The sequence below is a fragment of the Triticum aestivum genome, chromosome 7B (assembly GCF_018294505.1).
Source record: "Triticum aestivum cultivar Chinese Spring chromosome 7B, IWGSC CS RefSeq v2.1, whole genome shotgun sequence".
Classification (NCBI taxonomy): Eukaryota; Viridiplantae; Streptophyta; class Magnoliopsida; order Poales; family Poaceae; genus Triticum; species Triticum aestivum.
Window position 1 is genome coordinate 110,735,033 of NC_057813.1, and position 72,089 is coordinate 110,807,121.

Consider the following 72,089-nt stretch of genomic DNA (forward strand, 5'->3'; position numbering starts at 1 on the left):
TATTTGAAGTTCTAAGCCGTGTAGCAAAGAGTTATATGTTCTGTCTTATGTGTAATAGACTGGAAAGATTTGAATAATATTGTAATAGACTATGTACAGATTGTAGTTGACTTATTTATCCTTCTTTGACGAACTACATTTGTTATGTTCTGTTTGAAATATTCATTATGTGGTTTCAAAGCGTGTGAAATGGAACCTGACTCATGGAGCCCACTTATGAAATCACTTTTGAATTTTCTGACACGTGGGTCTAATGTGTGAGATTATGACAATTGGTATCCATCTGATTGGTGGGACCAGCAACACAACATAATGGCCTAGGCCCAAAAAATGGTTAAAAGGCCACGACCAAGAAATAAATAAAAGACTGAATTGTTGGGCTTGGCCCATGAAGTCTGACAAAAAATTGACAGGAAATATATATATATATATATAAAGGCTGAATTAATGGGCTCGGCCCATGTAAAACACCCAATTGGACCGGGCTAAATCTTGTGCCACATCAGCTTGCCATGCTGGATGCCTACGTGGCCTGGGGAGGTTGCTAGTGACCAAAACGCCACAGTGGACATATTTTGGTCATAAACGTCTTCGACCATTCCAGAAGAAAAGTCGCTATAGTCAGTTTACGACCGCCAGCTTTTGACCATCTCTTTTTGGTCACAAAAAGGTCGCAAATAATAAACCATGACCTTTCAGTGACCAATAGTCAAGGTCACAAGTTGACATATTTCTTGTAGTGGAGGTGTGACTAAACGATGGTGCTGTTTCGCGCGGGCGAGGGGAGTGGGCTGTGGGCCGACGGAATGGAGCGAGTGTGTGGGGGGGTGCCTTTATTGGGCCGTACTGGGCTGGCTGATGCATGCGGTGCAGTTCTCGCGTTTGCGTGCATGGCGCATGCACGTACGTTCGACACCCTGTGTTTTACCTGTTTTTTTTCATATTGGTTGTGGCAAATTTTTGTATTTGTTGAACGTTTTGTTTCCATTGCTGAATTTTTTATATGTGCAGATAGATTTGTTCCCACTGTTGATGTTGACGAGGCTACCATTGCGTCGGGTGCTTCATATTTTTTTGATTGGTTGCGTCGTACATCGATGGTTACTCATCCACGTGTTGTTCTGCTTCTATGTGCGGGTCCTTCTTTTCGATCTGTCCCTTAGGTTGGTTGTTATGTACGTGTTATTATGTTACAATATGAAATATTTGCTGACTTGCATACTCTTTTCTTTTTCATTTTTTTAAGTTCTGCCTACGCCCATCATCCATGCTGCCGATAGTGATCGTGCTCGACGCAAGAGGAAATTGATTCGGTCATACCGATCTGGGAGGAGTAAAGGTTTGTGCTTCTTATTTTTTATTCTACTTATTTTTAATGTTGTTGATACTGTTTTCATTGGGGATTGTGTTTTTATATAGTTCGCGTGTTGGGGCTTCCTATCCCGAAGGATCTGGTTCATCTCCTCAAGAGTATGGCGATGTGTAATTATTTTTGTATTTTAGTTGTGCGTATTGTGAAACTATTGGTTTAGTAAATCTATTGTTATTGATGCAGCTGTCCAGAGGGGTCGTTCGTATTATGGTAGTCCGGATCTCACATGTCAGTGGTGTGGGGCTTTTTATTGGTTTCGTGAGGGTTCAACTTATCACCGGGAGTCTACTATCCGAAGACCTGTTTATACGGGTTGTTGCCGTAGTGGCAAGGTTTCTTTGCCGAAATTCCATTCTTGGCCTTCCCCATTGGATAGATTGATGCGGTTTGATGGAGACGTGATTTTTAATAGGTTTATGCGGTTGATTAGGCAGTATAATTCAATGTTCTGCTTTACATCCTTGGGTGCTCATATTGATAATAGTATCAATGTTGATGGTGCTTGAAAGTGCTAGTTATCGACTAGAGGGGGGGTGAATAGGCGATTTTTATGAACGTCTTCAAAACATGGTAGTTTCGAAGACAAACAATAGAAATGACCTAATTGATATGCAGCGGAAGATAAACTACAACAAGCAAGCCATAGTCAAGTATGCAATAGCGTTAACGTACGAAGACTAATAGCAGCTAGGTAGTAGGATCAGGATGGAAGATAGTACGAAGCCAATCAACAATAGTAGTCAAGCAATGAAGTCAATCAGATAGACAGATAAGTAATGACTTCACGAAGACAAACTCAATGTAAAGGTGGGAAGAGATAGAACCAGTCACTTGTTGAAGACACAGGATTTGTTGGACCAGTTCCAGTTGCTGTGACAACTGTACGTCTGGTTAGGGAGGCTGAGATTCAACTCAGAAGACCGTGTCTTCACCTTATTCCCCTTGAGCTAAGGACACTTAGTCCTCGCCCAATCACTCTGGTAAGTCTTCAAGGTAGACTTCCAAACCTTCACAGACTTTGTTCACCCGGCAATCCACAATTACTCTTGGATGCTCAGAACGCGACGCCTAACCTGCTGGAGGATACACAGTCCTCAAGTGTAATAAGTCTTCAGGTCACACAGACATAAAGACTTCAGTGATGCCTAACACTCTTTGGCTTTGGGTGTTTGGGCTTTGTCCTCGCAAGGATTTCTCTCTCTCAAATGCTTCGAGGTGGGTTGCTCTCAAACGACAAAAGCCGTATACTAACTCTGAGCAGCCACCAATTTATGGTGTAGGGGGTGGGCTATTTATAGCCACTAGGCAACCCGACCTGATTTGTCCAGAACGACCCTGGGTCACTAAGGAACTGACACGTGTTCCAACGGTCAGATTTCAAACACACGCGGCAACTTTACTTGGGCTACAAGCAAAGCTGACTCATCCAGCTCTGGATAAGGTTTGCTCTCATTGTCTTCGCTCGAAGACATAGGATTTGAGTTGAGCATCACTTCAGTCACTCTGACTTAGTTCACTTGGACCCCACTTAATAGTATGGTGGTTCCTATGACTCAACAAAGAAGAAAAGGAAGCAACGAATCCACACAGTCTTCGCGCTCCATAGTCTTCACTCAATGCCTTCTCATGTCATAGTCTTCAATATGAATATCTTCTCATAACACCATTGTCTTCAATGTCTTCATCCATTTTTAGGGGTCATCTCCGGTAGGTAAACCGAATCAATGAGGGACACTACCTGCGTTATCCTGCAATTCTCACAAACGCATTAGTCCCTCAACCAACTTTGTCGTCAATACTCCAAAACCAACTAGGGGTGGAACTAGATGCACTTACAATCTCCCCCTTTTTGGTGATTGATGACAAACTGGTTGAAGTTTTCAACGGGGATAAATATGTGAAATTGTAAGGATAGGAAATAGTCTTCATAAGTTGTAAGGGCTCCCCCTGAAGATGTGCATATAAGTAATTTTGCTTTTAGAATGCAAATGCACATGGCAGGTTGTACTTGTGGAGATCCACTTCAACTTATGAAGATAATTCATCATGCATGAAATGATATAGCTTATAGGATGACATGCATAATGAAAAATGGACGTCTGCAGGATGATCTAAGTGCGGAAGTTATCATCGCACATGCGGAATTTATCATCACATCACAGTAAAGCAAACAAGTAGCAGACGACCATCAAGTTTAGGTGTTACAACTCAAAGAACCAAATGTTATCAAAAAGCAAGAGTTGTAAGCACGAGGCAAAAATATAATGCAACCGCCCATATGAACCCGCTTGAAGACTATCAAACTCATACGCTTCTCCCCCTTTTGTCAGTAATGACCAAAAAGGTTTGAAGACATAGAGCATCTACTCGTCCTCATGAGGAGTAGTTGAAGCAGCAGGGTTGTCGTTGTCGTTTGGCGGTGCAGATGAACTTGGTGTAGTGTCGATGCATGCAGAAGTAGGAGGTGGTGAAGTAGCATCATCTTCATCATCGATCACTTTGGCATTTACTGTTGCCGCGGAGGAAGAATATTCATAATCTTTAAGAGATGGAGTACGACGTAGGACAGCAGTCCGTGGAGGAGTGGAGTCAAACTGGATCGTTCATTGAAGCCATCGTCTTGAAGATCTGCTTCAGCACTAAGCAGGGTCAAGCTCTTCCATGATCGCCGGCAAGTTTCATGAGCAACAAATGCATTCTTGGTGGAAAGGTTGCGAATGCGATTGACATCCACCAAGATGCTTTGCATCTGTCTCTTGAGCCAGAAATGATGCTTATCCTGTTTCTGATGAAGGGCCACAAGAAGTTCTCGGTCATTGAGAACCCGAGAATGCTTTCGAGGCCTTTGGGCAATGGTGCTTTCAGTGGCTTCAGTAGGTGCTCGATGAGGCAGACGAGTATTTCCAGCCAATGGATAGATTCGAGTTGCTACTTGAACACCTTCAATGGGTTGAGTGAAGCTTTGGTGCTCGGCATTCTGAAGACAAAGAGGCTTCTTGGCAGGTTCAGGGTATATAGCTTCAACTGACATATCAACCTCTGGTAGAAAAATCACATGATTGCGAGCAGATGGTTGATAGTTGACAGATGAGTGTCGCTTGATGAGGCGCATGACCCATGGAGCATAAAACTTCAGACCAAATAGGCCAGAGCCAGAAGCAGCAAGTTGCCTGATGAAGAAGTCTTGCGCATTGAAGCTGATGCCATTGAGAATGTAGAAGACCAAAGTCTTCATAGCTCCTTCAAGCTTTGCCGCTGATGAATGTCCTTTGATAGGCCATAGAGTTCGCCTGATGATGTGATATATGGTGCGTGGCAGATACTCAAGGTCTTCAACAAAGAACTCTGTTGGATATTCAGCATCACGTGGCAAAGGCTTCATCATGCTCAGCATCTGACTCATATTGGGTTCAGGCTTATGAAAGATGCTTTCCAAAGCATTGCGGTGATTTTGACAACCAGGTTCATAGAGTTCTCCTGGAGTGGATAGGCCTGTAAGCTCGATGATATCCATAGCTTTGGCTTCATGATGAACATTTCCGGTCATCCACTCAAGAACCCATGTCTTCGTATCTCTGTTGTAGCCGCGAATGTGCAGAGTAGCATAGAATTGAAGCAATAGCTCTTCATTCCAGTGTTCTTTATCTGTGACAAAACTGAGCAGCCCAGCATAATGAAAGCAGTCAAGTGCTTCTTCTAAGCAGGGCAGTCCAGTAATGGCTTCAGTGTCGAGGCGCATATGAGGGAAAATGCGCCCTTGATCATACAGAACACAGGAGTAATAGCTTCACTGCTGATGACTCCAGAACCGATCTGATGATATTCTTGGCTTCATGTAGGGGTTCTTCGAGCTGTCAAAGAATGTGTTGTGGCTCTTGAAGCCATTTGCATTGAAAGACCCGACAGCGGTGGCAGTACCAGGAAACCTTGGCAGTCTTGGCTTGGGCTTCTGGACCTGAGGCCTATGCTCAATGTGATAGTCAAATTGAGGAACAGAGACATTAGGCGGAGGGACCAGAACGGACCATCTTACTGTGATGAGCTCGCCATGGTTGTATGCTTGCTCAATTGTATAGGGCCTTGGGGGCGGAACAGGAGCAGTGGCAGCAGCTGAGGCTTCAGGCTGCACAACAGGTGCTTCAGGAGCAGTAGCCTCATTAGCTTCAGGTGCAGTGGACTCATTAGCTTCAGGCACACTGGTTGGTTCAAGCTCCACATTAGCATCAGCCATGACAACGTCATTGGCTTCACTTGCGTTGGTTGTGGCAGCTTCAGGATTTTCATCCTCCACTTGAGGAGCTGGAGGGTCAGGCACAGACACGTTCACTTCATGAACTGTTTCTTCAGGCATGGGGGGAGTAGAGACACGCTCTTCTTGATGTTCTTCATCGGCTGATGCAGCCGGATTGTCTTCAGCAACTTGTGCTTCAGACACAGAGACATTCACAGTTGGAGTGGCTTCAGAGAACACTTGACGTGCAACAGGTTGACGGTGCACTTCTCCTTCTGGAACGCTCGGAAGAGGGACTTGAGGCCTTGGTCCTTTGCGAAGCCTTTGAAGTACAGGCGACGATTTTGGAGATGGAGTGGGAAGGTCCTCATCCTCTTCAACTTGGATGGATGGTGTGGTTTGTTGTTGTTGTTGGGGAGTACTTGGGGATTCTTGTTGCTGTGGGTGATCAGCCCATGAAGCATCCTGAGCAATTGGCGTCAGAGGACGACCAATGCTGATGATTTCGTTGTTCGTACGAACAGGCGATGATACCACATTGTATTCGATCTGAGGAAGAACTTCATCATCTTCAACATTGTCATGATGACCAATGTTTTCAGCAGCGGTGGGTTCAGCTGCTGGTATAGCTTCAGCTTCAGGAGCCTCTATGGAAGCAGGCTCATGAACAGTCATGCGAAGTTCTTGGGATGCAGATGCAGGACGAATCACTGAGATTAGTTCAATAACAAGGGGCTCTGTGGGAGCAGCCCGACTCTTCTTGGTCTTGCGCTTCTTCTTGGAGGGAGCGGCATCAGAGGCTTCAGTATTCTTCCTCTTTCTGGCTTCAGCCTCGGCAGCCCTCGTCTTCTTCTGTTCTGAAGCGGTTGTGGTGACCTTTGGCTTCGAGCCAATCATGCTACTTGGGAAGATAATGCGAGGAGCTTCTTTGCTTAAAGGTGCAGGCTGGTCAGCAGAAAGCTTCTTCTTTTTCTTTGCAGCCATCCTAGGGTCAATGCCAGGACGGCCAAGTGACTTGCGCTTCTCAGCCTCATTGTAGGCAAGCACACACTTATCCGCCAAACGCTTCATGCGCTCACGAGAGCCTTGAGCTTCTTGGCGCTTCTTCAGAAAAGCTTCTTTAAGCTCATGCAGCATGACTTTGAAGTTTCGGACGTCTTGAACACTTAGCTTGGCCACATGCTTCTTGAATTGAGCCTTCTCATAATCAATCTTGTTCTTGAGCTCAACGATTCGCTGAGCGAGAGCCAGCTCAGAAGCAATGGCGCCATTGAAGGCGACACTGAGGCCAATGGGAAGCTGTAAATCTTCAAAGCTGACATTGGGGGTGTCGAACCACTCATCAATGAAATTGTGGATGATGGCCACATCAAAGAGAGGCAAGTTGTTGAATATTTCTGCTTCTTCCTTTCTCTTTATCAGTTGCTCAAGGGCATCATCAGCAAGATCTTCATCACTTGATAGATCAATGGGTTCTTCACGCAGAATGGCGGCAGGAGTCAAGGCTTGATCAGTATGCCTGACAAGTTGCTTTTTCTTCTCCGTCTTCTTGGAGATGCGGGATTGATCTTCAGACTGCACACTGGCTTCAGGAGGTGCAGTGGCCAGTGGCTTCGCACGAGAAGCTTTTGGAGGTGCAGCTGATGATGAAGCCTTAAGTTTCTTTGGCTTCTGCGGCCTAGGAGGAGCAGGGGCTTCATCAAAATCAGCCTTATTGTCAGAATGATCCACTTTGGCACCTTGTACCAAGATGTAGGAGATGAGGCCATCAAGGTTTGCAAAGGGGCCAATTCTGTTTTCTTCAGCTTCACGTGTGCCATCATCACGGGGAGCAGAGGGACCAGGATTGAAGTCTAATCCCCGTGATTTCTTGTTTTCCTTTGCTGAGGCCTTAGCAAACTGGAAGTTGCGCTTGAAGAGATTGTCGTCACGACACCAGAGCAATGATGATGGGTCGGCTTCTTCAGGCTGTGGCCCACGGACCATGCAAGGATAGAATTCTTGCGCAATGGCTTCAGCTTTGTTCTTGGGGGGAAGGCCTCGATAGAGAATATCACCCCAAGGGCTCTTGATAGCATTTTTCTCTGCGTACTCCTGGGTGACGAACTTGTACTTGTACCACTGTTCGGCCCAATAGCGTCGAATCCATTGGATTCGAGTCTTGCGCTGATTGTAATCTTCTTCAGGATTTGTTTTATACATTTCTGCCAGATCTTCAGGCAGATCCTTTGAAGTTCCCCCACGACGCTGTCTGCCACCCTTCCTTGCTAATTTTTCCGCAGCCATGAACTTCAAGCTGAATGGCTTCAATACGTTCAGATGCTTCAGAGATTTACGCTTGCTGGTCAAGCAGGAACTGGCTTCAGGAGAATTGATATGATGCTGTAAGTATTCTGCAAACGAATGCAGACTATGAGAACCAAGGGATTCTCCCACGGACATGTACCTGTGACAGCATTAGAGATGCGAGGGAAGGGGAAGAGGTCATATGCATTCTCAGAAGATTTTGAAGATAAATCAGTTTGAAGATATTGACCTCATGATGCGAAGACATTCACTTATATAGGTGAGTTGGTTCCAGATTTGTACCAATCCGTGAATGAGTACAAGTGAGGAATCAAACTAGACAGGAAATCTAAGTGAATTGACTCGGCAGTATGAGATGCAGACAGAATAGATCTAACATTGAATAGGCAGAAACTACTTTTGGTAAACAGGATGAATCTTGAAGATCAAAAAGGTGGTAAAAATAGAGTTATAATTACCGCACGAAGAACTGCTAGATGGGAAGAATAGGAGACCGAGCAGTTCAGCCCACCGTGCCCTAACTTGGCGACGAAGGACACCTACGGCGACGGCGGAGAGGACGATGTCCGCGGCCGGCGTGAGGACGGCGTCGGAGAAGTCGCGGCAGCTAAGCGCTTCGTCGCCGGCATCGTCGTGAGCTAGCAGTGGCGCTAGGGTTTTGACGGAGGTGGAGAGGTGGAAGAAGGATTTCTATACCGCAGGGGACAAATATTTATAAGTGGGTGAGAGACACAGCACAATTACGCTGGTGCCCCTGGCGGTTCACATCTGAGGGGTACGTGGCAAGCATGCAACATACTTAGAATTGTCCCACGTTCCCACGCCCGCCAGGCATGTCGGAGAGTTGTTCCGGCTTCTCCGGATTTCAACAATAAACATAAGTCATTTAAAATAGATTTAATGTTTGTCTCTTTGCCTTCTGCTGACTAGGACGCAGAGAAGACATTCGACAGTTTCAATAGAATGCATATGATTTGGACAGATAGAGTTTGAGATAGGAAGCATAGAGAGGTTAGGGTCCGATCACATTCACTTAGTTCAAAAGACTCAACTTGAAGACATAGCTATAAGTGAATGCTGTAGAGGACAGAGCGCTAGTATGTATACATATATGCAATCAAATCATCATAGCGCAGCAAATCATGAAGATAAATTGAAACTGAAGACAAACCAAATGCGAAGTCTTTGCAAAAGTAACGCCATGAGTGAAACACTTCAGACAGAGAAATTTGGTGGTGGCGTTACCCACCGTATAGGAAGTATTAGACCCAGACACGGCGCACAATTATCGTGGCGCTCCGAAGTCAAATTCCATGTTAATGTATTCACACTCAGAGTGTAAATCTTCATTGATTGAAGATCTACATTACTTTGTGTGTTGCACATCTAAGTCATCAACATGCATAAGTGTTAGGATGTGTGCCTGATCATAGGACATTCGAGGATTCCAAGATATTTAGCTCACACCGTAACTTGCAAAACCTTTTCTCATCCAAGGGCTTTGTGAAGATATCTGCCAGCTGCTCTTCAGTGTTGACGTGCATGATATCTATATCTTTCTTCATGACATGATCTCTGAGAAAATGATGATGAATTTCAATGTGCTTTGTCTTCGAGTGCTAGACTGGATTGTTGGCTATCTTGATGGCACTTTCATTGTCGCAGAAGAGAGGTACTTGTTTCAGGTTGATGCCATAATCCTTGAGAGTTTGCTTCATCCATAGAAGCTAAGCACAACAGGATCCAGCAGCAATGTATTCAGATTCAGCAGTTGAGAGTGATACATAGTTCTGCTTCTTTGAAGACCAACAGACAAGTGATCGTCCCAGGAAGTGACATGTTCCTGATGTTGACTTGCGATCCACCTTGTAACCAGCATAATCAGCATCCGAGAATCCAACTAGGTCAAACCTTGAGCCCTTTGGATACCATAATCCGAGTGTTGGGGTGTAAGCCAAATATCGAAGAATTCGCTTCACAGCTAAGTGATGCGATTCCTTTGGTGCCGCTTGGAATCGAGCACACATGCAAACACTAAGCATAATATCTGGCCTAGATGCACATAAATAAAGCAAAGAACCAATCATGGAGCGGTATACCTTTTGATCGAACTCTTTACCATTGTCGTCGGGGCCAAGGTGGTGTTTGGCTGGCATTGGCGTCGTGTAGCCTTTGCAATCTTCCATTCCAAACTTCTTCAGACAATCTTTGAGGTACTTTTCTTGAGATATGAAGATGTCATTTCGTTGCTGACGAATTTGAAGACCGAGGAAGAACTTCAGCTCACCCATCATGGACATTTGATATTGCTCTTGCATCATGTACCCAAACTCATGACTGTACTTCTGGTTGGTGCAGCCGAAGATTATGTCATCCACATATATTTGGCACACAAACAGTTCACCATCATATGTCTTCGTGAAGAGTGTGGGATCGAGGGATCCAGGTTTGAAGCCTTTGCTCTTCAGGAAGTCTTTGATTGTATCATACCAGGCACGAGGAGCTTGTTTGAGGCCATACAGTGCTTTGTTTAGCTTGTACACCATATCAGGATGTTTTGGATCTTCAAAGCCAGGTGGTTGTGCGACATACACTTCTTCTTCAATCTTGCCATTGAGAAATGCACTCTTTACATCCATTTGATATAGCAAGATGTTGTGATGATTAGCATAGGCTAGCAGTATGCGAATAGCTTCAATCCTAGCAACAGGAGCAAATGTTTCATTGAAGTCAATTCCTTGAACTTGAGTATATCCTTGAGCCACAAGACGTGCTTTGTTTCTGACGACTTGACCATGCTCATCTTGCTTGTTTTTATATATCCATTTTGTTCCAATAATGTTATGCTTGCAAGGGTCAGGGCGCTTGACCAGTTCCCAAACATTATTCAGCTTGAACTATTGAAGTTCTTCCTGCATGGCTTGAATCCATTCATGTTCCATAAAAGCTTCAGCAACTTTCTTGGGTTCTGATATTGACACAAATGAAAAGTGCCCACAGAAGTTTGCTAACTGTGTTGCTCTTGAGCGAGTAAGCGGACCAGGCGCATTGATGCTGTCAATTATCTTCTCAATTTGTACTTCATTTGCAACACGAGGATGAACTGGACGAAGACCTTGCTCATGCTAATCATTGTCATCATTGGAAGTATTGTCTTCGGTCTGAGCATTGTCTTCAGGTTGGTTTGGTGCAGAAATGATAAGTTCCTCTTCAGGCTGTTCTCCAGAGGGCATGATCTCACCAGTTCCCATCAACTTGATAGATTCACAGGAAGGAACTTCATCAAGTGTACTTGGCAGAATTTCTCTTTGTGAACCATTGGTTTCATCAAATCGCACATCCACTGTTTCAACGATTTTGTAGTGGAAGAGGTTGAAGATTCTGTAAGAGTGAGAATCCTTTCCATAGCCAAGCATGAAGCCTTCGTGAGCTTTGGGTTCAAATTTTGACTTGTGATGGGGATCCTTGATCCAGCACCTAGCACCAAAGACTCTGAAGTAACTGACATTTGGCTTCTTGCCAGTAAGGGGCTCATAGGACGTTTTTGCCCAGAAGCTTATGGATGTAGACATGGTTGATGATATGACAAGCTGTATCAATGGCTTCAGGCCAGAACTTTCTTGGTGTCTTGTACTCATCAAGCATTGTTCGAGCCATCTCGATGAGGGTTCTGTTCTTGCGCTCTACAATGCCGTTTTGCTGAGGTGTGTATGGAGCATAAAATTCATGAGTGATTCCCATTGTATCCAGATAAAGATCAAGCCCGGTGTTCTTGAATTCAGTGCCGTTATCACTTCTGATATGCTTGATCTTGATTCCATAATTGTTCATTGCTCGATTGGCGAATTGTCTGAAGACATATTGTACTTCAGTCTTGTAGAGAATTATGTGTACCCATGTATATCTTGAGTAGTCATCAACAATGACGAAGCCATAGAGACATGCCGTTGTTGTGAGGGTGGAGTAATGAGTAGGTCCAAATAAGTCCACGTGTAGCAGCTCGAAGGGTTGAGATGTTGTCATGATTGTCTTCGAGGGGTGCTTGGCCCTCGTCATCTTCCCAGCTTCGCAAGCACCACACAAATGATCTTTCTTGAACTTGACACCTTCGATGCCTATGACATGCTTCTTTTTGACGAGAGTGTGCAAGTTCCTCATGCCAGCGTGCCCCAGCCTTCGATTCCAGAGCCAGCATTCTGAAGCTTTTGCAAGAAGACATACGACAAGCTGTGGACCTGCTGAGAAATCTACCATGTATAGATCACCTTTCCTATACCCTTCAAAGACTAGAGATTTGTCAGATTCCATTAGTACAAGGCAACGATATTTTCCAAATATCACAATCATGTTTAAGTCACAAAGCATTGAGACAGACATTAAGTTGAATCCAAGGGATTCAACAAGCATCACTTTATCCATGTGTTGATCCTTTGAGATTGCAACTCTACCTAGACCCAATACCTTGCCTTTACCAGTGTCAGCAAATGTGATTTGACTCTTCTCGGATGGACGTAAGGTTGAGTTCATGAGAAGACTTTGATCACCGGTCATATGATTAGTGCATCCGCTGTCAATAATCCATTCTGAAGCTTTTGGTGACATGCCCTACAGTGCAGTTAGGAGGATAGGCTTCACAAGGTATGTTGTGAAGCATAAGCAGTTGATGCATACTTGGATTATCACAACATAGATGAAAGTTAGCACACAGTATGACAGGTAAGCGATTCATATGTGGAATACATAGTAAGTCATTTTAACATGCGTCCCTTTGTGTTTTAGGTCCCCAGCAATGATATCAGACGCCATTGATTGCTGGCTGGAGACCACATTCTGCAAAAGAGAGTTAATTCTTCTTCACCACCCACATTTTCAGGGGTGGCTTAGAAGCAATGAGTCTTAGTGCATCATCTGAGAATTTCGGCTTTGAAGCCCTAGCAAATAGCCTTGCAGGAGGTGAATGATACTCATGTGAATAAGCAGAAAAGTTCTTAGTTCTATGAACATAGCAGTTTGAAGACACATGCTCATATTCATGAGTCTAAGTATGATTTTCCTGCAAAACATTGGCATTAGGGTGACTCAAGTGAGTCCTGTGTTCGTATGTAGCCGTTGGACCATATGATGCCTTTGGTCTGGGGTTTGTCTTCTTCCCTGGTGGTGTCATGATGACATTCACTGGAAGATTCTCAAGACAACTTTTGGGAACCTAGATCTTCTTCATAGGAGGTCCATTCCTGCAGTTAGTACCAATATACCTGGCAAACACTTCACCATTCTGATTTTTGAACAGTTTATAGTTTGCATCGAAGGATTCATCAATGATAATAGGATTAGCACAGGTAAATCCAGATAAAGTGGATAGATCCACTGAAGGTTCCTTTGCAGCAACCCATGTGGTTTTGGGATACTGCTCAGGCTTCCAGTAGGAACCATCAGCATTCATTTTCCTCTCGAACCCAACACCCTCTTTCCTAGGGTTTCGGTTCAGAATCTGCTTTTTGAGGACATCACAAAGTGTCTGATGCCCTTTCAGACTTTTATACATCCCTGTTTCAAGCAATGTCTTCAACCTAGCATTTTCATCAGCAATAGTAGTGGTATCCTCAGATGAGGGGTTAGTTACCACATCAGTAGTTGAAGACAGAGCAACAGTAGCAGCAGTGGAACATTCAGCAACAGAGGCAGCGTTATCACGCTCAATGCATTTTAAGCATGGTGGTTCAAATTCATCCTGAGCGGGACTGATCTATTGCGCAAGTAATGAATCATGCTTCTTTAGAAGAACTTCATAATCCACTCTTATCTTTTCAAGATCTTGCTCTCTTTGAAGACATTCAGAAGAAAGTTTCTCATGATCAGATAAGAGAGCATTATGTTGATCTTGAAGGGCGTCAAACTTGGAATGAAGTCTCTGAAGACTCTCAGCCAAAGCTTTTGACTGATCCATTTCTTCGCCCAACATATCATCGCTCTTACTAAGCATGTTTTGAATCTTTTCCAAAGCTCTTTGTTGTTTAGTGGCAAGGGAAGCAAGTTTGACATAGCTGGGGCCAAATTCATCGCCTGATTCATCATCACTAGTTTCAGAAAGATAGCATTCAGTTACCTTAGCGCCCCCTGCCATGAGGCATGGTGAACATGAAGACGGTTCAGGTGGAAAGGTCATCTCTTTAAGAGACTCCTTGTAGTCATCAAGCCAAGGATCATGACGATTAAGATGACTATCATAGACCTCAGAAAGTCGGTCCCAGATTAGCTTCGCGTGATTGAGGTGCATGACGTTCCTGAACTGATTTCGGGACAGGCAGGAGCAGATGACATCCTTTGCTGTGAGGTTCAGTGGAGTGTACTTGCGAATGTCATCAGCCCCCGCCATCTTGCATAGATCGGTAAGACCAATCTCGGTGACGGTCCACAGTTCGCTGTCCATAGCCATGAGTCGCTTCTTCATCATGGCCTTCCACCGGGGATACTCATGACCGTCAAAGGTGGGACAAGATACATTCCTCAATCCTGCAGTCGACATAGCTGAAACTCCAGGTGGTTAAACCGAATCACACAGAACAAGGGAGTACCTTGCTCTGATACCAATTGAAAGTGCTAGTTATCGACTAGAGGGGGGGGGGTGAATAGGCGATTTTTATGAACATCTTCAAAACATGGTAGTTTCAAAGACAAACAATAGAAATGACCTAATTGATATGCAGCGAAAGATAAACTACAACAAGCAAGCCATAGTCAAGTATGCAATAGCGTTAACGTACGAAGACTAATAGCAGCTAGGTAGTAGGATCAGGATGAAAGATAGTACGAAGCCAATCAACAATAGTAGTCAAGCAATGAAGCCAATCAGATAGACAGATAAGTAATGACTTCACGAAGACAAACTCAATGTAAAGGTGGGAAGAGATAGAACCAGTCACTTGTTGAAGACACATGATTTGTTGGACCAGTTCCAGTTGCTGTGACAACTGTACGTCTGGTTAGGGAGGCTGAGATTCAACTCAGAAGACCGTGTCTTCACCTTATTCCCCTTGAGCTAAGGACACTTAGTCCTCGCCCAATCACTCTGGTAAGTCTTCAAGGTAGACTTCCAAACCTTCATAGACTTCGTTCACCCGGCAATTCACAATGACTCTTGGATGCTCAGAACGCGACGCCTAACCGGCTGGAGGATACACAGTCCTCAAGTGTAATAAGTCTTCAGGTCACACAGACAGAAAGACTTCAGTGATGCCTAACACTCTTTGGCTCTGGGTGTTTGGGCTTTGTCCTCGCAAGGATTTCTCTCTCTCAAATGCTTCGAGGTGGGTTGCTCTCAAACGACAAAAGCCGTATACTAACTCTGAGCAGCCACCAATTTATGGTGTAGGGGGTGGGCTATTTATAGCCACTAGGCAACCCAACCTGATTTGTCCAAAATGACCCTGGGTCACTAAGGAACTGACACGTGTTCCAACGGTCAGATTTCAAACACACGCGGCAACTTTACTTGGGCTACAAGCAAAGCTGACTCATCCAGCTCTGGATAAGGTTTGCTCTCATTGTCTTCGCTCGAAGACATAGGATTTGAGTTGAGCATCACTTCAGTCACTCTGACTTAGTTCACTTGGACCCCACTTAATAGTACGATGGTTCCTATGACTCAACAAAGAAGAAAAGGAAGCAACGAATCCACACAGTCTTCGCGCTCCATAGTCTTCACTCAATGTCTTCTCATGTCATAGTCTTCAATATGAATATCTTCTCATACCACCATTGTATTCAATGTCTTCATCCATTTTTAGGGGTCATCTCCGGTAGGTAAACCGAATCAATGAGGGACACTACCTGCGTTATCCTACAATTCTCACAAACGCATTAGTCCCTCAACCAACTTTGTCGTCAATACTCCAAAACCAACTAGGGGTGGCACTAGATGCACTTACAGTGCTCCCTACGTGTTTAAGATGAATGGGGTGGTCTATCACCGTATCGGGCCTCTTGTGCCTCCTGATGGGTTATCACCGAAATTTGCTCAGTTATATATGATTGATTCGAGTGACGAGATCGCTAGCAGACTTAATGTGTTTGCTAGGGATGACAGCAGCTCTCTTTGTCCAGATCCTGAAATTGTTGCATCTATTGTTAGGATGCTTGATATGTGTAATCCTTTGGTTCATAAATTTAGGCTTGCTTGCCAGAGTCTCTGCAGTCCTGATGCACCGAGGGTATCTATACGCCTTTTAGGTAATGATGGTGGACCACATGGTACGCGTTTTTCTGGTCCAACTGTTTCTGAGGTTGCTGCACTTATCGTTGGTGATTTGACACCTGAGCGTAAGAGTTTCGATGTTATTGCTGAAAGTCATTCTGGTGCTTTGAAGCACATATCTGCTCTCAATTGTAATCTTATGGCTTTGCAGTATCCCCTTCTTTTCCCTTATGAAGATAAGAGTTATCATCTGGGCATTGATTATGTTTGCCGTCGTGGTCCTCAACTGGCTTCGTCCGTTTCAATGGATGCTTCGCAACTCGGCAATGATAGTAGTGATGATGATAATTGTTTTACGGATGTTGTGCCTCAACGTGGTGATGGTGGTCGTGTGAGTATGTTGGAGTACTACAGTTATTATTTTCATTATCGTGAAGGCGAGGTTAATCCTTATACGAGCTGTGGCCGATTGAGTCAGCAAGTAAGTGTAAATGCATATTCTTGTGTTGAATCTGATCGACTGGAGTATCATTTCTGAAAACAAGATAAGCTTCGAAGTGAAACGTATCAGGGTGTGTCTGATGCAATGGGCGAAGGTAATTCTACTGGCAAGAATGTTGGGGTTCAATTCATACTGCATGGCAGTTTTACTAGTGGGCCTTGGTATATGTTTTTGAATTATCATGACGGGGTGGCTATATGTCGTCAATATGGGGCTCCCGATTTGTTTATTACGTTTAATTGTAATCCTAAGTGGCCAGAGATTGCTGATGCATTGGCCGCTGAGCCTAGTCAGGTTGCAGCTGATCGGCTTGATATTACTACACGGGTGTTTGCTATGAAACATGAGGAATTTTTGGATGGAATTAAAGATGGTTCATTTTTCGGTGACGTCCAAGCATGTGAGTTTTATAATTATTATTTGTTTAGAATTTTGTTTATTCATATGTATGATTGTGCTTTTATATTGGTAGATTTGTATGTTGTGGAATTCCAAAAGAGAGGTCTTCCTCATACTCATACATTGGTGTGGTTGAAAGCTGATACAAAAGAGCCTTCAGCTGCGTTCATGGATAATCTTATTTGCGCTGAGATTCCTGATCCCTTGATTGATCCTTTGGGTTATGCTCTTGTTGATGAGTATATGGTACATGGTCCCTGTGGAGTTCATAATTCTGGATGTCCTTGCATGAAGAACAATTGTTGTTCCAAGCGTTTTCCTAAGGCTTTTTCAGACGAAACAATGGTTGATAATGTTGGTTTCCCTGTTTATCGAAGGCGAGATAATGGTTTGTATGTTTTGAGGCAACAAGATTCTCTAAAGATGGTTTGTATGGTTTGTAGAGTTTCGTTTTTTGCTTTCTTAGAAAGCATGTAGTATTATTTTTTCTGCTATGCAGCATCCAGATTTGTTCTTGCTTATTACAATGTATTGTTGATGCATATTTAAGTACACTTACACGTCTTGTGCTCAAAACTGAATGATTTGTTTGGTGCCATCTTTTCCAGCACATGAAGATTCATGAGCAAGATGCACTATAACTGGAGGCAAAAGGGAATAACTTTTCTTTGATGTACAATCAGATAACAAACCCGATGCAAGCCTTGGTAGCGATGCTTATTTAGGAGGGATCACTTCAGTCCATACTCGAGGCTCGCTGTTCATGTACTAGAAAAGGATCGTGCCATGTTAAGTTATATATGTATGTCTCTTATGTACTCAAATTAGGATGGATGTCATGCACTCAAATATTTCTGCCTATGATGATCCATTTGGGCATGTATTCAAAATTTGTGCTTGGCATGTAGTCGCACATTTGTGTCTGGGATGGTCCAGCTTGGGATTTACTAGGAACAGAATGGCCTGGTACAACTTGGGATTTACAAGGAACGGAACGACCTCAATGCTATGAAGATCTGAAGTTGTCCATATTAGATATGAGAAAGTTAGGGTTGTTACTGCAAAAAGTCATGTTTTATCTCTGACCGTGAGTTGGGGTTTTTTCATCAAATATACAATAAGTGGCCTGAGGGACCTCCACTCCTATCTGTACCGTCCATATTCTATCCAATAGCCTAAGATCATTTTTCTATTCTTCTACCATAAGCCCAGATTCTATCCTAGTCCTCCCCCGATCAACTTTTGTTAACCCGTATACACCATGCATGCATTTGAGTGGTGCACTGTGTCGTGCTTTTTTTGCCACCTATCATTTTATATCATTACAATAGCCTACACTGTCTATCTCAGCAATTATATGTAGCACAAAGTTATGGACGGGCGCGGCATGCCGCCGCGCGAGGTTGGGCTAGTTAGGCTTTATAGCCTACACAATCAGCCCACACAATCAGGTATATCTTAAAGATCTACTGGGCTAGGTGCATGATGCAAAAAAAAAAAGAGGGCGAAATAAATAATTGAGGAAAGTGGCGTTGAAACATGTCTAGCTAAATTGTGCGCCATCATGTTTGCTTCCCCGTTACAATGTTGCAAAGAGATTGTGCCAATACATTGTGCAAGGGGAGCGGGGCCTCATTTCACTAAGGTAGATGACTCTTTCTGATCAACTGGCTACAATTATTTGCGGAGGCATTACGTGCAGTGGGGCCCGTGCATCATTTTTCTCCCCCGACCCCTTATCTCTTCATGCGGGCCGCACCACATGTCATGGCATGCCACTTTTTGTGGCGGGCCAAGGTCGGTAAGAGCTGTGAATGGCGAAAGGGAAGGGCGGCGGCGCAACAGGGTGGATGAGCGGTGCCGCGAGCACTGCGCTGTAAGGCCGAGGGGGAGGAGTTGCAAGGTGTTGCAATCGGCACAACTAGAAGCTTAATTCGCAGGCACGTGACCACGTCGGGGATCACACCTTGCAAGTGGCGAAGCTAAAAGCGATGACTGGTGAAATCGAAAGCTACAATCGGGGGCCACACGGACCACAACGGCGATGCAGGAATGCTGCAACCGGCTACAACGAACGCCACCGAGAGCTGGAACCAGCCACCGGTGATGTTACGACTATGTGCAGGGGCAGGCGTGCTACAACTCGTGCCAAGGAGTTGCTACTATGGAGACCTCGGGATGCTGCAATCGGCCACCGGCGTGCTACGACTGCTACAAGGACGGCGACGAGCTGCAACTAGAGGAGTGCCCGGTGCTGCAACCGACTCGACTACTAGCTGGAACCGGCACGGTGGCGAGATGCAATGGAAGGCGCCCGATGCTACAACCGACACATGGCGAGCTGGAACGGGAGGCGCCCAATTTTGCAACCGTCATGGCGACGGGCTGGAACCGAGCGCGCGTGGTGCTGCAACCGGCGCGGCGCAAGCAACTGTGATGGGCGACGACGTCGTGCATCGGTGAGCGGCGATCGGTGGAGTTGACGATGCCAGTTTGGCGAGGAGGGGTGTCGCCGACCATGAGCGTTGTGGGCGTCGATTTGCGAGCGGAACAGCCGTGCTAGTGCTGGGCTACGCGTGGGGTTGCGGAACGCCTGCTGGGGACCACCGATCCAATGGCAATTTATGCACTTAATCATGTGATTGCAGTGCGACCGGCCGGTCGGCGCCTAGAGTCGCCTTTTCACTAATGATACATCTTCTTTGCTAGTGTTCCCTTTTACAGGCACAACAGAAGTGGCCCTGGACATGGAGTTTCTGCTCCCGAGCTCAAATACACCAATTAGTAAAACGTTTAAAAAGTTATGATTTTTTTCAACAAACATTGTTAAATGTTTTTCGCATGTGCATATTTTGTGAAGAAAAAACATTCCTAATGATCTGAAAAAAAAATCGATGCTCAAAAGGACTATTGTTGAAAAGTATTTTGGAGTGTTGATTTTGTTATTTTTGCCTAGAATTCTATGAATATGATTTCATCACGAAAATGTGCCAGGAAACTAAGGATATTATACATGTCCAATACAACATGTATTTTTTAGCGGCAAATGCAACATGTTTTACGTTGTACTCATATTACTTGATAATGTTTACGGAAATATGGTTAAAGTTTTAAAAGCTGTACTTAAGACATGCCAAACAACATCTATTTATGAAATGAAGAGATTATATGTTATGGCTAGGCACTTCCAGCAATGCTGGCAAACAAGTGCAACGGAATCAAGATCTTCTTCGCCTTCGCAGGAAACCAAGGCGAGATCAGCAAGGACAACAGAAAACAGTCCAAACATAAGGATTCAAGGAATCGTTTGCTAGTGCGGATGGACTTCATCCACAAGTCAGAGAAGCAGAAATAATGCAGCGAGTCAACTCAGAACAGGTGGCCCTGCCTCCTCCTACGCGTAGCCTTGCGGCAAGAGGACCGGCGCGGTTCTTTCAGTTGGAAAAAGCGCGAAACAATACGCCGAATCAACTCGCTTCTGCATAAATGGCGTACTGCCCCTTCCTCTTATGAAAAAGCAGGGTGTCCCGTTGCTTCGGAGGCTGGCATGAGCTAGCTAACGAACGTCCAGCTGAAGCCCCCCCCCCCCCCCCCCTGCAGAAGAAGACACAGAGCAAGTGACAGCAAGCCGATCCCCATGTTGTTGGAGGCCTTGCAACAGAACCTGAATGGAACGATGCAGCTGTCTCCATGGAGTTATGTGGAGCAGGTACCAGCCGAATGCGCCTGGGAGCACGCACCAGCATGCGGCGCCTTGCACCGCCAGCTGCTGTAACATCAAATTGACCTAATCCATAGGCAGTCCGCCCATGTATATGTATATATAAGCAGGGAGCATGGACTGTTTCCTTCAGACCTGGGAAACAGTTTTGAGTCTTTGATCAGTCCAGCAGCTTAAGAAAAATACCAGAATGGACTCCGGCGAGCAGGGTGAGACCTCCAAGGCCCCCCTGAGCAGGGGGGTCAGTAGAGGAGTGTCCATACTGGACCTCATACTTCGCGTCATTGCGGTCATCAGCACCCTCGCGAGCGCCATTGCCATGGGGACTACCAATGAGACGCTTCCTCTGTTCACGCCGTTCATCCAGTTCAAGGCCCGATACAGCGATCTCCCGGCTCTCACGTACGTGCGGAAGAATCTTCAGTACCTGATAGCATATACTTTCAGATAGAACAAGGTTATGATCTGATGCTCCAACTGTTTGAATTTTATTTTGACAGGTTCTTCGTGGTGGCAAATTCTGTTGTGAGCGCCTATCTCATCCTTTCGCTCCCAGTGTCAATTGCGCACATAATTAGGAGCGGGGCTAAATATAGCAGGCTGGTCTTGATCATTTTTGACGCGGTAAGACTAGATTTTTCTCTAGTGCAAAGTGTGTCAGTTTCAAACACTTCGATTACTATCATGTCATCCTGCATGAAACTATGCATGGTTACTAATCTAGAATATTGAAGAAAGAGAAGCATGCATCAATAACTGTATCAGCTACTAAGTTTCCTTGTGTTTCTTGTGAAGGCAATGCTAGCTCTGGTCACCGCAGCGTCATCTGCAGCAACAGCTATTGTCTACTTGGCACACAAGGGCAATGTCAGGGCAAACTGGCTTGCTATTTGCCAGCAATTGGATTCTTTCTGCGAGCGTATCTCTGGCTCCCTGGTTGGCTCGTTTGGAGCCATGGTTTTGCTGATACTGCTCATCATACTCTCAGCCATTGCCCTGGCCAGGCGCTAGACCAAATTGTCCATCATTTGCTCCCTGAAGTATAAGTGTGATATGGTGTGGTTCTTGTACTTGCGTGCTTAATGTAATAATCTGTGAGCCTATATTGTGCACCGCCTTGATGGTGTGTTACTTCTTCTGTATCGGCTTTTGTACTTCTTATACGGTTGTTACAGAAATAAATATCATGGTTTGGGTACTATACTTTTCACTGGAGCTGTTGGTAAATTTCTGCATAACTAGATAAAAAAACTGAGACATGTCATTAGCTGGAAACTCCATACCTGCTAGTTGCACTGATGCTGCTAGCTCCAAGTGAAATCATCAACACTCGACGTTTTGAATGTGATTTACTGTCTAGGTCTCCTTGCTACTGGTATCAGCATACAAGGGTGCTACTTCTGCCACTTTCTGGTTACCGGGCATAAAATGGAAAACAGAGCATGGACACAACCCTAGTATTCATCGAATTCCATTGTAGGATATCCACACATCACAATGCTGAAAGACAGGAAGTTTTATGGTCAACCTGGGCAAAACCAGCAGCCTTTCTTATCCCCCTTTCATCCATTGATCCCCGCAATGTCTCCACTCCAAACCATTCATCACATGACGCGTAAATGCCAGAGAGCAGCACATAATCTTCGCTTGCATCTTCATTCATTTTTAGAAGCCTCTCCCTGGCAAGTTTGCCAAGGGCTGCATTCCCGTGGATCTTGCAGGCACCAAGCAGAGTCCTCCATATGACTGCACTAGGTTCGCACCTCATGCTGCTCAGAATTGCAAATGCATCATCCAGTAAGCCTGCACGGCCAAGCATATCCACTATGCAACTGTAGTGCTTTGCATTTGGCTCGATCTTGTACCTGTCTTTCATCAAAGAGAAACATCTCTGACCATCTTCAACTAATCCGGCATGACTGCATGCACCGAGAACACAGAGGAAAGAAATAGCATTTGGGCACATTCCTTGTTGAAGCATTTTATTGAAGAATTGGATGGACTGTTCTGCTTGCCCATGGAAGGCCAGCCCGCCGATGATCGAGTTCCATGTCCAAACATCCCTCTCCTTCGTCCTGCTAAAGACTTCCAATGCAGCCTGCAGATCTCCACACTTTGCATACATTGATACCAATGCATTTCCAAGCACAATACTTGTACACGGTCTACCTTCCAAGTGCATTGAATGTATCATCCTCCCTGTGTCAAGCGACCCTAAGTTCGCACAACACGAAAGCAAGCTAACAATAGTTGCCTCATCAGGCAACCAGCCCGCACACTTCATTTCATCAAGCACCTCCAATGCTTCCTTCAGCATCCCCTTCGTGGAGTACCCTGTGATAATAGTGTTCCACGAAACCACATCTGTCTCCGGCGCACGGTCAATCAGCTCCCTCGCCTTCTCCATTTCCCCATGCTTAGCATACGCTGCCACCATTACATTCCAACACACCAAGTCTTTGTGCCGACAATCATCAAACAGTTGCCGAGCAATGTTCAAGTCACCTCTAGCGGCATGCCCCGCTATGACAGCCGACCACGCCACGACATCCCCCTCGCCGGCCTCCTCAAGAAGCGCACCGGCCACCTTCAAATCCCCACATTTGGCATGCATGTTGATAAGCGCATTCCTCACGAACGCATCATTCAAGAAGCCCAGCTTCAGGACGACGCCATGGACCTGGTACCCGGCGCAAGAGCCTGGCAAGCCAGCGCTGGCCCGGAGGAGGTAGCAGAACGTGAAGGCGTCGGGCCTCAGGCCAGCCGTCCTGATGCGTCGGTACAAGGCGAAGGCCGCGGCGGGCGCGCCGCCGTGCGCGTAGCCGCGGACCATGACGTTGTGCATGAAGAGGTCCGGGTGGGGGATTCCGTCGAACACTTTGCGGGCGTAGCCCATGGTGCCGCGGAACGAGGAGACGCACGCGAGTAGCAGGTCCCGCAGGGGCTGGAGGCGCGAGGCGATGCCCTTGACGACCAGGTTCCCATGGATTTGCTTCAGGGAGCGCGGGCTTACACGCGCGGAGCCTTTCCGGATCATGCGCCGCTCAGGTCGGACCTCCTATCGGCGCCGTGTGTCCAGGTCGCTCGCTAGCGGCGCTGGAGCCCTCGCCGGAGCATTGGCCGGAGCCGTCTCTGGCGTGCGTGGACCGTGCGCCAGGAGGCACAATGACCCGAGGCTCCTGCTGGCTGGTTGGCTTGCTTTGGAACGAGCGCTCGCGTCGCTGGCGTGCTGCCGCCTGGCTGTAGCTGTGGGTTTAGTTGCTGGATGCCTGTAGCATTTTGGATGTTTTGTTGATGTTGGGAGGTCAGGCCACCTGTGAGTTGGAATGGTAGGAGCGCCGGGGTTGTAGAAGCACGGCGAGGCGGCGGAGGGGGGACGTGCGGCGCGCCGGGAAGAGGAAGCACTGCGAGGCGGTGGCTCTTCCTCTGACCTGTCTCGCGCCTGCTTTCTGTTCGTTCTGGACGAATGGGTCGAACCAGAGGAAACAGGCGAGCGCAACGGGCGGGCCCAGACGTGGAACACAGGGGAGAACCCAACTTGTGCCATTTTATCAACTCTGAAGAAAATACGTGCTACTACTTTTTTTTCTTTGTTCGCGAATATGCAAAGATTATGTATCATTGCATTGATGGAAGAGGTGAAAAAGTACAAATGTCGGCTACAGTAGCCACGCGTACATAAGCTGTCGCGGGCTGAAGTAGCCGGAGCCGTGAGAGGAGGGGGCTGCTCATCCCCAATACATCAAGCTAGACTCTATCTCTCAGGGATCATGATCGCCAAGCCGTTGGCGCCGTGCTAGCCCATAGGCGAGCGTCTTCTTGAATGAACTCGAGTAGTCTTGCGGTGGAGGGTTGTAGTTGATCAAAGATGCATCCAATCCGATGCTTCCAAATCGCCACGCGGTGAGGGCTATGATGGAGTTGAGCCCTTTACGTAGGGTTGTGGGTGACGAAGAACAAGCAACAATCCCCTATTCCGTGAATGGTGTATCCGGACTCGGGATCATGGTAGTCGAACGACACCAGGATATGACCTCGTGCCATATCTGGCGCGAGAAGGAGCAAGCAGCGAAAAGGTGCTGCATGTCCTCGGTGGCCTGGTCGCAGAGTACACACCGGTCGGTGTGTGGCAATCCACGTCTGGCAAGGCGGTCTGCCGTCCAACACCGATCTTGCAAGGCGAGTCAGAAGAAGACCATGATGCGGAGAGGGGCCCAAATCTTCCAGGTAAGCTTCCATGAAGCATCCGTCGTAGAGCCATGGAAAAGGGCTAGGTAGCAGGACTTGGCAGAGTAGGCACCGGACTCCGTCCACTTCCAGCGCAGCACGTTCGGCCCAGCCTCGAGGGTTGTGTGCTGCAGTATATGCCAGAGGTCAACGTACTGCGCAAGGACGGCTGGGCCGAGTGCGCCAGCAATATCGCGCACCCAAGCGCGCCTAGGCAGGCGCTCTGCCACCGTCCGATCACGGCGACAACGTTTAGGAACCATGGAGAAAACCAACAGCGTGAGCTCCGACATGGCCTTGCCCGGGTCGGTCCAGAACTTGCATGTTCGACCGTCACGTACCTCCCAGGTGTTAGAGGCCTGGAATATCTACATGGCCGCCGGATCGTGAGGGAGATGAGGCTGACTCCAGGGGCGCGACGCGTCAGTTCGCTGGAGCCACATCCACCGGTGCGCTGCAAATAACGAATTCCCATGCCGTCGAGAGATGTGGGGCTGAAGTGCTCGCTGGGTGATTTTGGTAATTTATGTCAACATATCTCTTGTTGGACTAACATTTTTACCTAGTATGTTTCAGATAAGTTCAACAATGAAGTGGCATGGACTAAAGAATGTGGAACCCCTTCAAGATGCTAAGAACAAAGGATTGGCTCAAGCTTCAAGCACAAGACTCTATATTTTCTATTTTAGTGATCCAAGATCACATTGAGTCTATAGGAAAATCCAATACTATCAAGAAGGGATGAGGTGTTGCTTAATGAGGTTCTTGCTCAAAGTGCTTAGTGATATGCTCCAAAACCCTCAACTACTTTCTCACATCCACATATGACCTAAACCAAAATTCAAAATCGGCCCCACTGATTCTTTCTATCCGGCGCCACCGAGTTCAGATGTCATAGCCACTGCCACAAAACCCTAGGCAAATCGGTCTCACCAATAGGGATCTCGGTCTCACCGAGATGGGATTGCAATCTCTCTGTATGTCCATTATCAAAATCGGTCTCACCGAGTTTGTGTAACCGGTCCCACCGAGATTGCAATGTAAACTCTCTGTTTCCCTTTCGTAACATTTCGGTCTCACCGAAATGAGCGAACCAGTCCCACCGAGTTTACCGGACCAACTCTCTGGTTAGCTTATTACCAAAATCGGTCCCACCGAGTTTGTGTAATCGGTCTCACCGAGATTACGTTATGCCCTAACCCTAACCATATCGGTCCTACCGAGTTGCATGTCGGTCCCACCGAAAATCCTAACGGTCACTAGATTTACTGAATCGGTCCGACCGAGTTTCTCAATTCGGTCCCACCGAGATTGGCAAGTTTTGTGTAACGGTTAGATTTTGTGTGGAGGCTATATATACCCCTCCACCTCCTCTTCATTCGTGGAGAGAGCCATCAGAACGAACCTACACTTCCAACTTACATTTTCTTAGAGAGAATCACCTACTCATGTGTTGAGACCAAGATATTCCATTTCTACCATATGAATCTTGATCTCTAGCCTTCCCCAAGTTGCTTTCCACTCAAATCTTCTTTCCACCAAATCCAAATCCTGTGAGAGAGAGTTGAGTGTTGGGGAGACTATCATTTGAAGCACAAGAGCAAGGAGTTCATCATCAACACACCATCTGTTACTTCTTGGAGAGTGGTGTCTCCTAGATTGGCTAGGTGTCACTTGGGAGCCTCCGACAAGATTGTGGAGTTGAACCAAGGAGTTTGTAAGGGCAAGGAGATCGCCTACTTCGTGAAGATCTACCGCTAGTGAGGCAAGTCCTTCGTGGGCGACGACCATGGTGGGATAGACAAGGTTGCTTCTTCGTGGACCCTTCTTGGGTGGAGCCCTCCGTGGACTCGCGCAGCCGTTACCCTTTGTGGGTTGAAGTCTCCATCAACGTGGATGTACGATAGCACCACCTATCGGAACCATGACAAAAGCATCCGTGTCTCCAATTGCGTTTGAATTCTCCAATCCCGTCCCTTTACATTCTTGCAAGTTGCATGCTTTAATTTCCGCTGCTCATATACTCTTTGCATGCTTGCTTGATATGTATTATGATTGTTAAGCTTGTGCCAAAACTCCACTTAAACTTAAAGAAATTAAAAACTGCAACTTTTGGCACTTAGTGTCTAATCACCCCCCTCCAGACACCTCTTCTCGATCCTTTCAGGGGCGGCACAGACGGTCCCAATTAACGCGGCACTGCCCTCCTCGCGCATCCTTACGCCCGACCCATAAGAAGCCTTGAATGATTCGGTTAACCCGTATGAGGATGGTCCTGTTGACGGCGATGGCGACGAGGATGTGGATGGGCATGGCGCAGAGGACATGCCTACAAAGTGCGAGGCCGTCCCCAAGGGAGAGCATAGACCTGGACCAAGTGGAAAGCTTCTTCTCTAGTATCTCGACGAGCGGCATGAGATCGGTTGTCGATGGCTTGCGTATGGATAGCGGGAGGCCAAGATACTTCACCGGGAACTAGGCAATTGGGCAGGCCATCCTAGCCGTGATCATGGCGATGTGCTCATCAGTGCAGCAGATGGGCGAGGCAGAGCACTTGGCGAAATTTGTGCAAAGCCCTGAAACCTTGCCGAAAACATCGAGCAAGCATCGAATGGTGCGGATGTCGCGTGTGTTGAGGCAGCAAAAAATGACAACATCGTCCACATAGAGGGAGATGCTCGATGCCAGGTGCCTCATGGTCAACCACTAAAGGAGGCCTTGTTCGACGGCTCGCTGGAGAAGCGAGTTCAACATGTCGATGAGAAGGACAAAGAGCATGGGGGAAATGTGCTACTACTTTATCACAGCAAAAGAAAAATGCGCCATTGGATTAAAGTGAAAAAGTGTGCCATTTATTCACATTCCTCCTAATATGAAATTCTACTCCCTACAAAAAAGGATGGGTTCTACACGATGTGTGGGCAGTCACTCAGTTCGATTCAAGTAGGTGATGTGGTTGGAGAAGACCACAGGGCATGCCATCAGGTGATCGCTGTAGCTCTGAATATCATGATCGAGGCTCTCAATAACATATACTTGGGTTTGCCAGCCAACGGTGGTTTGGATATGGAGTCTGTTATCAGTAATCGTATTAAATTAGAGGATGGCATCAAATTATTATTGGAGGGAAGAACGTTCTCCTCAAGTTTGTTGTTCAAGCTATTCCCTATGTCTGTCTTTAAAATTGCTAACAAAATGCAAAGGAATTATTGACGTAGTGTCAAGAGTTTGGTGGGGTGACGAGGATAAAAAGAAGAGAATGCATTGTATGGCTTGGTGAAAAATGTGAGTCCCAAAAAAAAATCAAGGACGGATGGGTTTTCATGGTGTTCGTTGTTTCAATCTAACGATGCTGGCCAAACAAGCCTGACTCTTCTTGAGAATCCCGATTCTTTATGTCCCTGTTTTGGGAGCTAAGCATTTTTATGATGGTGATCTTGTGAGTCTAAAGTTAGAAAAAGGATCCACTTTTACTTGGAGAAGTATTATGACGATAAAACTCTCTGAAACATGGTTATATCTGATGAGTTGGAATGATCAGAATATTGATATGCAGGGATATGCTTGGTTCCCAAATTGTGCTGATAGAAAAGTGATCGCTCCTAAAGGGGGACATCTGTTGTCTAAGTTGTCGGACTTCATTGATCTTGTTTCTAATAATTGGGGTGATGATTTGGTCACACAAACGTTGTGTACAATTGATGCACAACGGGGCCTATCTATCCCTCTTCCTCAGCATGACATGGGACTATCTATCCTTCTTCCTCAGCATGACATGCCAGATTTTGTCTCTTGGAGTTATACAAAAATTTGGTTGTTTTATCTTAGATCGGCTTATTTCTTTGAATGGGATCATCGACATGGAAGAAAACTTTGATGTACTAATAAAATGGGATAAACCACATTCAATCCTATTTAGGGCAAGATTTGGAAGCTATCTTTCCAAACTAGTTTTCCCGTGTCAAGTTTCGCCCAAATGTCCTTCGTGTTCTTATGAACCTGAAGATACAAAGCAATTGTTATTTCTATGCCATAAAGCAAAGGATAATTGGAGAATGCAGGGATGGACATAATTATTAAAAGAGCTTGTGAAGTTGATCATGTTGGTGAGGCTATTCTGGAGTTCTTACTCATTTTTCTCATGAGATGATCGCCATTACCACTTGGTATTGGTTGGGAAAGACGTAAAGTGGTCCACGAAGAGAGAGTTCAGGATGATAATCAAATTATTATGGGAATACATGCTCTAATGTCTAACTATGTTATTTCTTCCTTGAGGGCTAGACCCGCCCCAGGTGAGATTTGTTAAACTTACTGGTGATGTTTCCTTTGATCAAGACTTGTTTAGGGGCATGTCTGGTGCAGTACTAAGAGACGATAAATACATATTCATTGTTGGGAAAATGGAGATTGGATTCCCGTGTGGATGTCCTGGCGGTTGAAGCCTCAACACTTAGACTTGGTTTATCCCTTGCGCAAAGGGCATGGTACAATCGCCTCATAATCTGATAATTTGGAGGTTACTGACATCATGAAGAACAGAGGACGTTCGGCGGGAGCGATGGCGACAAAATTTGATGATTGTTATTATTTTGCTTATGATTTTCCTATCACTAGTTTCAAACATTGTAACAGGGAAGCTAAAAAGGTTGCTCATGAGATTGGTCAGTTGATTATATATTGTTTGACTTTTGATTGGTTTGAGGAGCCTATGAGTGAAATTGTACCCCTCCTCATAACAACATAACTATTATTTAGAATGAATAAGGCCGTATGGTTTCGAAAAAAGGGCGATCAATTCAATGGTATTATGGTGGGCAAGGAAGCGAAGTAGCATGTCCAAATATTGCACGCCTCTGTGAAAAGAAGCGACCTAAGAGGACCACCAATGTATAGAGACTCGTTTGCATGCAAAGTTGGAAAACTTGGTAGCGAGATTTAAATCATTTTGATAATTGTAAATGGATCAAAATTTTCTAAACCTAGACTGAACTATGAAAATATAACATTTGCTCTAGATTGTGAAAGTACAATCTGGTGAAAATGTGTAGGTGACACTTTATTTTGAGGTACATAGTATAAACGCGACGCTTACAACATGTGCCCACACTCACCCTATGAATGGACATACGTATATCCTACCCATGTGAGCACCTTTGGGAGGCTGAGTCTTGTAGTTTTCAGTGAACTCTAAGATTGCACTTTTCTAAATCAACAATGATTTGAAGGAAAAAATCATGGGTGACTTAAACATTTACGAAACCCATTGTGATAATCTCATGCATAGATAATTCAAAATAGCATGATTTTTCACTATACCTATCGATCTATCTTTTCTCAACCCTAGACACCACCCAAGGTTTCCTCCACGCCGTCGCCTTTGTCGCCCTCCTCTCTCCCACCCGGCAACCTCGTTGGCCAGAGTAGTGGGAACTTGCCTCTTGTCTCTCTCTTAGTTCTGTTAGGTCCTTGTTCCCCTTAGGTTTTGATTCCCCTGGTGGCATTGATGGGGTGGTGATGGCACATTTTAATAAGGCCTATCCAACCTCTTCCCACCTCAACAACGTCTGATCCGACACCGAAGAAGGGCATGTGAGAGTAGGTGTTGCCGGATTTGCGGGCTCTCTTCGGATACTAGTAGTTGGAGTGTCAATCAATGAAATTGTCAATCAATGAAATTAGTTGGTTGAGTTTTCGAGCGGTGGTGACTTTGAGAAAAAAACATGAAAACAAAGGGGGAAACTCAATTTGTTCCACTTTTTGCAACTCTTAAGCAAACATGTGCCATTTATTACAACAAAAGGATAAGTGTGACACTGGATTGGAGTCCCCAAAAAGCGTGACATTTAATAAAATTCATCTTAATTTGGCGTTCTACTCATCACAAAAAAGTATTTTACTTGGGTGGACATTCAATTCAAGGAGGCGATTGACAAAGCAGTTGATGAAGATCGCGGCCATGCCGTCAAGTGGTCGCTGGAGCAGTAGTGTGGCGGGCAATGAAGCAGGAATGCGTCTGAATATTACACATGTCTGCGAAAACAAGCCACCTAGGTTGGAAGCACGAGCTCCAAAACTACATGGGAAGTGAGAAACCTTGCGGACATATTTTTTTTTATAATTCTAAACAGATCGAGATTTTTGAAGTCTCTTTTGAATTAGGAAAAAAATAGAACTTTAGCTTTAGTTTAATAAAATATGCAACCCAGTGAAAACGCCCAAGTTGCACTTTTCAGTGATCTGAATTTGCACTTTTCTAGGTGAATGGAGGCTGGACGAAAAATACTGGGTGAATTAAACATTGATCAACCATAATATAATAATTAAGATTAGATGGATTTTCCACTCTATCTTACGTCAAATCATCCCATGTTGGTTGGTCGTAAAAAACCACATGCACCAAGTCCAACAAGTTAAAAATTAGAAAGCACGAGGTCCTCGATTTGAAAAAGAATAAGAAATTTGCATTAAATGTCACAAATTTATGTTCAGGAGGGTGGCCTTGTAACGGGAAATTTTTAACTCAATAGGACTGTCTCATCTATGGTTGAGGATTCTTGTAGGATCAAAGTTATCGGCCAGTGGGGGTGAACGGGAGATTTAACAAATTCTTCAGGAAGACAAAATACTCCAGTAAACTGAATAATAACCACATAGCAGTAGAGCAGTTCTAATGAATTATAGCAGTAAAACTATAGGAATGTAACAAAACTACTAAGTAAACAAAAAAAAAGGAAACATGATATCAAGAGAATAGACGACAAATAAGCTATAGAAGCGGGTAGATCTAACATGCTAAGCACAGACAAAGTCTTCACGAAGTAAACTGAGTACAACACTTAGAAGAAACCTAGACCACCAAACAAAATGGAAGTACTCAGAAGTCTTTGCAACAATCACAAAGAAAGGAGAAGGAGGAAGTTCTTCGAGACTCAATAGAATACACAAACAAAGTTGAGCGAGGGATTATAATCTGTTGCTCGACGAAGGCACAACAATATGTATACCCTAGTTTAAACTACTAGCACAGTTCTACGTCTAGGTTGGAGAGGCTAAGCCACAACTTTGAAGACAAGCAAGTCTTCGCCTTATTCTCCTTGAGCTAAGATCCTCGAAACTCGCTCAATCACTTTGTGGGGGTCCCCAAACATGTACATGCTAGTTCTTTGGCAGTTCCTCACTTTTGATGCTTTGACCACTGCTAATCATCCAGAGGATGCTTACTCACTTTGGATGAACGGTCCTCAAGAGTAACAAGTCCAATTTATGGGATTTCTCTCAAATCAATCGAAGAGGGTTGCTAAGACAACACTTTTTCTCAAATTCACTTGGAGCAGGCAAACTACACATGGTTGCGGTAGGGTGGCTATCTATATGCTGTGAGGAAACCCATGGGGCTGATTTTACTAATGGAGACACACTCACCAGTGTACACGCGACATGTGGCAAACGGTTGGAATTTCAAACTTAAGCCAACTGGACAAACTTGGGTGACAAATTTTCCAATTCCTTAATGAGGAAATTAAGCTCGGTGTCCAGAAGACTTAACTTCAACACCGAAGCTAAATAACTCACTTTAAAGGAGATTTCTAAGTTTCACTCTCACTAAAGAAACAAGTTCAACTGAGCACACACACGAATACCTCAATCTTGTTGCTTTCACTTTGCCCCCTCTTGTTATTATGGTTTTGTTGGAAATATGCCCTAGAGGCAATACTATTGTATTATTATATTTCCAAGTTTATAATTAAGAGTTTATATTTTATGTTATAACTGCTACAATCCTGGAGATTCAATGGAAAACTCATATGCACTTGTGAAATGATAAACGGTAAAACTCTATTCCTAGTCTAGCTTCTAAGACTAGCTCAAGTGTTGTTAGTGGTCATGTTTTTTTTGGATCTTAGGATATTGTTAAGTGTAACGATAGTACTAAAACAAATTTGAGAATATGACGTTGGAAGAACGATCATATTGAATCGACCCAAACTTGGTTGTTATACTTTGAGATATTATCGTCACAAGTCAATTGTTATAACATGAACAGTTAACGTGTGATTTAGTTGCTTAGACCATGAGAGTACCGTAGTGTCTTCTTACCGTGCCATGGACTTTGGGGTTGCTCAAACATCATCTTTAACATGGTGATCATAAGGACAACTTACAGGTTCATCGGAAAGTTTGACAAGGGGCTAGATAGCTTAAGGGTGGGATTTGCTCCTTAGACGATGGAGATATATTCTTAGGGACTCTCTTGGTGTGACGACATCCATCATCATCTTGTTATTAACTCTAATAATATGGAAGTCATTGACACAGTGAAGAATGGAGGACAATCTGCGGGAGTGGCGGCAGCAGTCTTCGATGATTTCTACTTCATGGCATGTAATTTTCCTTTGACTAGATTTGAACACTGTAATAGAGTGGCTAACAAGGTTTATCATGAACTTGCTAGGCTAGTGAAATTTTCTGTAACTAGAGATTGGTTTGAGGATCCTATAGAGAATATCGTACCTATTCTTAGAGATGATGTAACCATTATTTCCAATTAATAAAGTGGGCATTTTTTTAACAAGTTTGTTTAAAACTTTCTGTGGCACATTTTACGGGGTAGACTCTTTGCACATTAACCATATGCCCACCTTAGTATCCACCATAGCAATTCATCCAACATGGTACAATTCTACAAAGCTCACTGCTTGGATTTGGAGATTTGTGACATAAAAACTTTGACAAAATTTCAAACTTCAGGATATCAAAATTTTAAATTCAAATTCAAACACAACACAGAGTCTAAATAAAGAAACATTTCGAATAAACATAATGTAAGCATGATGATACATAAATTATCTATTATCCAAGACGTTTCCACATGTTCTCGACAAGGTCATATCTTAGGTACTCATGAGATTGTCTATCTTAGATCTCCCAGCGCACTTGAAGATATATGGATTGTAGAAGTATATGTTTAGGAATGACAAGTGGTCCATGTGCTTCATTGTGGTAAAAATCACGGTTCAACGATTCAGGTCTCTCACTCTCTATGATCATGTTATGCAAGATTACACATGATATCATGATTCTCCATAGTGTCTCTTGGTGCCATTATGTAGCATGTCCACAAAACATCAAAGTGATCTTGCAACGCCCGAAAGCTCTCTCAACATTTTTTTCTTGTGGGTTCTTGGGCCGCCTCAAAGAGACATTCTTGTTACCTTCACGGTTTGGAACTTTCTTGATTAACATGGACCATGTGGGGTAGTTCAAATCTATAAGTTCGTATCCCTAATCACACTAGTGACCATTGGCTTTGAAGGTTTAAGTGGAGCATCCCCGTCCACTCGTATTGCAAAAGGATATGATATTTGGAGGACACTGAGATTATTGTGAGAGCCATGCACCCCAAAGTAACAATGCAAAATCAATAGATCTCGAAGGCAACAACTACCCTCCAATGCTGACACCCCAAATTTCCTCCCAAGTTCGTCCGCGGACAGGGGGGCACTCTATAGAAAACTCAAAATGGATGCGGGAGCCGACCATCAAACGCTACCCACATACAATTGAAAGTGGTTTTAAACAAACCAGATGTAACTCATGCAAATAAGACATAATTCAAAGCAGTTTAAATAGTTGTGGCGAGGGCTAGGCGAAGTGGCGGTCAACCTGCTTCAATGTGGCACAGTGGACGAAGTTGGGTTCTTGGGATGGGGAGTCTGCACTGAAGCAGGGAGGCCCAAGAGGTCGCGACCGTCAGCGCTGCCCTCACGTCTGGTCACGTCAAGCGTCATCAATGCCGACCGTTGCATGCTCAGGGCCGGCATGAATGTGGCGCGTCAAGCGGCGCATGCGTTCATGGAAAGTGCGGGAGAGGTGGGTGGGGTTTTCTGGTGGGCCAACTTAGTCAGATGCGGGCGTGGCAGCGGTTCAAAAGCACGCACCTACCCACGCGTTTGTCTCTAGTTTACAGGAGAAAACCCGCCTCGACCGCCTCGTGGGTCGATATAGGATCACTTTGGATGGCAAATCACGTCCGAACTGTGCGGTTTGGACGGTTGCGTGCGGTTTAAGGGTCCACATTGGAGATGACCTAACATGGTAATGCCGAGTGAACTACACATACATGCCATAGGGAAATTCTTCCATCTTCGATGCTCCCAAGCATCACGCGGAACCCTCTTGTCGCACCATTCTCTATGAGCCTTGTATTGCCATATGCATTTGGTGATACTCTTCTCGGAAGATAGCAATCACATACCTTTTAAATTTCTTCACACCTATGTGACAATATAAAAAATTCTCCCATGCAAACATATTCATCTATGTAGTCACTCAAGACTCCATATACAAACACAACATTGCTACGATGCACTTCTTGATTGCACTTGTGTTACATTGTGATACGTCTCCAACGTATATATAATTTTTTATTGTTCCATCCTATTATATTATCAATCTTGGATGTTTTATATACATTTATAAGCAACTTTATATCATTTTTTGGGACTAACCTATTAACTTAGTGCCCGGTGCCAGTTGTTGTTTTTCGCTTGTTTTTGGTTTCGCAGAATATCAGTACCAAATGAAGTCCAAATGCCACGGAACTTTTTGGAGTTTTTTTTCTGGACATAAGAGACATAAGAAGCTTCGAGAGAAGACCAGACATGGGAGCATGGGCCCACCACCCACCAGGGCACACCCTGATGGGTGGTGGGGCCCACATAGCTCCGGTTGACCTAACTCCCCCTCTATAAATACTCTAAAATTAGGGAACTAATAGGGGAGTCCACGGAATACTTCTTTTGCTGCCGGGAGCCTCTATTCTTGAGAGATCCCATCTGGGGACCCTTTCTCGCACTTTGCCGGAGGGGGACTCAATCACGGAGGGGTTCTTCATCAATCTTGCTGCCCCTCTGATGAACCGTGAGTAGTTTACCACAAACCTACGGGTCCATAGTTAGTAGCTAGATGGCTTCTTCTCTCTCGATGTTTCTCAATACAATGTTCTCCTTGTTGTTCTTGGAGATCTATTTGATGTAATGACTTTTTGCGTTGTGTTTGTTGAGATCCGATGAATTGTGAGTTTATTATCAGATCTATCCATGAATATTATTTGAGTTTTCTCTGAACTCTTTTATGCGTGATTAATATAGCTTCGTATTTCTTCTCCGATTTATTGGTTTGGTTTGGCCAACTAGATTGATTTATCTTTCCATGGGAAGAGTCGTTTTGTAATGGGTTCGATCTTGCGGTGTTCAATCCCAGTGATAGAAAGGGACATGACACGTATGTATCATTGCTATTAAGGGTAGAAAGATGAGGTTTATTCATATGTGAGTCTATCTTGTCTACATCATGTCATCTTTCTTAATGCATTACTCCATTTTTCCATGAACTTAATACACTAGATGCATGCTGGATAACGATCGATGTGTGGAGTAATAGTAGTAGATGCATAATCGTTTCGGTCTGCTAATCTTGGACGTGATGTCTATATGTTTGATCATTGCCTTGGATATCGTCATAATTATTTGCTTTTCTATCAATTGTTCAATAGTAATTTTTCTACCCACCATATGCTATTTTCTTGAGAGAAGCCTCTAGTGAAAACTATGGCCCCCGGGTCTACCTTTTATCATATAAAAAGCCTAAAAATACCTTGCTGCAATTTTATTTTATTTTGTATTTTTGTCAGATCTATCTATCAAAAGCTATACAATTTAATCTTGCTCGTAACCGTTGATGATTTGACAACCCCTCTATGCATTGGGTTGCAAGTATTTGTTGTTTGTGTACATGTGTTGTTTACATAGTGTTGCTTGGTTCTCCTACTGGATTGATAACCTTGGTTTCATAACTGAGGGAAATACTTATCTCTACTGCACTACATCATCCCCTCCTCTTCGGGGAAATCCCAACGCAGCTCACAAGTAGTAGGAAGAGTTTCTAGCGCCATTGGCGGGGAGATATCATCAACATCTATCAAGTACCTAGGCATACACTTTCGTCTCCTTGCAATTACTTTATTTGCCATTTGCCTCTCATTTTCATCTCCCCCACTTCTAAAAAGTTTTACAAAGAGTTACAAAAATATTTCTCGTTTGCCTTTTGCTTGATCGCCTTATCGTTATAGCTAGTTTTGCTTTTGTTTTGTGTACCCATGAAAATGAAGTTCTCAATATTAAGCGAAGAGGGGGGGGGGGGAATTTAAAAGATGCTTGGTATAGAATTTGTGATGCTCATAATTGATCTATTCATAAGTAATCCACCACTATCCTTCTTTGCAATTTTTATGTGGGCGTTACTACTTGGTATAGATTTGTTCTTGACACTATTACTGGAGGGAATTTCTTGAGTTGTCCCAATGCTATGGGAAATTTAGTGCGGTCACCACCTATCACTATTAACAAAACAGTTTTAACTATGGAACATGTTATGCAAAGACTAGATGTTGTTGAAAATAAAATCCCTACCATAGAGCATATTGAAAATCTAGATAAAAAGATCCACAATCATGTCACTCAATTTGGGTCAAGGGTAGGGAATACCCTTAAAATGCTAAAAGAGAAAGAACCCATAGTTAATGAAAGGGTAGAAGACTCAGATTGATAAGTTGGAAGAAAATTTTAATATTTCGAGTTCCATTTTTTCTTCCATTAAAACTATTTCAAAGACTCCTCCTATTAAGAATTGCAAGTTTACCTATGTTCCTAATACCAAAGGTGCCACTTCTAGTAGCAATAACGAAGATCTTAAAATGATTAGTGCACACCCTGATTTTGTTGAGTTGATAAAGAAACCTACTTGCAAGAATGAATTCCTTAACTTTATCCCTAGGAGCGTGATCATTGAGAATATGCATGCTAGATCTCTAGGGAATTATGGATGTGTGATTGATGAGTTGAAAACCAAAGATGACAATACTTGAAACTATGCATTATGCCTAGCTAGGGGCATAAAACAATAGCGCTTGTTGGGAGGCAACCCAATAGTTATCTTAATTTTTTCTTGTTTACCTTCTGTTTTTTTGTTCACACAATTATACTACTGCTATGATTGTGTTTTTATGTTTTAATTAGTGTTTGTGCCAAGTAAAGCTTTTAGGATTATGTTGGATGATAGTTGACTTGATTCTATGAAAAAATAGGAACTTTTGTGCCCAGTCCTGGAAATTTTTAAATTCACAGAAAAGTGTGTTTGGTCTGATTTTTTCCACATAATTAACACATAAATTCCACACGTCTTCCTATTTTTTAAGAATTATTAGAGTTACAGAAGTATGAGCAATATTCGGATCTCTACAGACTGTTTTGTCTTTTGATAGATTCTGTTTTCGTTGCATTGTGTGCTTATTTTGATGAATCAATGGATTGTATTGGGGGTATAAGCCATGGTAAAGTTAGAATACAGTAGGTATAGTGCAATAAAAAATATGAATGAGTTTGCAACAATAGTTAAAATAGTTATAATCTTCTTATACTAATGAATCTCACGAAGGTTTTGTTAAGTTTTGTGTGATTGAAGTTTTCAAGTTTTGGGTGAAATCATGATGTATGAAGGAATAAGGAGTGGCAAGAGCCTAATACTGGGGATGACCTAGACAACCCAAGGTAATATTCAAGTACTCCCAAGCAACTAAGCTTGGGGATGCCCCAGAAGGCTTCCCTCTTTCTTCTATTAACCATCGGTAATTTTACTTGGAGCTATATTTTTATTTGTCACATATCATGAGTTTTTCTTTGGAGCGTCTTGTATTATATGAGTCTTTGCTTGTTTTGATTTTTAGTTTGTCACAATCATCCTTGCTGGATACACCTATTTGTTTGAATTTCTCTATGTACTTCACTCAATTTTTTTGAGTTACGCAATTGCTCTATGTGCTTCACTTAAACTTTTTAGAGCATGGTGGTAGTTAAATTTTGAAGAAAGTTTCTCTCATGCTTCACTTAGATTATTTTGGGAGTTGATAAAGTTTAAGAAATGCACTCTCATGCTTCACTTAGATTATTTTGCGAGTTGATAAATTTTGATTAAATGCATTCTCATGCTTCACTTAGATTATTTTGAGAGTTGATAAATTTTGAAGAAATGCACTCTCATTCTTCACTTAAATTATTTTGAGAGTTGACATGATAAATTTTGAAGAAACATTTATGCTTTTGTGCTTCACTTAAATCTTTTTGGGAGTTGATAATAGCAATGGTAATTTGCATAAGATATGAATTTGGTCCCAAAGTGATAGATATTCAAGAGGGATATAATAAAAACTTTCATGAAGATCATTGGATATTAAAACTTGATTCCTTGCAATAGTTCTGTGATATGGAGATAGTGATATGTGAGTCATGTTGGCGAGTAATTATGCTTTAGTAAGAATATTGGTGTTTAGGTTTGTGATTCCCTATGCAAGCATGAAAGCCAGTAGTTATGCAACGAAATTACATCCTACTTGTGGTGCATTATTCAGTGTTAGTTATGTTCAATGCATGTTTATGAACATTTTGTTTTCTTGGTTGGTCGCTTCTCCATCTATTTGCTAGCCTTCATTTGTACTAAGCGGGAATGCTGCTTGTGCATCCAAATCCTTAAACCAAAGTTGTGCCAAATGAGTCCACCATACCTACCTATATGCGGTGTTTCCATGCCGTTCCAAGTAAAGTTGTATGTGCCAACTCTAATATTCAAAATGAATTTCCGTTTTGTGTGCCCGTACCACTCATGAAGCGGCAGGGGATGACCAATATTTTCCATGATAGGTATGTTATTCTCAAGATGAATGTTTATTCACTTGTCATTACAAGAGAGTGTGGCAGGTAATAGGGATGCCCAGTCCCGAAATAAAAATAAATTTATATATGTTATTTGATGACTCACAAGTATAGGGGATCAATCATAGTCCTTTCAATAAGTAAGAGTGTCGAACCCAATAAGGAGCAGAAGGTAATGACAAGCAGTTTTCAGCAAGGTATTCTCTGCATGCACTGGAATTATCGGTGACAGATAGTTTGGTAGTATGATAATTTGTAGCGGGTAACAAGTAACAATTGTAGCCAAGGTGCAACAAGGTGGCCCAATCCTATTTATAGCAAAGGATAAACCTAGAATAACTCTTATATAAAGCAAAGCACTACCGAGGATGCATGAGAATTATTGTCAGGCTAGTTTTCATCACGCTCCTATGTTTTGCGTTCGTTACTTTGATAATTTGATATGTGGGGAGATGCTTATGGCGCAGAAAAACTGAAAATGGAGAGACCAGTAACTCCCTTGCTGCATGGAACCTTGTGTGCCGACCCAAAAAGCATGGAGGGCTCGGTGTGCTGGACATCAAAATCCAAAACATGGCTCTGCTATTGAAATTTCTACACTCCTTTTACAACAAAAAAGACATCCCCTGGTGCAACCTCATATGGTCTACGTATTATGAGGAGGTGGTTCCGCACACTGCCAAGCCATGTGGATCCTTCTGGTGGCGCGACGTCATGAGCCTCAGCGATGTTTATCGTGGGATAACCCGTGTGAATGTCGGCGACGGCACCAGTGCAATGTTCTGGAAAGATTTATGGATGGATCACACACTTGAAGCCTCACATCTGAGAACTTTCTCATTCACCAGAATTGAAGACGCGTCGATAGCGCAACTCTTGTCCATTAGACTGTGAGTGATGGTTTTTATACGCCACTCTCGGCACAGGCCCGACTGGAGATTCAGGAGATGCAGGCCGCTGCGGTGCCTGTGGAGCCCTGCGCTCAACCTGACACTTGGGTATGTATATGGGGCGCGGCGTATTCTTCTAGGAAATTCTATGCGCACTATTTCAGAGAAGTGGAGGCTGATGATGCATTCCGGTGGATCTGGAAATCCCGATGCACTATGAAAATCAAATTTTTTGCATGGCTCCTTGCTGCGGACAGGATAAACACTCGAAACATGCTGCGTAGAAGACATTACAATGTTGGGGATGACGTGAACTGTGCCTTGTGCCAGGGAGGGGTGGAAGAAACAGTGGAGCACCTATTCTTTGGATGCCCCTTCAGTGCACAATGCTGGTCCTCCGTGGGTCTTACATGGACGGGAGATTCCCACCGCCTTAGTGCCATTCACTCAGGACAGCGATGCTGGACGCAACCAATGTACATGGAGGTATTCATGACCGGAGCGTGGAGTATATGGAAGGAACGTAACAACAAAATTTTCAGGGGGATATCGCACTCCATTGGCTCTTGGAGAGACAGATTCAAGAAAGACTTCGCCCTCCTCGTCCACCGAGTCAAACCTGCCCTTAAAGGGTTTGTGAGCGCCTTTGCTGCTTCATTGAACTAGATCTGTACTTAGGTTTGGTACACTTTTGAGCTTGTAAATCTCCTTCACATAATTATCCATAGGGAAGGGTGCTGGTCCCCCAAGTTGGTGTTCACCCCCTGTCTTAGCCGGATAAAATGTAAGGATGGAACTCTATAAATACTTGTTAAATTGAAGTAAACGTCAGTAGGAGCCTCTCCTACTATCTTCATCATTCATTTTTTTTTGATATGTGGGTGGACCGGTGCTTGGGTGCTATCCTTACTTGGACAAGATTCCCACATATGATTAACCCCTCTCGCAAGCATCCGCAACTACAAAATAAGAATTAAGATAAATCTAACCATATCATGAAACATGTGGATTTAAATCAGCCCCTTATGAAGCAACACATAAACTAAGGTTTAAGCTTCTATCACTCTAGCAACCCATCATCTACTTTCTACTTACCAATGGCTTTCCCTAGGCCCAAATCATGGTGAAGTGTCATGTAGTCGACATTCACATAACACCACTAGAGGAAAGACAACATACATCTCATCAAAATATTGAACGAATACCAAATTCACATGATTACTTATAACAAGACTTCTCCCATGTCCTCAGGAACAAATGTAAATACTCACAAAGCATGTTCATGTTCAAGATCAAAGGAGCATTGAATATCATTAAGGATCTAAACATATGATCTTTGATGTCTAGTACGCAACCTTTCTTCTTCTAGACGTTGTTCAGCCTCCATGTGCAGAGTTTTGTAGGACAGTAGAAATTTTCCCTCAAGTGGATGACCTAAGGTTTATCAATCCGTGGGAGGCGTAGGATGAAGATAGTCTCTCTCAAACAACCCTGCAACCGAATAACAAAGAGTCTCTTGTGTCCCTGATACGTCCATTTTGCATCATGCTTTTATATCAATATTTATTGCATTATGGGCTGTTATTACACATTATATCTCAATACTTATGGCTATTCTCTATTATTTTATAAGGTTTACCATGAAGAGGGGGAATGCCGGTAGCTGGAATTCTGGCTGGAAAAGGAGCAAACATTGGAAACCTATTCTTCACTTCTCCAAAAATCCTGAAACTCCACGAAACTTATTTTTGGAATTAATAAGAATTATTGAGCGGAAGAAACACCTCAGGGGGCCCACACCCTGGCTAGGAGGGTGGGGGCGTGCCCACCCCTACTGGGCGCGCCCCTGTCTCCTGGGCCCCCTGGTGGCCTTCCGGTGTCCATCTTCTGCTATATGAAGGCTTTTACCCTGGAAAAAATCGTGGGCAAGCTTACGGGACGAAACTCCGCCGCCACGAGGCGGAACCTTGGCGGAACCAATCTAGAGCTCTGGCAGAGCTGTTTTGCCGGGGAAACTTCCCTCCGGGAGGGGGAAATCATCACCATCGTCATCACCAATGATCCTCCCATCGGGAGAGAGTCAATCTCCATCAACATCTTCACCAGCACCATCTCCTCTCAAAACCCTAGTTCATCTCTTGTATCCAATCTTGTATCCAAACCACAAATTGGTACCCATGGGTTGCTAGTAGTGTTGATTACTCCTTGTAGTTGATGCTAATTGGTTTACTTGGTGGAAGATCATATGTTCAGATCCTTAATGCATATTATTACTCCTCTGATTATGAATATGAATATGCTTTGTGAGTAGTTACGTTTGTTCCTGAGGACATGGGCGAAGTCTTGCTATTAGTAGTCATGTGAATTTGGTATTCGTTCGATATTTTGATGAGATGTATGTTGTCTTTCCTCTAGTGGTGTTATGTGAACGTCGACTACATGAAACTTCACCATTATTTGGGCCTAGAGGAAGGCATTGGGAAGTAATAAGTAGATGATGGGTTGCTAGAGTGACAGAAGCTTAAACCCCAGTTTATGCGTTGCTTCGTTAGGGGCTGATTTGGATCCATATGTCTAATGTTGTGGTTAGGTTTACCTTAATACTTCTTTTGTAGTTGCGGATGCTTGCAATAGGGGTTAATCATAAGTGGGATGCTTGTCCAAGTAAGGGCAGTACCCAAGCACCGGTCCACCCACATATCACATTATTAAAGTACCGAACGCGGATCATATGAGCGTGATGAAAACTAGCTTGACGATAATTCCCATGTGTCCTCGGGAGCTCTTTTCTCATTATAAGAAATTGTCCAGGCTTATCCTTTGCTACAAAAAGGATTGGGCCACCTTGCTGCACTTTATTTACTTTCATTTCTTGTTACTCGTTACAATTTATCTTATCAGAAAACTATCTGTTACCTACAATTTCAGTGCTTGCAGAGAAAACCTTACTGAAAACCGCTTATCATTTCCTTCTGCTCCTCGTTGGGTTCGACACTCTTACTTATAAAAAGGACTACAATAGATCCCCTACACTTGTGTGTCATCAAGACTCTTTTCTGGCGCCGTTGCCGGGGAGTGTAGCGCTTTTGGTGAGTGGAACTTGGTAAGGAAACATTTATATAGTGTGCTGAAATTTTCTGTTACTTGTCACTATGGAAACTAATCCTTTGAGGGGCTTGTTCGGGGTATCTTCACCCCGACCAGAAGAGCAAAGAGTTGCTCCTCAACCTACTGAACTTATTGAAAATATTTACTTTGAGATTCCTTCGGGTATGATAGAGAAACTGCTAGCTAATCCATTTGCAGGAGATGGAACATTGCATCCTAATTTATACCTTATCTTTGTGGATGAAGTTTGTGGATTATTTAAGCTTGCAGGTATTCCCGATGATGTTGTCAAAAGGAAGGTCTTCCCTTTATCTTTGAAGGGAGATGCATTGACATGGTATAGGCTATGTGATGATACGGGATCTTGGAATTATAAACGATTGAAGTTGGAATTTCACCAGAAGTTCTATCCTATGCATCTTGTTCATCATGATCGTAATTACATATATAATTTTTGGCCTCACGAAGGAGAAAGCATCACTCAAGCTTGGGGGAGGCTTAAGTCAATGTTATATTCATGCCCCAATCATGAGCTCTCCAAAGAAATGATTATTCAAAAATTTTATGCTCGACTTTCTCTCAATGATCACAACATGCTCGACTTCCTGTGCTGGTTCTTATATGCTGAAGACTATTGAATTCAAATGGGACTTATTGGAAAGAATTAAACGCAACTCTGAAGATTGGGGTTCTGACGATGGTAAGGAGTCAGGTATGACACCTAAGTTTGATTGTGTTAAATCTTTTATGGATACCGATGCTTTTCGTGGATTTAGCGCTAAATATGGACTTGACTCCGAGATAGTAGCTTCTTTCTGTGAATCTTTTGCTACTCATGTTGATCTCCCTAAGGAGAAGTGGTTTAAATATAATCCTCCCGTTGAAGTAAAAGTAGTTGCACCTATTACAGTTGAAGAAAAGACTGTCACTTATAGTGATCCTATTGTTCCTACTACTTATGTTGAGAAACCTCCTTTTCCTGTTAGGATAAAGGATCATGCTAAAACTTCGACTGTTGTTCGTAAGAGTAATACTAGGACTTATACACCTCCTGAGCAAATCAAAGTTGAACCTAGTATTGCTATGGTTAAAGATCTCCTGGATGATGATTTAGATGGGCATGTTATTTATTTATGTGGTGAAATTGCCAATATTGCTAGACCCGATACTAAGAGATACATAGACCTGTTGTAGGCATGCCTGTTATTTCTGTTAAAATAAGAGATCATTGTTATCATGGCTTATGTGATATGGGTGCTAGTGCTAGTGCAATACCCTATGACTTATATAAAGAAATTATGCATGATATTGCACCTGTTGAATTGGAAGGTATTGATGTTACTATCAAGCTTGCCAATAGAGATACTATTTCACCAGTTGGGATTGTTAGAGATGTTGAAGTCTTGTGTGGGAAGATTAAATATCCTGCTGATTTTCTTGTTCTTAGTTCCCCACAAGATGATTTTTGTCCCATTATTTTTGGTAGACCCTTCTTGAACACTGTTAATGCTAGGATTGATTGTGAAAAGGATATTGTTGAAATTGGCTTAGGGGATATGAACCATGAGTTTAATTTTGCTAATTTTCGTAGACAACCTCGTGATAGAGAATCACCTAGTAAGGATGATATTATTGGTCTTGCTTCTATTGCCCTGCCTCCTACTGATTCGTTAGAACAATATTTGCTTGCCATGAAAATGATATGTTTATGAAGGAAAGAAGGGAAATAGATGAAGTGTTCCTTAAACAGGAACCTATGCTGAAACATAACCTCCCCATTGAAATTCTAGGGGATCCCCCTCCACCCAAGGGTGATCCCATGTTTGAACTCAAACCATTACCTGATAATCTGAAGTATGCTTATCTTGATGAAAAGAAAATATACCCTATTATTATTAATGCTAACCTTTCAGAGCAAGACGAAGAAAGATTATTGAAAACTCTGAAGAAGCACCGCGCTGCTATTGGATATACTCTGGATGATCTTAAGGGCATTAGTCCCAAGTTATGCCAACACAAAATTAATTTGGAGGACGGTGCTAAACCAGTTAGAGATCCTCAATGACGACTGAATCCCAAAATGAAAGAAGTGGTAAGAAAGAAGATACTAAAGCTCCTTGAGACATGTATAATTTATCCCGTTGCTAATAGTGGTTGGGTAAGCCCTGTCCATTGTGTTCCTAAAAAGGGAGGTATTACTGTCGTTCCTAATGATAAAGATGAATTGATCCCGCAAAGAATTATTACAGGTTATAGGATGGTAATTGATTTCCGTAAATTAAATAAAGCCACTAAGAAAGATCATTAACCTTTACCTTTTATTGATCAAATGCTAGAAAGGCTATCCAAACACACACATTTCTGCTTTCTAGATGGTTATTCTGGTTTCTCTCAAATACCTGTGTCAGTGAAGGATCAATCAAAAACTACTTTTACTTGCCCTTTTGGTACTTTTGCTTATAGACGTATGCCTTTTGGTTTATGTAATGCACCTGCTACCTTTCAAAGATGCATGATGGTTATATTCTCTGACTTTTGTGAAAAGATTTGTGAGGTATTCATGGATGATTTTGTTGGGGAACGTTGCAAAAAATAAAAATTTTCGATGCTTCACCAAGATCAATCTATGGAGTTCATCTAGCAACGAGAGAGAGGAGTGCATCTACATACCCTTGTAGATCGCGAGCGGAAGCGTTCAAGAGAACGGGGTTGAGGGAGTCGTACTCGTCGTGATCCAAATCACCGATGATCCTAATGCTGAATAGACAGCTCCTCCGCGTTCAGCACACGTACGGTTGGGGAAGACGTCTCCTCCTTCTTGATCCAGCAAGGGGGAAGGAGAGGTTGATGGAGATCCAGCAGCACGACGGCGTGGTGGTGGAAGCAGCGGCGATCTCGGCAGGGCTTCGCCAAGCTCAACGAGAGGGAGAGGTGGTACGGGGGGAGAGGGAGGCACCAGGGACTAGGGTGCGGCTGCCCTCCCTCCACCCTCTTTATATAGGGGCCTAGGAGGGTGCACCGGCCCTGGAGATCCCATCTCCAAGGGGGGGCGGCGGCCTAGGGGGGGGACTTGCCCCCCAAGTCAAGTGGGGCGCCCCCACCCCTAGGGTTTCCAACCCTAGGCGCAGGGGAGGCCCAAGGGGGGGCGCACCAGCCCACCAGGGGCTGGTTCCCTTCCCCTTTCAGCCCATGTGGCCCTATGGGATAGGTGGCCCCACCCGGTGGACCCCCGGGACCCTTTCGGTGGTCCTGGTACAATATCGGTGACCCCTGAAACTTTCCCGGTGGCCGAAACTGGACTTCCTATATAGAATTCTTAACCTCCGGACCATTCCGGAACTCCTCGTGATGTCCGGGATCTCATCCGTGACTCCGAACAACTTTCGGGTTTCCGCATATTAATATCTCTACAACCCTAGCGTCACCGAACCTTAAGTGTGTAGACCCTATGGGTTCGGGAATCATGCAGACATGACCGAGACAGCTCTTCGGTCAATAACCAACAGCGGGATCTGGATACCCATGTTGGCTCCCACATATTCCTCGATGATCTCATCGGATGAACCACGATGTCGAGGATTCAAGTAATCCCGTATACAATTCCCTATGTCAATCGGTACGTTACTTGCCCGAGATTCGATCGTCGGTATCCCAATACCTCGTTCAATCTCGTTACCGGCAAGTCACTTTACTCGTACCGTAATGCATGATCCCGTGACCAAACACTTGGTCACATTGAGCTCATTATGATGATGCATTACCGAGTGGGCCCAGAGATACCTCTCCGTCATACGGAGTGACAAATCCCAGTCTCGATCCGTGTCAACCCAACAGATACTTTCGGGGATACCTGTAGTATACCTTTATAGTCACCCAGTTACGTTGTGACGTTTGGTACACCCAAATCACTCCTACGGTATCCGGGAGTTACATGATCTCATGGTCTAAGGAAATGATACTTGACATTGGAAAAGCTCTAGCAAACGAACTACACGATCTTGTGCTATGCTTAGGATTGGGTCTTGTCCATCACATCATTCTCCTAATGATGTGATCCCATTATCAACGACATCCAATGTCCATAGTCAGGAAACCATGACTATCTGTTGATCAACGAGCTAGTCAACTAGAGGCTTACTAGGGACATGTTGTGGTCTATTCATTCACACATGTATTACGATTTCCGGATAACACAATTATAGCATGAATAATAAACAATTATCATTAACAAGGAAATACAATAATAATCATTTTATTATTGCCTCTAGGGCATATTTCCAACAGTCTCCCACTTTCACTAGAGTCAATAATCTAGTTACATTGTGATGAATCGAACACCCATAGAGTTCTGGTGTTGATCATGTTTTGCTCGCGGAAGAGGTTTAGTCAACGGATCTGCGACATTCAGATCCGTATGCACTTTGCAAATATCTATGTCTCCATCTTGAACATTTTCACGAATGGAGTTGAAGCGACGCTTGATGTGCCTGGTCTTCTTGTGAAACCTGGGCTCCTTGGCAAGCGCAATAGCTCCAGTATTGTCACAGAAGAGGGTGATTGGCCCCGACGCATTGGGTATGACTCCTAGGACGGTGATGAACTCCTTCATCCAGATTGCTTCATGCGCTGCCTCCGAGGCTGCCATGTACTCCACTTCACATGTAGATCCCGCCACGACGCTCTGCTTGCAACTGCACCAGCTTACTGCCCCTCCATTCAAAATATACACGTATCCGGTTTGTGACTTAGAGTCATCTAGATCTGTGTCGAAGCTAGCATCGACGTAACCCTTTACAACGAGCCCTTCATCACCTTCATAAACGAGAAACATATCCTTAGTCCTTTTCAGGTACTTCAGGATATTCTTGACCGCTGTCCAGTGTTCCATGCCGGTATTACTTTGGTACCTTCCTACCAAACTTACGGCAAGGTTTACATCAGGTCTGGTACACAACATGGCATACATGATAGACCCTATGGCTGAGGCATAGGGGACGACACTCATCTTTTCTCTATCTTCTGCCGTGGTCGGACATTGAGCCGAGATCAATTTCACACCTTGCAACACAGGCAAGAACCCCTTCTTGGACTGATCCATATTGAACTTCTTCAATATCTTATCAAGGTATGTGCTTTGTGAAAGACCTATGAGGCGTCTCGATCTATCTCTATAGATCTTGATGCCTAATATGTAAGCAGCTTCTCCAAGGTCCTTCATTGAAAAACACTTATTCAAGTAGGCCTTAATGCTGTCCAAAAGTTCTATATCATTTCCCATCAAAAGTATGTCATCCACATATAATATGATAAATGCTACAGAGCTCCCACTCCCTTTCTTGTAAACGCAGGCTTCTCCATAAGTCTGCATAAACCCAAACGCTTTGATCATCTCATCAAAGCGAATGTTCCAACTCCGAGATGCTTGCACCAGCCCATAAATGGATCTCTGGAGCTTGCATACCTTGTTAGCATTCTCAGGATCGACAAAACCTTTCGGCTGCATCATATACAGTTCTTCCTTAAGATAGCCGTTAAGGAATGCTGTTTTGACGTCCATTTTCCATATCTAATAATCATAGTATGCGGCAATTGCTAACATGATTCGGATGGACTTCAGCTTCACTACGGGAGAGAAAGTCTCATCATAGTCAACCCCTTGAATTTGCCGATAACCCTTAGCGACAAGTCGAGCTTTATAGATGGTAACATTACCATCCGCGTCCGTTTTCTTCTTAAAGATCCATTTATTTTCTATCGCTCGCCGATCATCGGGCAAGTCTGTCAAAGTCCACACTTTGTTTTCATACATGGATCCTATCTCGGATTGCATGGCTTCAAGCCATTTGTTGGAATCTGGGCCCACCATCGCTTCTTCATAGTTCAAAGGTTCACCGTTGTCTAACAACATGATTTCCAGGACAGGGTTGCCATACCACTCTGGTGTGGAACATGTCCTTGTGTACCTACGAAGTTCAGTAACAACTTGATTCGAAGTACCTTGATCATCATCATTAATTTCCTCTCCAGTCGGTGTAGGCACCACAGGGACATTTTCTTGAGCTGCACTACTTTCCTGTTCAAGAGGTAGTACTTCATCGAGTTCTACTTTCCTCCCACTTACTTCTTTCGAGAGAAACTCTTTCTCCAGAAAGGACCCGTTCTTGGCAACAAAGATCTTGCCTTCGGATCTAAGGTAGAAGGTATACCCAATGGTTTCCTTAGGGTATCGTATGGAGACGCATTTTTCCGACTTGGGTTCGAGCTTTTCAGGTTGAAGTTTCTTGACATAAGCATCGCATCCCCAAACTTTTAGAAACGACAGCTTAGGTTTCTTCCCAAACCATAATTCATACGGTGTCGTCTCAACGGATTTAGACGGTGCCCTATTTAAAGTGAATGTAGCTGTCTCTAGAGCATATCCCCAAAATGATAGCGGTAAATCGGTGAGTGACATCATAGATCGAACCATATCCAATAGAGTGCGATTACGACATTCAGACACACTGTTACGCTGAGGTGTTCCAGGCGGCGTGAGTTGTGAAACAATTCCACATTTCCTTAAGTGCGTACCAAATTCGTGACTTAAATATTCTCCTCCACGATCTGATCGTAAGAACTTTATTTTTCGGTCACGTTGATTCTCTACCTCATTCTGAAATTCCTTGAACTTTTCAAAGGTCTCAGACTTGTGTTTCATCAAGTAGACATACCCATATCTACTTAAGTCATCAGTGAGAGTGAGAACATAACGATAGCCTCCGCGAGCCTCAACGCTCATTGGACCGCACACATCAGTATGTATGATTTCCAATAAGTTGGTTGCTCGCTCCATTGTTCCGGAGAACGGAGTCTTGGTCATTTTGCCCATGAGGCATGGTTCGCATGTGTCAAATGATTCATAATCGAGAGACTCTAAAAGTCCATCAGCATGGAGCTTCTTCATGCGCTTGACACCAATGTGACCAAGGCGGCAGTGCCACAAGTATGTGGGACTATCGTTATCAACCTTACATCTTTTGGTATTCACACTATGAATATGTGTAACATCACGTTCGAGATTCATTAAGAATAACCCATTGACCAGCGGGGCATGACCATAAAACATATCTCTCATATAAATAGAACAACCATTATTCTCGGATTTAAATGAGTAGCCATCTCGTATTAAACGAGATCCAGATACAATGTTCATGCTCAAAGCTGGCACTAAATAACAATTATTGAGGTTTAAAACTAATCCCGTAGGTAAATGTAGAGGTAGCATGCTGACGGCGATCACATCGACCTTGGAACCATTCCCGACGTGCATCGTCACCTCGTCCTTCGCCAGTCTCCGCTTATTCCACAGCTCCTGCTTTGAGTTACAAATATGAGCAACCGCACCGGTATCAAATACCTAGGAGTTACTACGAGTATTGGTAAGGTACACATCAATTACATGTATATCACATATACCTTTAGTGTTGCCGGCCTTCTTGTCCGCTAAGTATTTGGGGCAGTTCCGCTTCCAGTGTCCCTTTCCCTTGCAATAAAAGCACCCAGTCTCAGGTTTGGGTCCATTCTTTGGCTTCTTCCCGGCAACTGGTTTACCGGGCGCGGCAACTCCCTTGCCGTCCTTCTTGAAGTTCTTCTTACCCTTGCCTTTCTTGAAACTAGTGGTTTTATTAACCATCAACACTTGATGTTCCTTTTTGATTTCCACCTCCGCTGATTTCAGCATTGAAAATACTTCAGGAATAGTTTTCACCATCCCCTGCATATTGTAGTTCATCACAAAGCTCTTGTAGCTAGGTGGGAGCGACTGAAGGATTCTGTCAATGACCGCCTCGTCCAGGAGGTTAATGTCCAGCTGGGACAAGCAGTTGTGCAACCCAGACATTTTGAGTATGTGCTCACTGACAGAACTGTGTTCCTCCATCTTACAACTATAGAACTTGTCAGAGACTTCATATCTCTCGACCCGGGCATGAGCTTGGAAAACCATTTTAAGCTCTTCGAACATCTCATATGCTCCGTGTTGCTCAAAACGCTTTTGGAGCCCCGGTTCTAAGCTGTAAAGCATGCCGCACTGAACGAGGGAGTAATCATCAACATGTGACTGCCAAGCGTTCATAACGTCTTGGTTCTCTGGGATGGGTGCTTCACCTAGCGGTCCTTCTAGGACATATGCTTTCTTGGCAGCTATGAGGATGATCCTCAGGTTCCGGACCCAGTCCAAATAGTTGTTGCCATCATCTTTCAGCTTGGTTTTCTCTAGGAACACGTTGAAGTTGAGGTTGACATGAGCGTTGGCCATTTGATCTACAAGACATTTTTGCAAAGGTTTTTAGACTAAGTTCATGATAATTAAGTTCATCTAATCAAATTATTTAGTGAACTCACACTCAAATTAGACATCCGAGTCAACTAGGCCGTGTCCGATCATCACGTGAGACGGACTAGTCATCATCGGTGAACATCTCCATGTTGATCGTATCTTCCATACGACTCATGTTCGACCTTTCGGTCTCTTGTGTTCCGAGGCCATGTCTTTACATGCTAGGCTCATCAAGTTAACCTAAGTGTTTTGCATGTGTAAATCTGTCTTACACCCGTTGTATGTGGACGTTGGAATCTATCACACCCGATCATCACGTGGTGCTACGAAACAACGAACTTTCACAACGGCGCACAGTTAGGGAGAACACTTTCTTGAAATTATTATGAGGGATCATCTTATTTACTACCGCCGTTCTAAGTAAATAAGATGCAAAAACATGATAAACATCACATGCAATCAAATAGTGACATGATATGGCCAATATCATATAGCTCCTTTGATCTCCATCTTCGGGGCGCCATGATAATCTTCGTCACCGGCATGACACCATGATCTCCATCATCGTGTCTCCATGAAGTTGCTCGCCAACTATTACTTCTACTACTATGGCTAATGGTTTAGCAATAAAGTAAAGTAATTACATGGCGTTTAATCATTGACACGCAGGTCATACAATAATTAAGACAACTCCTATGGCTCCTGCCGGTTGTCATACTCATCGACATGCAAGTCGTGATTCCTATTACAAGAACATGATCTCATACATCACATATATATCATTCATCACAACTTTTGGCCATATCACATCACAAGGCATATGCTGCAAAAACAAGTTAGACGTCCTCTAATTGTTGTTGCATGTTTTTACGTGGCTGCAATAGGGTTCTAGCAAGAACGTTTCTTACCTACGTGAAAGCCACAACGTGATATGCCAATTTCTATTTACCCTTCATAAGGACCCTTTTCATCGAATCCGATCCGACTAAAGTGGGAGAGACAGACACCCGCTAGCCACCTTATGCAACTAGTGCATGCCAGTCGGTGGAACCTGTCTCACGTAAGCATACGTGTAAGGTCGGTACGGGCCGCTTCATCCCACGATGCCACCAAAACAAGATAAAACTAGTAGTGGCAAGAAAATTTACAACATCTACGCCCACAACAAATTTGTTTTCTACTCGTGCAAAGAAACTACGCATATACCTAGCTCATGATGCCACTGTTGGGGAACGTTGCAGAAAATAAAAAATTTCTACGCTTCACCAAGATCAATCTATGGAGTTCATCTAGCAACGAGAGAGAGGAGTGCATCTACATACCCTTGTAGATCGCGAGCGGAAGCATTCAAGAGAACGGGGTTGAGGGAGTCGTACTCGTCGTGATCCAAATCATCGATGATCCTAGTGCTGAACGGACAACACCTCCGCGTTCAACACACGTACGGTTGGGGAAGACGTCTCCTCCTTCTTGATCCAGCAAGGGGGAAGGAGAGGTTGATGGAGATCCAGCAGCACGACGGCGTGGTGGTGGAAGCAGCGGCGATCTCGGTAGGGCTTCACCAAGCTCAGCGAGAGGGAGAGGTGGCACGGGGGGAGAGGGAGGCGCCAGGGACTAGGGTGCGGCTGCCCTCCCTCCCCCCTCTTTATATAGGGGCCTAGGGGGGTGCGCCGGCCCTAGAGATCCCATCTCCAAGGGGGGTGGCGGCCTAGGGGGGGACTTGCCACCCAAGTCAAGTGGGGCGCCCCCCCACTCCTAGGGTTTCCAACCCTAGGCACAGGGGAGGCCCAAGGGGGGGCGCACCAGCCCACAAGGGGCTGGTTCCCTTCCCCTTTCAGCCCACGTGGCCCTCCAGGATAGGTGGCCCCACCCGGTGGACCCCCGGGACCCTTCCGGTGGTCCCGGTACAATACCGGTGACCCCTGAAACTTTCCCGGTGGCCGAAACTGGACTTCCTATATAGAATTCTTTACCTCCGGACCATTCCGGAACTCCTTGTGACGTCCGGGATCTCATCCGGGACTCCGAACAACTTTCGGATTTCCGCATACTAATATCTCTACAACCCTAGCGTCACCGAACCTTAAGTGTGTAGACCCTACGGGTTCAGGAATCATGCAGACATGACCGAGATAGCTCTCCAATCAATAACCAACAACGGGACCTGGATACCCATGTTGGCTCCCACATATTCCTTGATGATCTCATTGGATGATCCACGATGTCGAGGATTCAAGTAATCCCGTATACAATTCCCTTTGTCAATTCGTACGTTACTTGCCCGAGATTCAATTATCGTATCCCAATACCTCGTTCAATCTCGTTACCGGCAAGTCACTTTACTCGTACCGTAATGCATGATCCCGTGACCAAACACTTGGTCACATTGAGCTCATTATGATGATGCATTACCGAGTGGGCCCAGAGATACCTCTCCGTCATACAGAGTGACAAATCCCAGTCTCGATCCGTGTCAACCCAACAGATACTTTCGGGGATACCTGTAGTATACCTTTATAGTCACCCAGTTACGTTGTGACGTTTGGTACACCCAAAGCACTCCTACGGTATCCGGGAGTTACACGATCTCATGGTCTAAGGAAATGATACTTGACATTGGAAAAGCTCTAGCAAACGAACTACACGATCTTGTGCTATGCTTAGGATTGGGTCTTGTCCATCACTTCATTCTCCTAATGATGTGATCCCGTTATCAACGACATCCAATGTCCATAGTCAGGAAACCATGACTATCTGTTGATCAACGAGCTAGTCAACTAGAGGCTTACTAGGGACATGTTGTGGTCTATTCATTCACACATGTATTACGATTTCTGAATAGCACAATTATAGCATGAATAATAGACAATTATCATGAACAAGGAAATACAATAATAATCATTTTATTATTGCCTCTAGGGCATATTTCCAACAGATTTCTCCATTTATGGATCCTCTTTTGATGATTTCTTAAGCAACCTTGATCGAGTTTTGCAGAGATGCGAAGACACTAGTCTCATCTTGAATTGGGAAAAGTGCCACTTTATGGTTAATGAAGGCATTTTCTTGGGGCACAAAGTCTTCGAGAGAGGTATTGAAGTGGATAAAGCTAAGGTTGATGCTATTGAAAAGATGCCATGTCCCAAGGACATAAAAGGTATAAGAAGTTTCCTTGGTCATGCCGGTTTTTATAGGAGGTTCATTAAGGACTTTTCTAAAATCTCCAGGCCTCTGACTAATTCATTGCAAAAAGATATCCCTTTTGTCTTTGATGATGATTGTGTGGAAGCATTTGAAATACTTAAGAAAGCTTTGATCACTGCACCTATTGTTCAGCCACCTGATTGGAATTTACCTTTTGAAATTATGTGTGATGCTAGTGATTATGCTATAGGTGTTGTTCTAGGGCAAAGAGTTGATAAGAAATTGAATGTTATCCAGTATGCTAGTAAGACTCTTGATACTGCCCAGAGAAATTATGCTACTACTGAAAAAGATTTCTTAGCAGTTGTGTTTGCATGTGATAAGTTTAGACCTTATATTGTTGATTCCAAAGTTACTATTCACACTAATCATGCTGCTATTAAATATCTTATGGAAAAGAAAGATGCTAAGCCTAGACTCATTAGATGGGTTCTCTTGCTCCAAGAATTTGACTTGCATATTATTGATAGAAAAGGAGCTAAGAACCCCGTTGCAGACAACTTGTCTAGGTTAGAGAATGTTCTTGATGACCCACTGCCTATTGATGATAGCTTTCCTGATGAACAATTAGCGGTCGTTAATGCTTCTCGTACTGCTCCTTGGTATGCTGATTATGCTAATTACATTGTTGCTAAATTTATACCACCTAGCTTCACATACCAGCAAAAGAAAAAGTTCTTTTATGATTTAAGACATTACTTCTGAGATGACCCACACCTTTATAAAGAAGGAGTAGATGGTGTTATTAGATGTTGTGTACCTGAGCATGAATAGGAACAGATCCTATGCAAGTGTCACTCTTAATCCTATGGAGGACACCACGCTGGAGATAGAACTGCACATAAGGTATTGCAATCCGGTTTTTATTGGCCTACTCTCTTCAAAGATGCTAGTAAGTTTGTCTTATCTTATGATGAATGTCAAAGAATTGGTAATATTCGTAGACGTCAAGAAATGCCTATGAATTATTCTATTGTTATTGAACCATTTGATGTTTGGGGCTTTGACTATATGGGATCTTTTCCTGCCTCTAATGGTTATACACATATTTTAGTTGCTGTTGATTACGTTACTAAGTGGGTAGAAGCCATTCCAACTAGTATTGCTCATCATAACACTTCTATTAAAATGCTTAAAGAAGTTATTTTTCCGAGGTTCAGAGTCCCTAGATATCTTATGACTGATGGTGGTTCACATTTTATTCATGGTGCTTTCCGTAAGATGCTTGCTAAGTATGATGTTAATCATAGAATCGCATCTCCTAATCATCCGCAGTCTAGTGGTCAAGTAGAGTTGAGCAATAGAGAGCTCAAGTTAATTTTGCAAAAGACTATCAATAGATCTAGAAAGAATTGGTCCAAAAAACTTGATGATGCATTATGGGCCTATAGAACTGCATACAAAAATCCTATGGGCATGCCTCCATATAAGATGGTTTATGGAAAAGCTTGTCATTTACCTCTAGAACTTGAACATAAAGCATATTGGGCTATCAAAGAGCTCAACTATGACTTCAAACTTGCTGGTGAGAAGAGGTTGTTTGATATTAGCTCACTTGATGAATGGAGAACCCAAGCCTATGAGAATGCCAAGCTATTCAAAGAAAAAGTCAAACGCTGGCATGGCAAAAGAATACAAAAGCGCAAGTTTAACGTAGGTGATTATGTGTTATTATTCAACTTTTGTTTAAGATTTTTTGCAGGAAAACTTCTCTCTAAATGGGAAGGTCCTTACGTTATCGAGGAGGTCTATCGTTCTGGTGCCATAAAAATCAACAACTTCGAAGGCACAAGTCCGAGGGTGGTGAACGGTCAAAGAATTAAACATTATATCTCAGGTAATCCTATCAATGTTGAAACTAATATTATTGAAACCGTAACCCCAGAGGAATACATAAGGGAAACTTTCCAGAATGTTCCAGACTCCGAAAAGGAATAGGTATGTGGTACGGTAAGTTAACCGACTCCAAAACAATTCTAATGGCAATTTTTATCAGTTTTAGAATATTTAAGAATTTTAGGAAGAAAGAAGTAGTCTAGGAAGGACACGAGGCCGCCACGAGGGTGGAGGGCGCGCCCACCCTTACTGGGCGCGCCCCCTGTCTCATGGCCACATCATGTGCCTCCAGGACTTTGTTTTCTTGCATGTTACGTATTTTGGTCGGTAAAAATTCATCATATAAAGTCCCGAAGGTTTTGACCACCGTATCACGCAAATATCCTCTGTTTTCATTTCGAGCTATTCCTGTTGCAGTTTAAGAGCAAGATGTCTTCTCAAGAGTCAGTCGGGGAGAGTCGGGTGTCTCACCCGACACCAGGTCCAGGAGCAAATAGCGATGCTTATCACTTTGGACCATCAATGGAGGATGAGATGGAGGCCGATTTGAAAAGGATAGATGCCATGGAGGAAGATCAAGAAGTCACCTCTTGTCTCCAAGCAGATTCATGATGGGGGAACTACATAGCTCGGCTATTCCAAATTCGGTCATACCTTCCAACTTTAGATTTCTTTCTTATGAAAATATGAAAAAGAGCGTCACTTGTTCTCCAGAAGCTATGCAGCATCCTTGGGTAAAGGGAGCTTTAGCCGTTACAGGCAAGCTCTGCAAAGAAATTATGGACCTCAAACAACAAGTCAATAAGCTCGAGGAGGAGAATCGTATCCTGAGGGTCATCATTGCCAAGAAGATCATAACACCAACCGTGAAGAAGGAGACATAATTACATGGGTATGGGCACTCCCCTTGGCAACTGCCAAGCTTGGGGGAGGTGCCCCGGTATCGTATCACCACCACACTCCTATCTTTACCGTTTTATTTAGTTCGATCCTTTTAGTAGTATCTTGATCTAGTGGATTGAAGTTTTTATATCACGTAGTTTTGAGTTTTGGTTTGTGATCTCTTTATGTATTCGAGTCCGTGAGCTATCTATAATAAAGATTAGTGTTGAGTCAAGGGCTTTGCTATGTTGCTATGATCTTGGGAAAATAGAAAGAATAAAAGAGTTCATATTGATCTTATGGATAGTAATGACTTCACACATAGAAAGTATGAGGCATAAAAGTTGTTGAGAGTTGATAAACGTAGTTTTGGTCATCGTTGCAATTAATAGGAAGTAATAAGGAAAGAGAAGTTTTCACATGCAAATATATTATCATGGACATCTTTTATGATTGGGAGCACTCATTAAGTATGACATGCTAAAAGAGTTGATGTTGGACAAGGAAGACAACGTAATGGTTTATGTTTTCTCACATCTCAGTTAAAGTATATTGTCATTGATCTTCCCAACATGTTGAGCTTGCCTTTCCCCCTCATGCTAGCCAAATTCCTTGCACCAAGTAGAGATACTACTTGTGCTTCCAAATATCCTTAAACCCAGTTTTGCCATGAGAGTCCACCATACCTACCTATGGATTGAGTAAGATCCTTCAAGTAAGTTGTCATGTTGCATGCAATAAAAATTGCTATCTAAATATGTATGACTTATTAGTGCAGAGAAAATAAGCTTTATACGATCTTGTTATGGAAGCAATAAAAGCGACGGACTGCATAATAAAGGTCCATATACAAGTGGCAATATAAAGTGACGTTCTTTTGCATTAAGATTTTGTGCATCCAACCCTAAAAGCACATGACAACCTCTGCTTCCCTCTGCGAAGGGCCTATCTTTTACTTTATGTTTTTACTTTATGCTTGAGTCAAGGTGATCTTCACCTTTCCCTTTTTCATTTTATCCTTTGGCAAGCTCCTCGTGTTTGAAAGATCTTGATATATATATTCAATTGGGTGTAAGTTAGCATGGACTATTATTGTTGACATCACCTAAAGGTGAATACGTTGGGAGGTGAGGGAGTCCTGGATTAGGGGGTGTCCGGATGGCCGGACTATGACCTTTGGCCGGACTCCCGGACTATGAAGATACAAGATTGAAGACTTCGTCCCGTGTCTGGATAGGACTTTCCTTGGTGTGGAAGGCAAGCTTGGCGATTCGATATGAAGATCTCCTCCCATTGTAACCGACTCTGTGTAACCCTAGCCTTCCCCAGTGTCTATATAAACCGGAGAGTTTTAGTCCATAGGACGAACAACAATCATACCATAGGCTAGCTTCTAGGGTTTAGCCTCTCTGATCTCGTGGTAGATCAACTCTTGTACTACCCATATCATCAATATTAATCAAGCAGGAGTAGGGTTTACCTCCATCGAGAGGGCCCGAACCTGGGTAAAAACATCGTGCCCCTTGTCTCCTGTTACCATCCGCCTAGACGCACAGTTTGGGACCCCCTACCCGAGATCCGCCGGTTTTGACACCGACATTGGTGCTTTCATTGAGAGTTCCTCTGTGTCGTCACCGTTAGGAAGGATGCCGCACCCCATCTTTAAAGACGACACTGTTGCTAAAGGAGCTTTGGCTGTCGGCCAAACTCTCCGACTAGGCAGTTTTTTGATGACCGCCTGTTCGGCCGCCGCGCCGACGATGACCTCTCAGGTCATCGAAAGCAATCTCCACATCAGCTCGGAACTTGCTGAGCAGTTAGATCCGATGGAGCTCTCTTCCCTAAACGAGCTCTTGGATTGCATCACCGCCCTGGGAGTCGCTACAGATTACGGCCAGATTGGGCTTAAACCCGATCAGAGAGAGATTGACTCTCCCTAGGTCACCCACCACGTTAAAGTGGTGGAGGAACAATGCGGTGAATCTTTTCCCATCCTAAGGACTAGATGTGTACGGATTCCTGACCCCTCCAAGCCGGACATCCGCAGAGGGGAGGACGTCGCCCAGCAGGCCTGATTCATTGAATAACGTCCAAGAAAACAAGCTTCCGAGTTCAGAAATTTCTTGGCCCCTGAGTCTTAGATCGAGCGAGGTACCGGATTTAAATCGACCCGCCCACCCAAATATAAGGGATCTATCCCAAATTCGGCAAGAGCCCGGGGAAACAATACACCATTACCGGGCCAGATTCCTCCTGGTTATGAACAGGATAAAGGACTGCCGCGAGAGGGATGCAATTTCATTCTTCTGTAACAACTGCACGGACATCGGAATCCTTAATGCCATAAGTCGCCGCGAAATTACACGCTTCGCCGACTTGACATCCATAGTACGAAAGTACTGTGCGACAGAAAGCGTTCGAAAAACCGAAACAAAATTCTGGGACAATCCGACCCTGAATACAATCCCAGTCCGAAACAAAAGGGCGCATTATCGCCAGGCACCTGGGCCAAACAGCAAAAAACAAAAACCCTCTACAGGGTATGGAACCGTATTGGAGGGATGGCTCAATGGACCCTGTAAAATTCATAGTACAGAGGACGTCACACCAACCCATAGCCTTAGAGCATGTTGGATACTCCGGCAGGTGGCCAGAAATGGCGAGGAGCTTCTAACTCCAGAATCCACAGAGCACCACCCCAGAAATGCCAGTACGGTGTCAACAGTCTTTGAGACTTTTGCATCAAACAATGCGAGGAAACGAACGCTCCGCAGCCTTACCGAAGTCTACCAAGTAGCGACAATAAACCCATGAAGTGACATGGCTATTACCTTTAATGCCAGTGATGAACCTAAATTCCGGACAGCCCGAGCACCAGCCGCACTGGTCCTCAGTCCGATAGTGGACGGCTTCCGGCTTACAAAGGTACTCATGGATGGTGGCAGCGGACTGAACCTCATCTATGAGGAAACCCTGCGAAAAATGGAAATAGACTGGAGCCGCATTGAGCGAAGCAACACAACCTTTAGAGGAATAATCCCCAGCCGGGAAGCGTGCTGCTCAGGAAAAATCACACGGGACGTGGTGTTCAGCACGCCGGATAATTACAGATTCGAGGAGGTCACATTTCAAGTGGCCCCGTTCAGCAGCGGATACCATGCTTTGTTAGGACGAGAAGCATTCACAATTTTCCAAGCTATACCCCATTACGGGTACATGAAGCTCAAAATGCCCGGACCCAACGGAATCATCACTCTTGCTAGTGATCCGGACACAGCGCTCCGCGCCGAAAACAAGACAGCCGCACTGGCCCTCGAGGCATTATCCGAAGCCCTAGCGGCCGAGGAACTAACTGTGTTGCGCTCCACGGTGGACAGGGACGACGTGATACTCAACAAAATATCCAAGTCCACCTCCTTCAAGCCAGCAGACGAAATAGTCAAGTTCCAAGTCCATCCAACGGACACTACAAAAACGGCCTCCATCGGGGCACAACTAAGCCCTGATGTAGACGCCGCACTAAGGGAATTCTTACGCGAAAATTGGGACATTTTTTCCTGGCACCCCTCGGACATGCCAGGAATCCCACGCAGGCTGGCCGAGAACAGCCTGAACATCCTAAAAGGATTCAAGCCCCTTAAGCAGGCTCTTCGGCGTTTCTTCGAACCTAAGAGACAAGCCATGGGAGAGGAGCTAGCCAAACTACTGGAAGCTGGATTCATCAGAGATATAAAACATCCGGACTGGCTAGCAAACCTGGTAATGGTACTAAAGAAGGACAAATCCTGGCGCCTATGCGTCGATTTCAAAGACCTAAATAAGGCCTGCCCAAAGGATCCCTTCCCCCTCCCCTGCATTGATCAAATCATCGACGCCACTGCAGGACACGATTCATTGTGTTTCCTCGATGCATACTCTGGCTACCACCAAATCAAGATGGCAGAGTCAGACCAAGCCGCAACGGCATTCATCACCCCATATGGCCCATTCTGCTTCAACACAATGCCCTTCGGGCTCAAAAACACCGGCGCAACATATCAGCGCATGATTCAGACATGTCTGGCTAACCAGATCGGCAAAATGGTTGAAGCGTACGTGGATGACGTGGTCGTCAAAACCAAACACGTCGAAACTCTAATAGATGACTTGAGGCTCACGTTCGATAACCTCCGAACATATGACATTAGGCTCAACCCGGAAAAATGCGTTTTCGGCGTACCAGCCGGAAAGCTCTTGGGCTTCATCATATCCGGTAGAGGAATTGAAGCAAACCCAGCCAAGACCCGAGCTCTGTCACAATTGGATATTCCAAAAGATCTCAAGCAAATACAAAAATTGACTGGATGTGTGGCGGCTGTAAGCCGCTTCATCTCCCGCTTGGGGGCAAAGGCATTACCCCTTTACCGCCTCCTCCGGCGCACCGAACACTTCGAGTGGACGGACGCCACCACAGCCAGACTCGAAGAAATAAAAGCCATACTGGTGACAAACCCTATCCTGGCCGCGCCGAACATTGGTGAACCAATGTTGTTATACATCGCGGCAACTCACCAAGTTGTAAGCGCAGTCCTCGTCGTCGAACGAGAAACGGACGGACACAAATTCCCTGTCCAGAAACCAGTGTACTACGTGTCCACTGTCCTCACTCCATGCCAGTCCCGGTACCCGCATTACCAAAAAATAGCATACGCAGTGTTCATGGCATCCCGGAAGCTACGACACTACTTTCAAGAGTGTTCGATAACAGTAGGCTCCGAAGTACCTCTTAACGATATCATAAACAACCGCGACGCAACGGGCCGGATTGCCAAATGGGCCATTGAGCTCCTCCCGTTCGAAATAACATATAAGCCACGGCGAGCCATCAAGTCGCAAGCCTTGGCCGACTTTGTCGCTGAATGGACTGAAGCCGAACTCCCTAAAGAGTACAACACATATTCCAACTGGACCATGCACTTTGACGGCTCCAAAATGCTGGCGGGTCTGGGGGCTGGCATCGTCCTGACGTCCCCAACAGGAGATACAGTCCAATATGTACTCCAGATAATGTATACGGACTCCAACAATGCAGCCGAATACGAGGCCCTTCTACATGGCCTCCGGATAGCAGTCTCCATGGGCATTCAACGCCTAGAGGTGCGTGGGGATTCGAACCTCACGATATCCCAAATAAACGGAGACTTTGACACCAAAGATCCGAAAATGGCAGCTTATTGCAACGCCGTCCTAAATATGTCAGCTCGGTTCGAAGGGCTGGAATTCCACCATATAGCCCGGGAAAATAATCAGGCAGCAGACGTCCTGGCACGCATCAGCGCAAAGCGCGATGCAGTCCCCCCCAACATTTTCCTGGAAAGGCTATTCAAGCCATCCGTACAGTGGGAAGGGGAATCCGAAATTAAAAATCCAGACCAGGCGGCATCACCTGACCCCGAACACCCTGACACAACGGAAGACTCCGTCAATGAAGTCACACCCTCAGCCCACGTAATAATGGCAGTAATTGCCCCATGGACCGAACCATTCTTAGCCTACTTAACTAGGCAGGAACTTCCCGAGGACCAAAATGAGGCACGCTGCATAGTGCGGCGATCTAAAGCCTATAAATTCCACGAAGGAGAGCTTTATAAGAAAAGCACCACCGAAGTCCTTCAAAGGTGTATCTCCGAAGAGGAAGGGCGGAACCTTATGGCGGAAATTCACGCCGGACTCGGCGGGCACCACGCCGCAGCCCGAGCCCTTGTGAGCAAGGCCTTCCGTACCGGATTTTATTGGCCGGCGGCCTGGGCAGACGCTCAGGACTTAGTCCAGCGATGCGTCGGTTGCCAATTATTCGCTAATCAAACCCACATGCCGCCTACCGCCCTACAAACCATACCCATTACCTGGCCTTTTGCGGTCTGGGGGCTTGACATGGTTGGACCCCTTAAAGGAGGAACCCACAAGCAAAAATATCTACTGGTCATGGTGGACAAATTCACCAAATGGATAGAGGCCAAGCCTGTTAAGACGGCCGAATCCGGACCGGTGATAGACTTCATATCCGGGGTTGTACACCATTATGGTGTCCCCCACAGCATCATCACTGACAATGGCACAAACTTTACGGCCGATGAAGTAAAACTCTGGTGCAAAAACATGGGCATTAAGCTCGATTACGCTTCAGTCTATCACCCACAAACTAACGGTCAAGTCGAGCGAGCCAACAGTCTAATCATGAGTGGCATCAAACCCAGATTAGTGCGATCCCTCAAGGAATCTAACACGCACTGGGTAGAGGAGCTTGACTCCGTACTCTGGGGGCTGCGGACCACGCCGAATCGCACTACCGGATTCACACCATTTTTATGGTATACGGCGCAGAGGCAGTCCTGCCCTGCGACATAATTCATGACTCACCTCGCGTGCGCATGTACGAAGAAAGAGAAGCCGAGCTCAATCGAAAGGACAGCTTGGACGCATTGGAAGAGGAGCGCGACGTGGCAAAGGCCCGTTCCGCATTCTATCAACAGCAGGCTCGAAGATATCAAAGCAAAGAAGTACGGGCCAAAACTTACAATGTTGGCGAACTAGTTCTATGCCCGCCGGACAAGAAAAAGGACAAACTCAAGCCCAAATGGGAGGGTCCCTTCATAATCGACCAAGTCCTGACTGGTGGAGCGTACCATTTGCGAAATGCATCGGATAACCGACTCGAGCCAAACCCATGGAACGCAGCACGCCTACGAAGATTCTACGCCTAGCGCCGGACTCTATGTTCGTCTCCTTCCTCTGTCACCTTCCTTTTTTTTAATTTAGCTGCCTGGTATTTTTCTCCTCCTTCCTCCCTTCTTTCTCCCAAGCCTTTAGGGGCTTGCTTGCGCGATTGTTCGCACATAATTGACACTCTACCCGCGCTCATTATACCTGGGGGCTTCTTTATCAGAAGCTTATATAAACGGGCTTCATGCCCAAAACATGTGTGACACTTCCGCATGAACCTTTTATGCACCATTATATGCATCGATATGACTTAAGTTTTGGCCAAGCTGGGTTGCCTGGCTCCTGTGCTTACCCCTACGTTCCCGTTTGTTCGGCTAGGTGGTAAAGGGAGTACCTCTGCGATTGTTACTACCGGGTCAGCCGGATGTGTACCTCGGACTGGGTGAAGCCGAAAGCTAGCGTTCTTAAGGGAATTTTCGGTCGGTGAACTAAAAGATGACTTTTCACTTGTTTATTTATCTGCCCCCAGATGCTTTTCTGCTTTTTTACGCAGTCCGGACATGCACTTTAGGGCATGCCTCCCAGGGAAAGGAACCCCTAATGGAACTATTCTCCCTGGAAGATGTTTCTTACTAACCATGTAATATAACATAACTAGTTGGGCACTTGTCTGCTAAAGCACTTATGACCCCTACGCCTGGTCTCCATGCATGCCCCGGTTCTTACATAACCGAGAGGGTATTCGGACACACTCCGGACTATCGGGTCCAGAGGTTGAAGCAAAAAGGTCCGCAATGACAAACGATCTACAATCCGGCTAGAAGGCATTTTACATGTCATTTTAAATTACATAGTCAATTTGACTGGGTATATTCTTCTTCAATACCATCCAACAGGCTGTCTAATTTACAGTCCTGTTGGGAATACTTGGCAGCCAGCTCTACCTGACCATACACTAAACTGACAGGGATCTCCTTCCCGTCGGGCCCCAAAGGGACGACCTCGGCCATGTGGTTTGGGTCAGCCTTCGTGTACCGCGTCTTCACCATGGCCCAGGCCTCCCTGACACCTTGACGGCAGGTCGATATCTTCCATAACTGGAAGCGCTACCGCACTCCCTTCAGCTTCTCTGCAAGCTCTTCAAGGCCTTCGGGCAGGGAGAGGGATGGCCACAAAGCCTGGACGATGCCCTGCATCGCCTGCCGAACTCGTTCGTGCAGTTGCAATAGCTCGGGGAGAAGATCCCCCGTAGAACCGGGCATTTCCTCCGCAGGCCGACATGTCAGCATATCTGCAGACATAGCTCTATCAATCGACTTCCTCACCGAACTCTTTTTCGAAGATTCGTTTAAGCACTTACTAAAAATGCCGCGTCGAAGTCACCGATTCTCCTTTACGGAATCAGACAGCTGAGCACGAACATCCTTTAGTTCCTCGCCCAGCTGGGTGTTGGCGTCTTGAAGCTTGTTCTTCTCTTGCCTCACCCTCGTCAGCACGCTCTCGCCGGCCTTTAACTGGCGCAGGAGTTGTTGCTTGTCCGGATTCAATCCGGCCCCATCTGCATTGTTATTGTCAGAATTGCACACATGCCGCACGTCACAACAGAATTATCTTTTGAAGCATATATTACCTGAGGGGGTCCCCTTGGTACTCTCTGAAGCGGCCAATGCGGCCTCAAGTTGGGCCTTGCACTCTTCCAGCTCCTGGGACAGTTGCGTATTCTTTTTTGTAAGATCCTGCACATCATATGATCCTTAAATCAGTTATCTTAACTATTTCAAGTCTCGGGGGCTACTGACATATATAACCATCAGATTTACTCACCCGTATGTCTTTTACATACTGCTCTGTGGCTCTGGCTAGACCATTTTGAGCGGCACAGAGGTACGCATCTCCCGTATTAAAGGCGTCCAACGCCTCTTGGGAAAAACATGCGTCACGAAGAACAGTCCGGCGATGCCTATGGTTCATGGCACTCTCCACCTCTAAATTGGTGGCAGATAGCCTGTCCGCGTCCTCTGTCGGAGGAACGTCCGGTGCGCGCCCCGTGTTCGCCTCCGCTTCCGGACCCGGCCTTGAAGCCTGGCCGGTGGATATAGTCCAGCGGGCGCTCTTCTTCCCGAGGAGGGCATGAGCGTTAGTGTGACTTGAGGGCATAAACCCTAGGTGTTAAAATTGCATGCCGTACCGTTGCACCGGAATCTCGATCCGGTCCGCACTTCTTTTTAGCCCGCCTGGCTTCAACGGCCCTTGTTGGCTACCCACCGCGGGCTCGGCCCTCCGCCTCAAGGATTTCCCCTGCAAAATGAAACACTATTGGTTTACGGCAATCAAAATAAGGCATGTATGGATCCTCTTGAAAGTACTGGGACTTCGGTCTCGGTTACCTTTGAGGCCGGAAGTAGTCCGGGATAGTCGGCTGTAATGGCCACTAAGGTGTTGTCCTTACTCAATTGATGAAACACCCCATCAATTAGCTCCACACATAAGTCCGGGTCCTCTTGGGAGTCCGGATCAAGGGACCGTTCTGGGTCCTCGGGTTGTGGAGGAGGGTTGTTTATCTCCTTCACAGTCTGGCGCAGCTCCTGCGTTAACATTGCTAGACTAAGTACCCAATTATGGGAATTTCAAAAGCGGGTAGGCAAGTGAAAGTGTTCGCTCACCCAACTTGGAGGACTGTACATGGAGAATCCGCCCCGTGGGTTGACATAGAGGAATTCCTCTTCTTCTCCCTTGTACAAAGCGGATAAGATCTTCGTTAGAGTGGCAGCCGAATCCGGCCCCTTGCGATCGCACCGGGTGGCGTCGTCCTCCCCGTTGAAATCCCACATGGGGTGGCCTCTGTACTGAAGCAGCTGCACCCCCCGCATAATGCATGTGGCCATGACCTCGATCATGGTCAATCCGGAATGAGCCAACAATCTTATCCGGCTCATCAGGTAAAGGACGTCCCTATCAGTTTCCCTCTGAGGGTTCCGTCGGCGCCAGCTCAGGCGTTTCTTCAACGGAGCGTTATTAAACTCAGGGAGGCCGATCCGTAGAGGGTCCGGTAGGGGGACGCCATCTATATAAAACCATTCTGAAGGCCAGTCCTCGGACGCCTTCTTTGCGGTTCCGGATAGATATCCGGTCCCGGCGACGCGCCATAGTTTGGCTCCGCCCACTTGATAAATCGACCCCTCCTGAGAACGGGGTACAAGGCAGAACAACTTCTTCCACGACGCGAAATGGGCCTCGATGCCCAAAAACAGCTCGCAGAGGGCCATGAAGCCCGCAACATGCAGTATGGAGGCAGGCGTGAGGTTGTGTAGCTGGAGGCCGTAGAACTCCAGTAGCCCTCGGAGAAATGGATGAATTGGAAATCCGAGTCCTCTTATTAAATAAGGGACCAGGCATACCCGCTCTCCTTGGGAGGGATTGGGGACGCTCTCCGCTTGCTCTCCGCCGCTATAGGTGGCAATCCCAGCTCGAACTGGGACCATATATGCTGGGGGGAGGAGCACCTTGGATTGGAGCACTACTAGCTCGCTATGCGGGACGGAACACTGCTCCCAATCTCCGGGCCGAGGGCTGGAGAGGCGAGAGGAGGGGCTGCATCGACCGGACATGGTGGAATGGATCTCTGTCAAAGGCGCTCTGATGAATGCTCGCGGAGGGAAGGTGGTGTGAATTGGATCTAAATCCTCGTCTCTTTTATGGGCGGCTCATTTACGCGGCGGGGGGGGGGGGGGGTAAATGAAAAAAAACACCCTGGCTTTTCGCATTCGTTTGACACGTGGAAGATGGTCATTATTGGGCACATAAGCTGAGGAGAGCAGCACACACTAGAAGCTGGACACTATTCGACAGGTACATGGAATTTGGAGAAGAACCCGCCTTGCAATGCCGAAGACAAACTTGCGTGCCGGATTTATTGTCATTGAAGCCTGGTTCGGGGGATACTGAGGGAGTCCTGGATTAGGGGGTGTCCGGATGGCCAGACTATGACCTTTGGCCGGACTCCCGGACTATGAAGATACAAGATTGAAGACTTCGTCTCGTGTCCGGATTGGATTTTCCTTGGCGTGGAAGGCAAAAGCTTGGCGATTCGATATGAAGATCTCCTCCCATTGTAACCGACTCTGTGTAACCCTAGCCCTCCCCGGTGTCTATATAAACCAGAGAGTTTTAGTCCATAGGACAAACAACAATCATACCATAGGCTAGCTTCTAGAGTTTAGCCTCTCTGATCTCGTGGTAGATCAACTCTTGTACTACCCATATCATCAATATTAATCAAGCAGGAGTAGGGTTTTACCTCCATCGAGAGGGCCCGAACCTGGGTAAAAACATCGTGCCCCTTGTCTCCTGTTACCATCTGCCTAGACGCATAGTTCGGGACCCCCTACCCGAGATCCGCCGGTTTTGACACCGATAGGAGGCAACACAATAAGCCCCTATCTTTCTCAGTGTCTGGCTGAAACTCCATAACCACAAGTATTGTGTGAGTGTTAGCAATTGTAGAAGACTACATGATAGTTGAATATGTGGACTTGCTGAAAAGCTCTATTCTTGAGTCTTTCTGATGTTATGATAAATTGCAATTGCTTCAATGACTGAGATTATAGTTTGCTAGCTCCCAATGAAGTTTATGAACCATGCTTGACATTGTGAATTGATCGTTACTTGAGCATAAGAATTCATATGATAAAATCTATATATGTTGCTGTTATAAGAATAATCATGATGCCCGCATGTTCGTATTTTATTTCTATTGACACCTCTATCTCTAAACATGTGGACATATTTTTCGAATTCGGCTTCCGCTTGAGGACAAGCGAGGTCTAAGCTTGGGGGAGTTGATACATCCATTTTGCATCTTGCTTTTATATCAATATTTATTGCATTATGGGCTGTTATTACACATTATATATTAATACTTATGGCTATTCTCTCTTATTTTATAAGGTTTACCATGAAGAGGGGGAATGCCGGCAGCTGGAATTCTGGCTGGAAAAGGAGCAAACATTGGAAACCTATTCTGCACTGCTCCAAAAATCCTGAAACTCCACGAAACTTATTTTTGGAATTAATAAGAATTATTGAGCGGAAGGAACACCTCAGGGGGCCCACACCCTGGCCAGGAGGGTGGGGAGCGCGCCCACCCCTACTGGGCACGCCCCCTGTCTCCTGGGCCCCCTGGTGGCCCTCCGGTGTCCATCTTCTGCTATATGAAGGCTTTTACCCTGGAAAAAATCGTGGGCAAGCTTACGGGACGAAACTCCGCCGCCACAAGGCGGAACCTTGGCGAAACCAATCTAGAGCTCTGGCAGAGCTGTTCTGCCGGGGAAACTTCCCTCCGGGAGGGGGAAATCATCACCATAGTCATCACCAATGATCCTCCCATCGGGAGAGGGTCAATCTCCATCAACATCTTCACTAGCACCATCTCCTCTCAAAACCCTAGTTCATCTCTTGTATCCAAACACAAATTGGTACCTGTGGGTTGCTAATAGTTTTGATTACTCCTTGTAGTTGATGCTACTTGGTTTACTTGGTGGAAGATCATATGTTCAGATCCTTAATGCATATTATTACTCCTCTGATTATGAACATGAATATGCTTTGTGAGTAGTTATGTTTGTTCGTGAGGACATGGGTGAAGTCTTGCTATTAGTAGTCATGTGAATTTGGTATTCGTTCGATATTTTGATGAGATGTATGTTGTCTTTCCTCTAGTGGTGTTATGTGAATGTCGACTACATGACACTTCACCATTATTTGGGCCTAGAGGAAGGCATTGGGAAGTAATAAGTAGATGATGGGTTGCTAGAGTGACATAAGCTCAAACCCTAGTTTATGCGTTGCTTCGTTAGGGGCTGATTTGGATCCATATGTCTAATGCTGTGGTTAGGTTTAGCTTAATACTTCTTTTGTAGTTGCGGATGCTTGCAATAGGGGTTAATCATAAGTGGGATGCTTGTCCAAGTAAGGGCAGTACCCAAGCACCTGTCCAGCCACATATCAAATTATCAAAGTACCGAACGCGAATCATATGAGCGTGATGAAAACTAGCTTGACGATAATTCCCATGTGTCCTCGGGAGCTCTTTTCTCATTATAAGAAATTGTCCAGGCTTATCCTTTGCTACAAAAAGGATTGGGCCACCTTGCTGCACTTTATTTACTTTCATTGCTTGTTACTCGTTACAATTTATCTTATCATAAAACTATCTGTTACCTACAATTTCTATGCTTGCATTGAAAACCTTACTGAAAACCGCTTATCATTTCCTCCTGCTCCTTGTTGAGTTCGACACTCTTACTTATCGAAAGGACTATGATAGATCCCCTACACTTGTGGGTCATCAGTCCCCAACACACCCAATACAATGGTAAATTGTATAGGTGCACTAGTTCGGCGAAGAGATGGTGATACAAGTGTAATATGGATGGTAGAAATATATTTTATAATCTGAATAAATAAAAAACAGCGAGGTAACTAGTAACAAAAGTGGGCAAAAATGGTATTGTAATGCTTGAAACAAGGCCTAGGGTTCATACTTTCACTAGTGCAAAGTCTCTCAACAATGGTAACATAATTAAATCATATGGCAATCCCTCAACTTGCGACAAAGAGTCACTCCAAAGTTCCTATCGCGGAGACATAAGATGAAATTGCTTGTAGGGTATGAAACCACCTCATAGTTATTCTTTCCGATCAATCCATTGAGCTATTACTATAAGTATCACAAACAGCCCTATAGTTTCTAGTAAAATAACACTATAGGATCGAAAGTAGGTCTAGAGGGGGGTGATTAGACTACTTGATCAAATAAAAATCTAACCTTTTCCCAATTTTAGTTGTGGGCAGATTTCAGCAACTTAGTACAAGTCAAGCAATCAACCTACACATGCAATTCTAAGAGTGTAGCAGTGGAAAGTAAAACATTGCATATGAAGGTAAAGGGAAGGGTTTGGAGAGTGCAAACGCAATGATGACACAAAGATTTTTGGCATGGTTCCGATAGGTGGTGCTATCGTACATCCACGTTGAAGGAGACTTCAACCCACGAAGGGTAACGGCTATGCGAGTCCACGGAGGGCTCCACCCACGAAGGGTCCACGAAGAAGCAACCTTGTCTATCCCACCATGGCCATCGCCCATGAAGGACTTTCCTCACTCGGGTAGATATTCACGAAGTAGGCGGTCTCCTTGCTCTTACATACTTCTTGGTTCAACTCCACAATCTTGTACGAGGCTCCCAAGTGACACCTAACCAATCTAGGAGGCACCACTCTCCAAAAGGTAATAGATGGTGTGTTGATGATGAACTCCTTGCTCTTGTCCTTAAAATGATAGTCTCCTCCAACACTCAACTCTCTCTCACAGATTTGGATATGGTTGAAAGATGATTTGAGTGGAAAGCAACTTGAGGAAGGCTACTTGT

At 44.8% G+C, this 72,089-nt stretch overlaps 2 protein-coding genes across 3 annotated transcripts; one reads left to right on the forward strand and one right to left on the reverse strand.

Annotated features, from left to right (window-relative positions):
- Window positions 1–20,598: 20,598 nt before the first annotated feature.
- LOC123162192 (pentatricopeptide repeat-containing protein At5g15300) lies at window positions 20,599–24,214 on the reverse strand. Of its 2 annotated transcripts, XM_044579985.1 has the most exons (3): window positions 22,010–24,214; window positions 20,943–21,144; window positions 20,599–20,861 (listed from the first exon to the last, which is right to left on the reverse strand). In XM_044579985.1, exon 1 carries the CDS (start codon window positions 23,761–23,763, stop codon window positions 22,219–22,221), a length of 1,545 nt encoding a protein of 514 aa, XP_044435920.1. In that variant the 5' UTR covers window positions 23,764–24,214; the 3' UTR covers window positions 20,599–20,861; window positions 20,943–21,144; window positions 22,010–22,218. The 2 variants fall into 2 exon arrangements, with proteins under 2 accessions (XP_044435920.1, XP_044435919.1); XM_044579984.1 differs by lacking the exon at window positions 20,599–20,861 and having other exon boundaries at window positions 20,995–21,153.
- LOC123162194 (casparian strip membrane protein 2-like) lies at window positions 20,846–21,924 on the forward strand. The gene is made up of 3 exons (XM_044579986.1): window positions 20,846–21,128; window positions 21,227–21,350; window positions 21,522–21,924. The coding sequence occupies exons 1-3, from the start codon at window positions 20,917–20,919 to the stop codon at window positions 21,735–21,737; spliced, it is 552 nt and encodes a 183-aa protein (XP_044435921.1). The 5' UTR covers window positions 20,846–20,916; the 3' UTR covers window positions 21,738–21,924.
- Window positions 24,215–72,089: the final 47,875 nt, after the last annotated feature.

Coding starts and splice junctions, on each gene's coding strand:
- LOC123162194 (XM_044579986.1), top strand. CDS start 20,917: ATGGACTCCGGCGAGCAGGGTGAGACCTCCAAGGCCCCCCTGAGCAGG. Junction 21,129..21,226: donor AGCGATCTCCCGGCTCTCAC/GTACGTGCGGAA, acceptor TTATTTTGACAG/GTTCTTCGTGGTGGCAAATT. Junction 21,351..21,521: donor TCTTGATCATTTTTGACGCG/GTAAGACTAGAT, acceptor TTTCTTGTGAAG/GCAATGCTAGCTCTGGTCAC.
- LOC123162192 (XM_044579985.1), bottom strand. CDS start 23,763: ATGATCCGGAAAGGCTCCGCGCGTGTAAGCCCGCGCTCCCTGAAGCAA.